This window comes from Homarus americanus, unplaced genomic scaffold (genome assembly GCF_018991925.1).
Source record: "Homarus americanus isolate GMGI-L3 unplaced genomic scaffold, GMGI_Hamer_2.0 scaffold3452, whole genome shotgun sequence".
Lineage (NCBI taxonomy): Eukaryota > Metazoa > Arthropoda > Malacostraca > Decapoda > Nephropidae > Homarus > Homarus americanus.
This window is the reverse complement of record NW_024729998.1, coordinates 1,049,492-1,121,580: the sequence shown is the minus strand read 5'-3', so window position 1 is coordinate 1,121,580 and position 72,089 is coordinate 1,049,492. Positions and strand designations below refer to the sequence as shown.

The 72,089-nt window shown below is 39.2% G+C and overlaps 1 protein-coding gene across 1 annotated transcript; it reads right to left on the bottom strand.

The window, feature by feature from the left end:
* Positions 1–24,433: 24,433 nt before the first annotated feature.
* LOC121866868 lies at positions 24,434–48,689 on the bottom strand. The gene is made up of 5 exons (XM_042366603.1): positions 48,667–48,689; positions 32,113–32,235; positions 25,580–25,887; positions 24,774–25,471; positions 24,434–24,547 (listed from the first exon to the last, which is right to left on the bottom strand). The coding sequence occupies exons 1-5, from the start codon at positions 48,687–48,689 to the stop codon at positions 24,434–24,436; spliced, it is 1,266 nt and encodes a 421-aa protein (XP_042222537.1).
* Between the last annotated feature and the right edge of the window lie 23,400 nt (positions 48,690–72,089).

Sequence of the window (72,089 nt, the reverse complement as noted above, 5' to 3'; positions counted from 1 at the left end):
ACTTAAATAGTTAGGCACATTAAATTTTAGTTCAGAGAGAAAAAGTATTTTTTGGCCAAAAATCCTTTAAGGCTTTAGACTTACATTTTTTGTCATTTTTGGTCAAAAAATGGATCTTGTTCAAAATCTCAGTATAGGTACTCCTGAACATGCTGATTAATTGGATCTGTTAACCAAAATTTGATATCTGAATTATTATTTGTTCAAATGGCTTTTAGAAAATTTTAATTTATTTTGCAAGTCATTTGAATAAGTAATAATGCAGATATGAAATTTTGGCTAACAGATCCTTAATCAGCATGTTCATTAGCAACCACGCCACTAGCAACTACGCGTGTATTATCATTTTATATTTAGGCTTTCATCCAGAGGTTTGCCACTGAGGGAATTAGTATGACTGAACATTCATAAATAGTAAATGATTAACTCTGAGGTAGGTTATTATTGCACGGGGACGAAGCCATAATGTGGGGTGAAATGAAACCTAACCTCACCCCTGTAAATCAAACCAAGTGTGTCTGTAGTGATGATCATTGAGCAGCATCAATCATCATCATCATTATTCATCATACTGAATTATACTGAATGATCTTGACAGCTTCCCTGGGGTAGAAATCCATTTCAACGTGATTTGGTTGTAGGAGTTTAAGGTTAGGTACCAGAACAAGGCGACCACCCACGCTGATTAACCCGACCTTCTCCCCTAGACCATTATCCGGCTTAACATTTATACGGAGTCATTTAACACGGCTTTAGAGGATTATGAACATTAGATTAACACCTAGTCGTGTCCATGATCAAACCTTCATCATTATCTACGTAGGTATTCTACCAAGTTACTTCTTTCTCTTATATTACAAGTTTTATGTTCTCATGTTTCCTTGAGGTACAATTTGTTTCAGAGTTTGGCTCCAGTGACCATTGTCAGAGAGAGAGAGAGCCGACACACTCATCCTAACCATCGGCTACACCAGCAGGTAGAGGTCTTATAAAACACTCACACTGTGACTTTTATTACAACTTGATATACCTATTATAACCTCATGTTCCATCAACCTAAAATCATATCTTAGTTATATTTGAACCTCAGCCAACAGTTATATCTTTGACAGTCAACTTGGGATATGGAAGGCAGCGTTTAACTCTCCCTTGTACTTAAGCCTCCCTGATGTATCCACGAGGACGGTAATAATCAATGTTATGCTTCCCCCCTTACCCTCTACACTACACTTCCCGGCCAGCTGATGGACCAGCTTGTGACACTGAGCCTAGTACCTCTCACAACTACAGCAGGTGGCCTCTACACGCTCTCTCGCTCCAACATTCTGTCTGTAAGTTTATTTGAAGGAAGAGGAGGGAGTGAGGGAGGGAGGGAGGGAGGGAGGGAGGGAGGGGGGGGATGATCATGCTCTAACCTGCTGTATGTAAATTTAGTGGGACGGTGGTAGCTATAGTGATGTAGTGATGTATGGATTCAGGTTCTATCGAGGTAATTTATATATTAAGTCACGAAAGTTTCATAGTAATAGATAGATAGATAGATAGATAGATAGATAGATAGATAGATAGATAGATAGATAGATAGATAGATAGATAGATAGATAGATATTCAGCACAGACAGTTTACTGAGGCACTGCACGGCAAAGAGAATCGAGTAATGTTGTTATTATGAGAACATAACATTCACTTTTTTTTACTTAAATACGTTTCAAATCTGGTACTTAATACTTAAAAAAAAATACTTTTTAATAATTAACTTCTTCCCTAGTATTAAGACTTAAAATATAATTATTGAATATTGTGTGTATAATATGTATAAATTAGTCAGATAATCTTTTAATCCTTAATTGTTGATGATGTGTGAATGTACTACCCTAGAAAATGTGAAGAAAGAATTTAGACGATAATTTAACCTTTTGATAACTATAATTTAATCCTTTGAGGAAAATTATTAAGCCCTTTGAGGACAGATTTAACCCTCTGAGGACAGATTTAACCCTCTGAGGACAGATTTAACCCTCTGAGGACAGATTTAACCCTCTGAGGACAGATTTAACCCTCTGAGGACAGATTTAACCCTCTGAGGACAGATTTAACCCTCTGAGGACAGATTTAACCCTTTGAGGACGATAATCTAAAGTATCCTCCTCAAAGGGTTAAAGTGCAGTAACCACACCACTGCCTACGATAACACATTATGCTCTTACCCGGTGTAGGTGGTCAGCGTCGCGTGTTCCTACATCGTCATCGTTCAACAGTACCACAATGCACAACTGGAAGGCCAAAATATGTCTAAGACCGAGAATTAATACAAACTACAATAATAATTTAACTCTGAGGAATATTCTACAAAGTAAGCGTTAAAGTGTGTTAACAGTAAGTCATTCTCATATTATGTTCAAGTTAGGCTGTGTGTGTGTTAATAGAGTTCACCGAGTTCATTGTTCTGCATTCTCTTGCCTTACTAAATCACAAGGAAGAATAGTGTACTACTTTAGCTACTTGGTAGATATACTGTATATTCATTATGAAACCTGTATTATCAAGAATACAAATTAATAACACATTTTGGACGGAATATAAGACATTGAATTTACCTAAGATGTGTGTGATATATGAAAGGAGTTTTAAGTACATGGTAGTGGGTTTCATGTCAGCTGGAGTCTCTACCCTCTGTGTTTAAGGAGTTACTGTGTTGGTTTTACACTTTACGTTTCATTACTTAGGAAAAACGAAGTGTAATGATAGAATTAATAGGAGGATTTTTTTAAGTAAGAATTAACTAACTTGTAACATAATCTGGCGTCCTGTGTAGCTGCTACCACATGAAGCGATATTACTATATGTAACGTGAATCCCAATGTGATATTTTTTTCTATCATTAACTTTAAGGCAATATACAAATAAAACTTGATTTTCTTGTGAGCCAAGTCTTCATGTTCGTAATATAAATGTTGGTGAGTTTCTTATGGATTTTGGGGACTCAGTTTTCCGCTAAGGTTTATCTAGATTGTCTTGTACATTACATTCGGATCCTTACATCAGGTAAAAAAGAGATTAAAGCTGTGATTTCTTTTCTAAGCCTATGTATGAATACAGTTGGAGTGTTGCTAAAGAAAGTGACATCTAGTTTACTGTATTATGTAATGTTTCTTGTGTCATCTGCTCCTTGTCATCTTGCACCATACTGTAACACTTTGCGGTTTACTACATTTGTTTTACCCGTCTTAAAAAATGTTCTTGTTATGTTTGAATAAAGTATCAGGATTAAATATCCTTTGGTAATGTATGTATGTGACGTATTCTAAGTGGAGGACCCGTGACACAGAGAAGAATGGCCTGTGTGTCCACCACCCGAACACGTAGATGGGTAGGGGGGGGCTGGCTGACCTCACTGACTTGACGTAGGGAGGTTTTTCACTTCACAACACCCCAAGTTAATAAGCCTCATCTTTCCTCCTTTTCTTCCTCCTTGTTTCACACACACACACTCTATGTAACCAGTGTTGACTCCCTCCTTATTAGTGTAACGAGCGGACAGCATGTGCGTGTTTACCAATTAAGGATAAAATATAGAGCAAACAGCCGTGACAGCCCCCAACACCTCCTGGGGGGTGTGGCTCAGTTGTCTAATGACACGGGCCGACCTATTACGGTAAATGAGATAATTTTCGTTCTGCGAGCTTTATCCTCAGTAAATGGCGCTCTCTCGTGCCGGGAATGAAATTATATGAGTGCTAAGATCATCAGTAGTAAAAAATTCGCTCCAGGATGCTTCACACACACACACACACACACACACACACACACACACACACACACACACACACCACTCACTCTTAAGACTGAATTTACAGTGTTGCATTTTCTTGTAGATAAAAACAAACATTTCTTCTTGTCTGTATTTTTATCATCTGCCATATCCTTATTATTAATTCATATCACAGAATAAATACTCAAGAGGTCAACCACTTTCCTAGCAGAGCCCCAAATGTTGATGTCTGATATTAATGCTCAAAAATCCCGAAACATCCAACAGTGTTTTATATAACAGAAATTTAAATACAAAAATCTGTTCGTTTCTTTGTGAGAATTTTTATTATTATTAACGAAATTAACTTTCTTATACAGTGTTATAGTGAAACCCACACATGACGTAAATAAACAATATCGTTAATATCTGGTAACAGCCATTAACCGACCTGTTAAGGTAAATAATCCACATAAATATTTCAGTAAGAATGACTGGCCTGGCGTAGGAGACATCACGCTCATGTATTATTCACTCTGTCTTGATAATAGAGATTACAAGGAATATTTTCTCAGTAAACACACAGTCTTGCCTCTCACTATTTACTCTACGCTCACCATCTGGAGGAAGGTTCACGCGCCCCCACACACATCTCCGGGAACCAACTGAAGAGGTATTATAATGTTCATCCTCTACGGTTGACCCACATCCTTCACCCCGGACACATGTTTTGGTTATGGGTCCACGGCCGGGGTTTGGTTTCATTAGTAACTCAGGTGAAGTCGGGTAATTTCTTTTATTTTCAGTTCTATCTTTTGTGGAATTTCAAGTAACTCGATATTATCATTTTAGTTCTTAATTATTATCTTAAGTCAAGACGATGTTTCTTCCGTACTGATGAGTCTTTAAGAACATATATTGACTGAGGCTCCTCTTTCTTGACGTCCGATGAGATAATGTTACAACAACTTAACATACAGCGGGAAAAGGGAAAAAGGTAGGTTACACCAGTTCATTACGATGTCCTTAGAGAGACTTGCCAACTGAACTCGAAAAGTTATTGAAATGTTAAAAAAAAAACTTTCTTGATGGAGGAGCTGTACACGTAATTAGTTTGGTAATGAGTGTTGGGAAGCCTTCCAAATCCAGCACGTAAGACTCCTGGCTGGGGTGTCCACACGCTGTGCACACCTTCCCTAAGACACTACTCTTACACCTGGACAACTGTCTCGTAGGGATACATTACATTTTTTCAATATCACTACACACACACACACACACACACACACACGTGTGTGTGTGTGTGTGTGTGTGTGTGTGTGTGTGTGTGTGTGTGTGTGTATAACGCAAGAGGGAGAGAGCAACTACTACGTATGACATAATGTCGAACATAATCCATTACCTCACTGAAGCTGTACCCAGGAGATATTCCCTCAGCTTAACTAAGCTCCACTGGTCGGAGCTGTTTCACCATATGTTGAAGCCTTGACGCTGAACGCTAAACTGAGACAGTTAATCTAATTACAGGATAAACTACACCCACTTACATCCCCCTTGTGTGCTGTTACTGTGGCGGAGTTAGTTCCCGCTATTATTACAGCTGGTTGTAACATTATCACTGTAGGGTATTAATGACCACAACGCCTCCTCCACTAGAAATGTAAACATTATCCTTTTAGAATAACGTACAGTTGGCCACAGGTACAGTGTTCCACCCCTCGGTGACCTTTCCGAACATGTGGAAAGGTAGGAACCATAGTGGAACCTTCTTTACAGATATTATATCTATCATATTACTTGGCACAAATCTCGAGTACAAATAATACAGAAAAATACATTGTTGGTCACTATACCCGTGGGCAACTGTACTTCTCGGTATTAGCCTCTCTTAAGCTACTTTATATTGGGTAACACAGCTCACTATACCACCGTCACTATAGTTGCACTGTCACTCAGGCAACACAGCTTACTATACCACCGTCACTATAGTTGCACTGTCACTCTCAGGCAACACAGCTTACTATACCACCGTCACTATAGTTGCACTGTCACTCTCAGGTAACACAGCTCACTATACCACCGTCACTATAGTTGCACTGTCACTCTCAGGTAACACAGCTTACTATACCACCGTCACTATAGTTGCACTGTCACTCTCAGGCAACACAGCTCACTATACCACCGTCACTATAGTTGCACTGTCACTCTCAGGCAACACAGCTCACTATACCACCGTCACTATAGTTGCACTGTCACTCTCAGGCAACACAGCTCACTATACCACCGTCACTATAGTTGCACTGTCACTCTCAGGCAACACAGCTCACTATACCACGTCACTATAGTTGCACTGTCACTCTCAGGCAACACAACTCACTATAACACCATCACTTCACCACCGTCACTCCAGGTGCAGGACGCTCGAAACATTAGTGTTGTCATCAAAGCTCAAGATAACACCTCAACCCAATGAAGCTTTTTTAGACCCATTACGATCATATTATATTTTATAAAACATAAAATTTTCGACATATTAAGAAAGATACTTTAAGGTTATTCTTGTTCTGCGTCATTAAGGCTTTACATTTTTCTTTTAAACTTTGGTCATAATGAAATTTTTACTTTACTTGAGAAAGGAAACAACGTTAAAGTTTATCTGTCTTTAAGAGGTTAATCTAATTTTAAACTGGAAAGCAGCTTCACTGTATGACCTCACCATAATATTGCTTCACTACCCCGAACTCTCATGACCTCACACAACCTCACATGACCTCATAATGATCTCATGTCTCGCCGCGGATTATAACAACGTGCTCGAAGCCAACATATATTGCTTTTCTGCTCACGATCTGCCGCCCGGTAAGCACCTCCACACTTGAATGACGTGTGTCTATATACAGACCCTAACCATTTATTAGTGATGGTTTAAATTGTCATTCTCAACAGAGTGTAAAGCTGTGTTACTCTCCTATAACACTTTAATATATGTTTAATCTCTACTAATTGCATTATTCATTATTAGATTTTTAATTAGTTTATTGGTTCTCTGACAGACTTTCAACCAATATAATAATACAAGCATCAAAGTGTTTGGTCTTATTACCAGTGTGTGTGCCGCCCTGTATCTGGTGCTCTAACCTTCATACTGAATATGTGTTGTGAATTATTTTTTTGACAAATTCTTAAGCCATGTAAGTTAGCACGTGTGTACACAATAACCCCGTGTCTTGTTTAATGAATATCTTGATAGAACAACGCAAGCGATTAAGCTTTTCAATATAAGCTGATGTGGGTCCTGTCTCACGCCTGGAATGAATATCAAAGCTCTTCCCCAATGAAGATGCGTCTCCCGAGTTCAATGGGAAAAATTACTAGGAATTTCTTCATTGGGAGATCAAACAGGGTTAACATGTACTACTGAATGAAAGGAAACATAATCCAGTTTTACGCCGGTGGAGGAGTAACCCGCGACTCTCACGGATTACGTTTATTGCTTCTCTTAATTTTGTAGAACTCTTCTACAGAAGTCTGGCATGAACAGTGCTCTGTACATTTGTTAAGTGGTGATGATTTATTGACTCCTAAGAACCGCAATATCTTGTTGTTTCACGTTGTGGAAGATCAACAACGATATGTGGCCATTTCTTCCTCGTTTGGTGAGCGTATTGGGCAATTAAACTTTACTAATTTATATATAATCAGGAATGGCACCATTTTTACTGTGAGTCGTGGCAACGGAAAGTGTAGCTACACATTTTAGGACTATAATCCCCAGTTACTGCTTGTGGAAGAGACAGTACCCTCTCTTCGTGTCACTCACTCAACTCTACTAACATATTCCTCAAAATATTTCACTAGCCATAAGAGTCAGACAGAGTTTCATCCTTCCCGTGCCTGGCCGCGGGCTCCAGATTACCTCTCTGTTTGGGGACTCTGCATTTTTCACCTATGAATATAAAGCAGTCTCCATTAATTTACATAACATTATTTTTGAATTAGAGTATAAGAATGATAAGGGCAGTATATTAAAGTAATTTACCCGTGACACGTCTGATAAACCCTTTTTGATGATAATATCGGGTCTTTTGTTGTTGACGTGCTTGTGTCCTTAACATGGCGCTGGGTAACAACAATATGTGAAGCTTTTATGGCCGGGAAGTTGGTTTATCTTGACGACAGGAAGACCGGCTCATAAACTAGACATCCTTGGCTGGATAACACACAGGTACAAGGTCTCTTACACTCGAGCAGCAGCCGGATAGACCTGTTGTTGAAGGACACTCACAACTACATCAGACTTTACTAATACGCTCATAGGAATAATGTTTACAGTTCACCATATCTTCAACACACATACACACACACACACACAAACACACACACACACACACACACACACACATACACACACACACAAAGGTAAAAGTAACGTCAATGTAAAGTTGTTTATACGACATTAAAACTACAAAACAGTTACGCTCCCAGGAAAATATCGGTCACGTTGTAACACTCGTATTTCCTGGGTAATGCACCGGTCCTCCCTGGTGGCTCAGTTCATGAACGTCAGGGAGAGCGAGACGGGGTGAAGAGAACGAGAGAACGGGGTCAACGGAGAGAGAGAGAGAGAGAGAGAGAGAGAGAGAGAGAGAGAGAGAGAGAGAGAGAGAGAGAGAGAGAGAGAGAGACGGGGTGAAAGGAGAGACGGAGTGAGCAGAGATAGAGTCGGGAGAAGAGATAGAGGGGAGGGGAGAGAGAGAGATGGGGTGAAGGAAGAGAAGAGGTGATGGAAAGATAGTTAGGGTGTGAGAGAGAGTTAGTGTGGAATAGGGAAACGTGGATTCGGTTGGAGGGAAGAAGGAAGGGAAGGAGGAAGGAAGGAAAGGAGGAAGGGACGGAAGAAGAAATGAAAGGAACAAGGTAACTAAAAATACTAATAAGTTAAGACAAAAAACTACATGAAACAAATCTCCGTGAAGAATAACAAAGACGACGTGTGATTCATGGCGACGATGAGCTAACACAGACCAATATTAACCTTGGATGTCGTGCCTTACCTCAGTGGCGGACCCGTACGAGTTTATAGCGCTCGAGTCAAACGAAGGCGAGATTGAACTGTCTGGAGAAACGAACTCAAATGTTGGCCTGACTGATGAATGGTCTTGCAATACTGGTGAGGAAGATACTATTGTTTAACTGTATATCTACTTAAATCCTATATTAACCCCAATCCTTATATATTATTATATCTGTGTTTTATTTATTTTTCATTTGTAAATATTGTATATATTGCTATTGTACAAACAAGTCTTAAATATCTTATGAATATTGTAATGTTTTTTTTTGTATTATCAAAGGTTCAGAAGGTCCAAAAGTTCAGAAGGTTCAAAGGTTCAAAAAGTTCAAAAGGTTCAGAAGGTTCAAAAGTTCAGAAGGTTCAAAAGTTCAGAAGGTTCAGAGGTTCAGAAGGTTCAGAAGGTTCAAAGGTTCACATAAGATATTTGCGAAATGTTTGATCCAGCTGCAGCTCCCGGCAAGATAGACAAAAGACAAGATAGTAGCATCAGACGGTCCAATTGAAGCCATGTAAAGTCGACAGCAGAGAGACCAAAGAAACTCTGTCTCTTAACAACAGTCAGATCAAAGGAATCTACGCGGATCAAAGACGCAAAATAAAACCTGATACAGCACACAGTCAGGTTACATAGGTAGTTGTATTGTAATGTCATTGGAGTTAATCAGGAAGCTATGACCACTTTTTGGGTAACACACATGTGGTTGACATTTCTTTCGGTACAAACAAGAGACCTTATACTCCTCCACCTGCCAGGAAACTGCTGCTGTAGTAAGCGCGTTTCTCTCTTCCTTTTCAGTTCAAAATTAAAAAGCAACATTGCCAGAGTAATTTTATGCAGAGCCAAAATCCTTAGAAAATCAGTAGTTGCCACCCATTCCTGTGCGGATTACTGGATGGTTACAACTTGAGACGCTGGAACACGGGAGGAGGAGGAGGAGGACCCCGCACAGAGCAGCAAGACATCGGCATTTGTCCGCTATAAATTACGGATTCTTCATTTTAAGCCCGAAATTGACGAGACGTTCCTCCCGTTCTGCACAACTCCTCTCTGCCTTAAAACGTCCCTCCCGGCTGACTACGAGGAAGGGCGGACACAGAGGGAGGATGGGAAAGCATCTTTTATAAACTTTCTCTTCTTGTCTCAAGTTATGGGCCGCCGCCGTCACTTGCTATCACTGGAGGCTCTTCTTTATTTTCCTCATACCGTGTAGTTGTTCTCGGTGTCTTTCTATCCATGTGGTTGTAGTCATCCATCTCTATTTTTACCATCCAATATTATTCGACAATTTCTTTCAACCATATTTCATTTACCTCCCACTTGTCTTGTCTCTTCTCCACAGCATAACTATCAATTAAAATACTGTAAAGGAGAATTAATTATTTTATGACGAGTTTAGATATTGTCATCTTTTGTTAATAAACTACTTGTTGTCGAAATAATAAATATATCTAAGTTTTAACAGAGGTCAGGTGAGCGTTCGTGTGGGCAGGTGTCGTCTCTCTGACTCACTCCTGCTAACACCTGTTGTATGTTACCGTGAAGAGACACAGCTGACTGACTGACTACCCACATATCCTCTCCTATCCTATCCTAAACGTGTTCATTTAAGTACAAAACTCTCTTATCCAACCTTAAAGACTTTCTGTGTATGTACGAAGCCTCAATAACCATCCTTACAACCCCCTAACAAACAGCAGCTAATAAGGCTTTTAAACTTGAAGAACTGAAGACTAGTTTTTCATCTATCAATAAAAATCTACACAAAGGTCTTCATGTGTGTGTGTGTGTGTGTGTGTGTGTGTGTGTGTGTGTGCCTAGGTGTGGCTGTGCATGGTGAGGGCGAGGTGTTAACACTGTACTCCTGCGTGAGTTACCTCCTCCACACTCTTGCTGGGGATCCGACAATGTTGTTGAGGGTTGTTAGCCTGCAATACGTGACCATGGAGCGGCTCTGGAGTGTGTCGCGGGAACCTCTCAGCCTAGTTTAGTGTCCCCAGGAGCGCGTTACCCGGCTGCCGTTCCACCATCCAGAAAGGTTGGCTGGGAAGCGCCCCTCGAGAGCCACGATATTACTCGCTCGCCGCCTCCTCTAATGGCAGGCCGGGCAGAACACGCTCGTCCTGGGAGGTATATTGGTCTTCATTATATTTGGCCGCCGACAGGCTAGTAATGAATGCTTGAAATTTACACAGAATTTCCTTTTTCTTTTTCTAACAATTTCATTTACGTTGCATGGCATGGCTGTTAGGAAACCTGGAGTATGTACTGACAAACACATTAAAACACGGAACAAAATGATGATTTCAGTCGAATTAAGAAAACAAAAGATAATTCAGAATTAATTTAAAGGCGAGAAATTGGGAAACCTCAAGACCGTGACACCATAGCCGCCAGCCAACAAGTTACCTGGTGCACCTGTATGACGTTTCAACATGGCCGCTAGCACCTCAGCTCCAGGGAGTGACAGTGGCAGGACATACAGACAGACATACGTATTGCTGTATATAAATAAAATAAATATAACTATGTGCTTACGTTAATACACTAGATATAAATGATAAATGATTTTAAACTGATTACCAAATAAAAACGACGAAATTTATTATACACTACCAAAAACCAACTCTCTAGTTAATGTGATTATTCATACTCAAAGATCTGTTATAAATGAAAACTGTTATGAAAATTCTAATTAAGCCATCGTTATGTATTCGTAATAACAGTCGTATTATATCCGCATAAAATCCAATGCTCGTTTTCGCCAGTAATTATTTTATTTGAAATTATATAAACAATATGGGTGAATATTGTGGATCATTTTTTATGGCTCTGGCAACATTGTTTTAGCGTATTGTTTCACTGTGGTTATGATTTGATATTTAATATTTTTTTCTCACACTTTTTTACCTCTCATATATTTATATATAGATGAGAGGGTACATACGTAAAGGGGGGGGGAACTGAAGAGAGAGAGAGAGAGAGAGAGAGAGAGAGAGAGAGAGATACATGATATTAATAATAATTGATAAGTAACAGGTAAGAGTCAGTCATTTATATACACAATGAAGCCATTATTCTCTAATATATATATACTTTTAATTTACGTATTTGTCAGTGTGAATATTAATGATGGATAAATATTGGTGTATTTATTAGAAAGGTATTTACACAGTTGACATTGCCCGGGAAACATATAACAGTGACAGACAGACAGACAGAGAGACAGACAGACAGACATTGATGGGGATACACATATTAACTACGACAGGAGGCCCCATCAGTGATCAGGTGCGGTGGGTAAGTGGTAATGTAGCACTCGCCTCCTCACATAAGGGTTACCGGTTCGCACTTGGGGCACCCTCGATTCACGCACCTGTTAATGGTTAGGTTAGGTTAGGGGGAAGTCAGGAAGGAAGACAAGCAACAGTAGACGGAAGTAACAATTATAGGAACACTCATCTGTTCTTCCTTACATCACATTATTGTTATTTTTCACTCTTTCATCTCCACGATTTTTACCATTAATTTATCTATATTTTTCAACTTCATCTATGGAGAATATATACTGAGATTCCCCTTCCCTGCCAGCCACAATAACTTTAGTCTTTCCACCATCTTGAGGACACGGCTGAGAAAAGCTTTACACATAAATAATTTTCTCAACAAACGAAAAAGTTACTGTGTGGAATTTTCGAAAATATTTAATTTAATAAACGAATATTGTTCCTCCAATTGACCTCTCTAGCAATTTCAAAAATCAATTATCGGGGATTCGCAGCTGCTAATTGCTTTGCTTTTATTTATTCACCACGATACGCTGATGTGAAGTTAAACCTGACAAAAATATATAGAAAATATTGGCTAACTCAAGCTTTCATAACGATGTATTCTTGATAATTTCCTAAGATTAAAACTCAACTAATTAATGATACGGTAAATGGGATTGATAAACGATTCCTCAGTATTAGTTAATTACCTGCTTGGTCAGTTACCTTCCTAAATGTTTTCTGTAGGTAAGTCAAGAACAGCATGGTAGCGTTCACCCTATCATCTCTTGTAAGATCAGGGAAGGAGTCAACCTACAAGTGTTTAATACATTGACGTCAATATTTTGTAGTAAAGGAACATAACAGGAGAACCTCTCTTTGTAGTTGAGGAAGAATTTGTAACACTCTCTGATCTTCATGATAAAACAACCTAACCAGTATAGCAGTGTACACTATATCACTACAATATGTCTGTAATCTTTCGGATAATCTTGATTTTGTCTGAATAACTTAAATTATATACAGTACAGTCATATATAGGTTAAAATTCTGATGATGATGTTGATGATGATGATGAATGATGATGATGATGAATGATGAATGATGAATGATGATGAGGATGATGATAGAGGCTATGAACAATTACACGTAAGTATATCAAACATTTTTCGTGTCACTCATTTGCTCTACATACACAACTAAATCTCTCAATAACAAACATTAGAGTGTAAATCCTCTTCTGGTCTATAATTTGTTTCATCCACTTTATCATTAGTAATTCCGGTGACAGGCAATACGAGTACATACAAATCCTGGGATATAAAATCTGATGATATAATATTTTGACAGCAGAGAAATATCTACAACTACGTATTGCTTCATAAACTTTCAACTAACATTCGAAACATTGACGTAAAGTGTTTTATAGCATCGACTTGCTCCGAAGCCTCAGTGAAACAAAGCAGTGTTATCTGTGTGTGTGAAACAGTAGACGCTCATTCATTCAGGGAGATTTAAAATTTGTTTATTTATTTTTAGTAATTTGCTCGTTGTATGATTAGAGCGGATAGTTTCAGAAGTTACTGATTCATGGTATATTTTATGTTGTAGTTTGATGTTAAGGTTTTATATACTAGTAAAGCTCAACTGTTTTCAGATACAATATTTATGAATATTAAAGACTGGAATTATTTAGAACGAGATGAACACACACACACACACACACACACACACACACACACACACACACACACACACACACACACACACACACACACACACACACACACACACACACACACACACACACACACACACACACACACACACACTAATAGGAGTGTCTCGAGACGATCATCAAACAACTGGGTGTTTATGTCTTGTCAGCCATTATCAGCTTCACGACTCATCTCACTTAACTTCTCATATAATCATTTCTGTTTGATTTATTAATCGTAACTTTTCTCTCTCTCGTTAATAACAGTTTTATCTCCTGGAGTCACTGCTAATGACACTTTCCAATGTATTTATATATTTCTCATACCGACATTTTCATGCATTTACTGTTTATATCTAAAGGATGTTATAAATTGGCAGTCATTTATGATTATTGTTAAAAAATCGGTAAAACTACAGGAAAAATAAACGAACACAAGAGTCTCATTAAAACTCCCAACTTGCCAAGCTCCCAATATTGGAAGGTGAACCTTGCCAGCAGCGGCACGCCACCACAACACTTCCCAGTGCTCAGCTGCGGCGTGAAATGTGGACCGCACCTGCCACAACACCTGGCCTCCCACACATAAAATTGGAAAACCCTATAGAGAACAGAGGAGTAAAACTCGTGAACTGAAGGTCCTTTGTTTACTCTACAAGCAGAGGTCATCATAAGATAAACTAGACCTACACATGATATAGACTGTGTTGTGGATTGTAGCTAAACACAACGGCTCGGATAACTGTAAGACTTATGACCGTCTCTGATAAATCCCCGGCTGATACAAAAAACTTCTGATTATTCGGCTACACTTTACCTCCTCTTTTGTGCCTTTCTATGACACATTTCTCAGGTCAAGCGGCTTCCTGACCCTTGAGGTACTACTACAACTCGAGTAACGTCTTGACCTTACTTAAGTCTGACCTTCGAGGACTTCGGGAAGTGACTTCATTATTGTTCAAGGTTCGGTTTTTTTCCCCTCTCGGTATGGGCGAAGTCGTTTGCTGCTCGGGACTACCAGATTAATGTTATTGGTGTGGCAGCGTCAACTCCTGCTGGAGGTGTACAGTACTAGCGTCCTCTGAGGCTGTCTAGCGCTATCTGCTAGACCTGGCCTCGTGATCACTTAACCTTATGGTATGGACTTATTTAAAATTTAATTGATAGAGATAATAATTTCAACCTACCACCAACAGATGGCTTGAACACCAACCACAGAGAAACACCTGGTAGTGATGTAATGCTTTCCAGCTGGTGACGTAAGATATAGCTCTCGACATAACATCTACCGTGGTTCAGGGAAGTGTTCTCTACCAGTGAGTAAAGAGAGAAACACGAGGCATCAGTTGTACCACTGGATCAATTCCACAAACGAAGAACCAGTTTGTGAATTATTGTCAATACTGAAGTAAAACGACACGATTTAGGGGGTTACAAGCGAACTGAGCGTATAGACACCGAGGGGCTGTATGGGAGACACTCAAATAGTCCCAAGACAATAGTACTTATCTCCCCACCTACACCAGGCCGTTGAACCATTGATCCTTCAAGGGACAAACCATCATGTATAGTTTCCATCTCGTTCTGAGGATGGTACCGCGGGGTTAAAATTTTCGCACGTGAACATAATTGTCAAACAGCCGTGAATGGGTTCCCTCCTACCGGTCATTACATCTTCCTGTCGCGTCGAGTCTAAGTTATTTTTCGAAGAACATTCAATTAAATTACACAGAAGAATCCAACAGCAAGATTTTCTCTCAAACTTCAAAGTCAAATGAGGGAGCGCTGGGTGGATCTTGGTCTCAGCTTCAATCACGACACATGTGTAATAGTCTCTTCCAACCAACACATCCTCGACCAAATTACAGCCATTTTGTTAAGAGCTCAAGTCACTGACCCTGGGGGCATCACACTATAATTACTGACCTCTCGAGTCCAAACTCCATTGACGTCATCCTCAGGTAAAAAATAAATAAAGAAAATGATCTCACCCAAATGTAAGAGAGACATGGTGGACTTGACGTCTTCTTCCACCTCACGAGACACGCATAGTATCCCGTTAACTCTGCACCATTATTAATGCGACAACTTAAAACTTACTATTGTCTCAACTTTTTACTGTGCCTGCTCTTAAGTGTATTTGCTAGTGTGTGTGTGTGTGTGTGTGTGTGTGTGTGTGTGTGTGTAGATACATATACATCGTTGTTTGTATACATGTTTGTGCAATATGTATAAATGTGTGCATGTCCGAACGAAATTAAGTATACATTTATGATTGAGTACATAATGAGGGTTAAGGTGAAAACACATCTTACATACGGACTTCAACTTGTGTTAATGTTCAAATGATGTTAGACTTTCAAAGCTCAAGTGGTTTATTAAGGGTGTGTGGTAGTTGAATGAGGGTGCGCCAAGTCCGTAGACTTGTCTTCTCAATTAGAAAAAAAACTGGTTACCTCATTAAGCCGAGCACTCGCTGGATAACTGAAGACGTAATCATAAACTGCTCTTCTAATGCCAACTCTGAAATAAAAAGAACATCGAATCAATAACTCAATAACTCATTAAGGGAAGTAAAGACGATTAGACAAAAACTGACAAATGTGAATTACTTGGTCAACAGTTGATTAAGTTAATGCTGTACACTAATTCTTACTTCCACCCCACCCCCCACTATCACCCCCTCCACCTCTGAGTTGATGAGAGCAAGACCTATCTATCTTCCCTCGGCCACTTGACCTGTCTAACGAAGGAGCAGTATTACTCGTGCCTAGGCCGGTGTGGCAGCTGTCTTCACCACTACACTAGAGGTCACCACAAGAGCAAGCAGCCTCGAGTCAACACAGCTATGAGGGTTGTTAGTGTGCCGTGGAAAGATAGGTAAAGTGTTGCTCTCTCAAGATGTTTGTAAATTATGTGGTGATAAAAGGAAAATATTTAATTAATGTCGATATTTTCGCCACGCCACGTGTAAACTCTTGATAATGCAGAGCGTGAATCATGAGCTGCTCTATCAGGTGAAGTGAAGTTTCTTCATTTTTAGCCAATTTCACATTCTTCAGCTACTGTTTCCTCGTGCTGGCAGACGGTACATATATCACTAGAGGATAACTACCTGCACTAAAAATGGTCCAGTTACACCCTAACTCCTTATTTAATAACTACACCTACGCCAATATTTACTAAGCATCTTATCTAGTAGAGCAATTATGGCCACATTTTCCCCCTTTCCGTGTAAATGGATTTAATTGTTGTGTTGCAGGGAAGCCTCGAGGGCGGCTTATGATGATGGTAGAAGGAACCTGCGGGTGGTGGGCAGGATGTGGGTGGTATCATGTGTGGAGTGGGCTGCTATCCTGCTGGGGCTCTTACTGTGTGGGTGCCGAGGTGGACACTGGACGCTCAAAAAAAAACTTTTGGCTCCTACTATGGGTGTCTGCCTATTCACCTCCTCGTCCATCATAGTGTATCGCCGTAAGTTGCCTGAACCACCATGATACTGCTCGAGTTAATAACTGAGCTGTGATAACATGCCATGGATGTCTCCTCGGTTACAGAAACACAACTCACTATGTTTAAGAATGTATACACAGTGCATGGTGCGTGATATCAGAAAGTTGAGGTACAGGTTTAAATGTTTGTTGACAGTGTCCACACTACCAGTGTCCTACCTGAAGAACTACACCACGACCTACCGGGTGAGCGAGTACATGACCATCAACCTCACCATAGCCACCTTCATCATCACCATCCTCACCTACTGGGCCGAGAGTCAAGCGTTGAAGACCCACCTGAAGGCTCTTCACGATTGCCTAGTGCTGGGGAACTGCAAGATAGCTCTCCTTCCTTACCTACTCAATATTGTCATAATTCTCCTCGCCTGGTTTAGTGACAGTAGTCTGTTAGCTTACTGGTACCAACCTGACAGTGACATTCCAGATGGACATCCTTTGATACCTTACTGTTTTCAGCCAGCAATTTTTCATATAAATTTTTCAGTAGCATTTACCTCAATATTGTACATGACTAGTTGCCATGTCCTACAGAGTACAATATCCTGCATGAATAAGAAGTTGGAACGACTGATACACATTTATACGGATCCCGGTAACCAAGGACGATATTACAAGTCGTTTGCTCTTCACCACTTTCGCCAGATCAGATATCGGTACAGGAAACTGAGATCTCTGCATCACCAACTCTCTAAGATTATATCTCTGCCCCTCGCCATAGAAAGCTCTTTGAAAGTACTTGTGTTCACTACTACACTGTACTATTATATTGCCTATGGACCACAAGTCAAAGAAGGGGTGGAACGAGTGAGCATCATGATATCCTGTTCGTCTAACGTGGTCCTCATGTACAGAAGAGGTTTATTAGCAGATCAGCTTAAGGATAAGGTTCACATCTTTGCATTAAATTCATCGTCTATTAATCAGTTGTTTGGAGATAAAACTCTTCATTATATACAGTACATATATCTTCCTAGTCATTAATCAATTATGAAGGTAAGGTAATATACACAATAGTTACTCATAAGTCATTACTGTACTCATAACTCATCCCGCTCCCTACTCACAGGCCGCCGCCCCGCTCACCATCCTCACTGACGCTGACACACTGAAAGTTGATGTCTCGGTCCAGCATGAAGTAGTGGAAGAGGTGAGTTAACTGACTACGCGACAAGATTAACCTTCAGTCTGTGGTTAACCTTGTTAGAAATATTACCACCAAAGCAGCGTTAACTCCCTCTTAAGTGTTAACCCCAGCTTAATAGTTACCCTCAGATCAGTGTTATTTTCAGCTCTAATATTTAACATTTCCATAAACTATCTTGTGTGGTTTGTATGTTATTCTTGGGATAATTCTCAAGATAAATTATAACAGACGGGTCACATTATTTAACAGAGTATTTTGTCTCATTCGTAGGTACAGAAAATCCTCAAGATGTGTGAACGCCCCCTGGACATGAGGCCTCTTGGACTGTATTCCCTCTCCCGCTCAAACCTGCTGGCGGTAAGTAGCTCACCAGGACGTCCATTGTTGCCTTGAGAGAGAGAGAGAGAGAGAGAGAGAGAGAGAGAGAGAGAGAGAGAGAGAGAGAGAGAGAGAGAGAGAGAGAGAGAGAGAGAGAGAGTATAAATAATTCTACCCTTCAAATTTGTTTATGTTTCAGCTGATGAGCGCCTCGGCTACATACATGGTGGTGTTTCTACAGTTTCATCTGGCGGACTCAGACGCTACTCACAGGAACTGCTCCACGTAGACTACATGGAGCCACCCCCCATGGTCTAATATGTGACCAACGCATCAGTCAATCAAATGCTGTTGTTCATCATCAACTATCTGGTGTCTGTTAAAAAAGGTTAAAGGTGCCAGTTTATGCCCTGCAACGCCTGATTCATTAAATATATAAAACATAATATTACTAAATGTATAAAATTTTAATTTCCTTTTTTTGCTGTTAGTGGCTTATTAAGTATTATTAATGAACCTTACTAAGCTGGACGAGGTAAAGCAGGTTGTTTACATCTGGTAAAAGACAAAGGAAGCAAGAAAATTTTTAAAAAACTAACGAGAAAAATATTGACATATTTTCCCTGGTGATAAGTCTTTTATCCAAGACGATTTTATAAATAAGTTTGATTAATGATATTTTCAACGAGCTACACACACACACACACAAAGCTTAATACATACTTTTCTAGCCTTCAAAAGCAAAAAAAAATATATATATATTCTAGTTTCGCAGAGAAGAAGGGAAAGCGGAAAACATGGAAGTTTCCTGGACAAGACGCCATTATTTCTGATTGGCCTTGTGTTGAAAACTCTGGCAAGGAGAAATAACAAGAACATTGTCTTATTGGTTTCTCGAGAAAATCCTTCAATTTTTAGTGTTCCTATTTCTGTTCTACCACTTTATGTAATATATAAAGTTGCAGTTATTTTCGATAATTTTTTCGTACATGTTAGTTAACGTTAAATGTTACTCTTAATAATAATAATAATAATAATAATAATAATAATAATAATAATAATAATAATAATAATAATAATATAAATAAACATAAAAATAAAAATAAAAATAATAATAATAATAATAATAATAATAATAATAATAATAATAATAATAATAATAATAATAATAATAATAATAATAGTAACAATAGCAACAGCAATAACAATGATAATAAGTTTGTGGTCTACATGAGAGCTACAAGTCTTCCTTTCTTTGTTGAACAGAAGAATTTGTTTATTCATGACATTATGAATAATATTAACTGTAATTCATAACAGCATCGAGCAAGAGAACCCCCGTTGTTTGCTTTTTAATCCGTCTAACAACACAACAATCAATTTATGCACGAGTTAAAGAGCCACTTGTCATAACACAGCGAGCACTACGATCTAATCCCCTCGTCCACTAAGCCAAACCCAATACAGCGAAGTGAATGGATCTGAAATAGCTCCAAGTTGGTCATCTTGCCTAAGTTATGGTTTGTAATTCTGTTTATGTCGTTCGGATATATCTTACCAGTGTTCGTCCATTAAAGGTATATCTAGTTATATTTTTTTTCTGTCATATTCTTTTCATTTTAAGGTATATTTCTCCTTTATCTTTATTTGTTCCTCATGATACTTAACACAGTTTATTACATTACAGACACCTTTTGTACCTGAGCCAAAGTTTTTATGGGGATGAGAGTGGTCCTGGAAAGTGAGGCAGGGAGGGAGGAAATGACAGGGGTAAACCAGGTGATTCTTCTCGGGGGCGGGGCTACTCTAGATACGAGTCACATCTGCTGCTGCTGCTACTACAAGAATAAACGATTGATACCTGATGGGACAGAGAATCTTCTCTTTTATAGGGATTTTTAAACAGCTATAACTATGTATGTTCTTGATATATCGCTGAGAAAAGTTTGTTTTATATATTCTGTGGATGCGATCTGCCTGCTTCTGAGACCAATCCAATTTTTACTCGCGCGGGAAACTGGGTTTATCTCTCGGCAGTCTCAGTTGGGTGTGAGCTCACCAATTTGAAAACATGGGGAACCGATCATATTGGTGCCTGTGTGTGTGAACCTTGCGCAGGCACCAAAGGTCTCGCGTAAGCCTTTATCATTGCTAAGAAGATGATGACTTCCCAACACCTCACTCCTCCGGGCACTTTCCTAGATTAGGTTAGGTTAGGTCAAGCTCGACAGCACTGCAGCTAATAATGACGAGTCACAGCATTTTAGGTTCACAGATACAATATTTTTTTCTAATTGCGATCAAACGAAAATATAATGTCAACTTCACCTGGAAAACAGCACAAGGGACAGCCTTTGTATCTTACAATAACTTCCAAGTGTTTCAAGATAAGTTCCTCTCGTACGATCCAGTTAAGTGTTGGATAAGAAAGAATGTAACGTGAAATGCCTAAATATTTCGCCAGTAGTTTCCTCGATCCTTTCACGTCTAGGAAAGTTAGTGATGCACAAGCTGGTGGCGCTATAGAAGAGGAAATTGGTTACTCGTGACCTCATTAAAAGCTGAATCAACCGCTCAGCTAAAGGACATTCTAAATTGTGTCAAAGTTACATTATTAACGACGTTCTTCCTGCCATTCAAGTTAGAATGTATTCCTTCAAGGGCGTGATCTCGTGCAGGAGGAATTTTCAGACCACCTGATGATCAACCTCTTAAGCACTACCTGAGGGTGGGGGTTAGGTTAGGGTAGGTGCAACATCTGTGGACAACTCTGCCGGTCCCGTATTATAGTGTAATTGTTTGCTGGTGGATGTGTGCCATTTTATTTTATTTTTATTTTAAGTGGTTGAGATAGTGTATATGATTTACATATATCTATCTGTGTGTGAGTATATTACCTTAGATGAGATAAAGTATAACACAGATATAAGGTAAATACACCTGTTAGTGTTCTCTCGCCCGCGAAAAACATATAAATAAAAAAACATTATAAAATTAATTCCTTAAATGCATTCACAAATGCTTTTTGGCTGCCATTTCAAACTAGCGATGCCGGGAATATTTCGAAGGGAAACAAAATATTTTAATTTTGATTCAGATTTAAATTAAAATTCCATATTCAAAACATTTTTTTAAACAAATATAAAATGTACCTTCCGTGTATATACAGTATATATATATATATATATATATATATATATATATATATATATATATATATATATATATATATATATATATATATATATATATATATATATATATATATTTATTTATTTATTTATTTATTTATTTAAAGTTGGGACAAGAACAGTTTTACAAGATAAGAAGAGAGCAATTACACCGGGTAATAAAGTTGGCAGATATATACCATTAGACCTAACACACCAGGAGAGGAAATTCACTTGTGGGTGAGACCTGACGACGAAGTAAGAGATATTTCTGCTGTAGATAAAGAACCAGAAGGACGGTCTTCACTACTCACACGATAATAACAAAACTACACAAGGAAATAGATGAAACTAATAAGTCATTGGTTAGTCAATGTGTAGGAAATATTTCGGCAGAAGAACACAAAAGCAGGAAAAAAACATCTTTATATAATAGTGAACTGGTACAAGATGATAACTATACATAATTAAGTCAAAGAATGATGCACCATATGATCTAATGACAAACATTTATACATAAGATAGTATTGTATTAATTGTATTAGTCAATCATAAGCGAATTTTCTTCGTTGACTAGATATAATAATTTCAGTTAAAACTTATTATTTCCGTCAATATTCATAAATAGTAGGCGGTGCTCTCCACTGATGACCAACTTAAAGACAAAATACTTGATTGATCTAAAAATACAAGTGACGTCACAGGTAAGCACGGTGTATAGTGTTGGTCCATAAAGCAAAACAAACACGAAGACTTAAATAACCCATTTTGTCTCTTATCCTAGAATAAACACTAAAGCTATTCTTATTATTGAAACTATTATTATTTTTGTTTCTTAATTAATATCAGTTGAGATGTTTTCCTTGAGAACAGGGTCCGCGGTGGGCACCTGGGCGGGCGGCTTTATGTCAAACTGCAGAAAAATCACCAGGTAGGACGAGGCTGCACTCATTATCTACAAATAACAGAGCGTGTCTCAGAGTCAGAGGCGAGGCTGATGATCATGGCTTTGACAACTACACACCCAGAATACTATAGAACCTTTCTTATACATAAATTAACAGAAAATTATAATATTCTCGCAGTTTATTTTGTTAAGGAATTTGCTGTAATTATAATTGATATGGTTAGGATCAGCTATTTATTGTAATAAACAATACGGGTTGTGGTATTATTTTACAATTCCGTCAGGTTACAAAAGTTAAGATATTGGTTCGAAATCTAGACTAGTGACCAAGTTAACCACAATACAGAGTAAAGATTATGCTTTAGACCCCAGAATGAAGATGAGACATTCTTGGACCCTAAAACCACTTAAATAGAAAACTCCACCACCGGCCAGAATGTGGAGGATTGTCAAGATGTAGAATAAGAAGCAACCTGACCAAATTTATCCTGGGCTTCCATGTAAGGAATAAGTCAATTTTAACCATGGCCACTGAACAGGATGGGAAAATACCAACAACAATAACAAATAAAGATACGTATTACTATGTAAAAAGTTTGAGTAAATCTAGTAATCTTCTCGTATGCTTACACTTAGTACGTTGGAACGAGAGAGGTTGAAGAAGCCGCCAGCACTAAAGCAGAGAGACTGCTCCGCCAGCCTGTACATCACCTGTACGCACCAACATAATTAATACACCGATATTACCTTACTGTCGTCATCAAGATAAAAGGCGATTAGACTTATCACAGCCAGAGTAAAAATGTGTCCTGGATTGCTACTATAACTCAAACTTTTACTGGCATAATACTGTAATGGAAAGTTTCTACAGGTATAATCAAGAAGGTGTTTCAGAAAAAATGGTCTACACACACTGCATTACAGACTTTCGTGAAGCTCTCTTGAATTGTTCGTATTACAGCATTAAAATTGTTCTCGCCTCTTGAAATACGATACCTCCCAAGAGTAAGGACAATGTTGCTGCTGTATTACAAACATTAACACAATGTCCACTAATATCAGCAAGATTTATTTTGTTTTATCGTGAGTCAGTGTAATTATTGGTGATTAGTGTAAGACTCTGAAATAAATGAAAACAAATATAAGATTGAGTGACTGGAGAAATGTACCAACTACGAAGTAATAATTTAGTGAAATATAATCACTTCAGGAAGAAATTATATGGATTTCAATCATTTATCTTTGGCGCTGTAAGACTTCATGCATCTATAGCTGTCATGTTTATAAGAATGATAGGAAAAATAATCATCATTATCATCATCATCAGCAGCAGCAATAACAACAACAGTAGCAACAATAACAACATCAACAACATCAACAACAATAACAATAATGCTAAGCCATCGTTACAACAATATGAATAACAACAGCAACAACAACAATAATAATAATAATAATAAGGCATCGTAACAACAACAACACCCACGACAACAATAAGAATAACAAAGCTTCGTAAATCTACCTGAGTTAAACAAGAACACTGAAATTCCCTACATTACTACATTAACTCTAGGATGTAGCAGGAGTCGTCACCTGATGGTGTCTTTGAGTCCAGAAAATCGGTTCTACGCTGCAGTCGCTTCTCTGTTCCGCCTCCATCAGTATCATCATTGGTGCTGCAGCCTGTGTAGGAGACCTATGGGTACAGTGCAGGTGCTCGGGGCCAGACTTCTCTCTTTCTACCTGTTCCTATGTTATTCTCTATCTCTCTTCTTGGTTATCTTTCAATGTCCCTAATTTCCCTCCTCTTTCCACACAAGTTTTTACTGGTAGTTAGGAGAGAGGAATATACTTACTACTTAATATATGAAACAAATGAACACTGTGACAGGGGCCTCACACTACTAACCTTGCTTGTGATGGTGTCGGCGGTATGCCCTATGAGCACCAGGGTCGTCAGGGAACAACACTGAGCTGCTGTAAGGGCTAGGAAGGCGGCGTTCAAACTGCCGACTTCTAAGGTACCGACCACGTAGAAGATTGTGTTGATAAGCGAATACAGAAAATAGACTATGACACAGAACATGGGTAGAGATAAGATGCTTTCTAACTCATTATACAGTTTTCGAAGAGCAAAATACTGGTTTTTAATGACGCTAATGGATGCTTGGTCCCCTTCCAAAAGAGCCTGGGAAAGTGCAGTGTTGTTTTCAGTAAATGCCTCAATGATACACTTCCCGAGAATTACATAAAAGAATATTGGCAGCGTCAGGATGAATGTTAGCCATACGTGTGATATTAAAAATATAATAAGCAGCCACAGAGGTGTGTTGTCTATCATAAAAAACACATACAAATCCGAGAAATTTACACCGCAGATCAAAACTGGAAGCAAGATCACAATACCCAGAGCATACGATTTCTTATCAAATCTTCCCACTTGTAGTTTCTTGACGGTGTCGAGGTGAAGGGCCACGGTTTTTGACTTGGTCCAGAAGGATGTGACAATGATCCAGGCCGTAAGAGACAAACAGTAGGCGTAAACTGCCTCACTAAATCTTGTTGTAGAACTTAAGGTCGTCATTTTGCTGCTCGTCGTAAAGTAGCCTGATGATAAATTAATTATTATTAAGACTTAAGACTGAGATTCCAGTTACATATCTCAGCATACACAGCTTAAAACATCCATAGTGACGGCAACAATCCGTTACTTACGCATATGGACAATAAGGTACGCGCTCCCGAGAATGATTGCCATGATCAGGGAAACGACAATCTTCAGGATACCTAACGGAGATCCCACGGGCCCTCGGACGCCACCAGGCAGCAAGGAGAACACCACACAGGACACTTCAAGAGCGTCTAGCATCCTCGTGCCGTGCGGACTGTCGCAGGTCGCACAGAACGCTTCCCTGATGTTCTTATTTGAAGAGCTTTGGCGGACCATCAAGTCAGTGGCTATGGAGCCCATATGATGGGGCTCTGACTTACTAAGAAGAGAGACGTCCTGAGAGCTGCCACAACTAGAGGGATAAAAAATAAACACCAGTTCCCTACGGCTCACTATGATAACAGCAGCAACACAAGGGCTGCTGGCAAGAGGCAGTCTTAAGAACGAGAGAAAGAGAAAGAGCAAAACTATGGAAAAGAAAGAAAATCCGAGAGAAACATTACAAAGATACTGAATACATTTAAATTCTATATATGAACAATTACCATCATTAGTGCTCTATATTCCTTCATTGTACTTAATAGATGCTATGTTTAATGGCAGAAAATAGCCTTTCCTCTCTTTCAGCGCCAGGAAGAAAATGACTTACTTCAAATTCTCCCACAGTTCAGAGATGGAAAATTCGTTTCAGGTTTTTCCTCTGTCCTGGGGAGAAAAAGTTTCATCTAACATTCTTCCAGTGTCTCAGAAAGAAAGATGAACCGCGTTTTCTCTGAGGATCTTCAAGAGAAAGCTTTACCTCGTCCCCACTTTAAGGTCATGAGGCTTTTCTATACTTTCTAAGAGCATCTCGTTAAGAAAACTTCACTCTACTTTCTCTAGGATCTTCTGTATAAAAAGGGGAAGAATTTCTATATTTTTTATCACAGTGGTGTAAATAAAAATCCGTTTTACCTATATTTACTTAAAAATATTCTCGTATAAAATTTTCCCAGGATGAAAGAGGATGTTAATTATTTTGTTAACACTATCCTGAAAATAAAATACCACTTGAATTTTGCTTTTTGTTAAACCCAACCCAAATAACACCAACACACACACACACACACACACACACACACACACACACACACACACACACAAAACAAACACCAACACATACAAACTCGTCCAAACTTACAACAAAATTTTGATAATAAAACAGTAATATACGCTCATTCACACATAATTATACTCACACCCCTGAAAAAGCAAAAAACAAATCAACGGCTTCTCATCACAAGGGTAAGTTGGACCCTTGAGGAATACGGAACTTAATATCGTCTTCCTGGTAAACAACAGAAGGTGTAAATTAGGGTCACTACACACGTCTCATATTATTGACGGAAATATGAAGGTAACGCAATGCTATAAACTGGTATTATGATATTCCTTTAGTGTTGTATTGATCACCTTTGGATGTTACTGATAGGAGAGACAGGTATGTTTATATATTTTATTCAGTAATATTGAAAGGAATACAAAATTAATATGGAAGGGATATGACTTTGTTTGTCTTCCTCTGTCGTCTACTCAAGAATGCCGTATGAGAAAATCTTTACTTGCTCAGGAGGAAAAAAAGTAAATGACATCACTATCAAGTCTTTTGTTTTAGTAGCGATTTTTTTCTTCTTCAGGGATGAAATGAAGATCATGTCACGTCCATTGTTGAAGCTCAGTAACAACATAACAACAACAACAATAACACCACCAACAACAACAACCTCTTTCCATACTCAAAGAATTAAAAAAAATAAACAAATAGCGAGATGAATACATAAATAGCATATCATTTCTATTTTTTCATTAACTGATTACTGCAGGGTAAGTATCTTTGTCCAGTATATCAAACACATCCACTTACTGATGTTCAGGCTCTGTTAGTGTCCTCGGGATATCAAGAGTTTTGAGTGAATTTTAACCAGTGCTTGCTAGTGAGTGCCAATGGGAGTGTCTAATATACCAGGAGCGTCGACGTAGGAGAGAAACAAAAACTCGAACAAATTTACCCGAGGAGGAACTGTTCTTGTTGTTATAATGTTATTACTGAAGTACAATAACGAAGGTATTTTAGCGTGTAGAGGGGGAGAAACTGGAGGTACTGAGTAGGAGGGGAAGGAAGGGGGGAGGGGGGAATGATGACCTCTCCCCACCTTGATCTAGTTAAGTTAGGTTGAGTTAGGTTAGGTTAGAGGTTCTTTGCGGATCCCGCCTGGGTTTATGGATTTCCAGGAGCGTTCTTGCCCGGCTTTTGATCCCCGTGTTGGTTGCTACACTAGGCTTTCCGTCGGCTGTGAAAGCTTTGATTTACAAGTCTTCCCTCTGTGGAGATATTACGCTCCGTCGACAAGCTTCCCGTTTCATGGTAGATTTACTTGCTTTTGGAATTAGTGTGTGATATTGTGGTGAACATTCGGGCTTTACAAAAATGACAATTGTGTACCTATAACTCTTGCTTGGATAACTAAATGTTCCTCGTTACATATATAAACACACGCACACACGCACACACGCACACACACACACACTGTATACTCTATTGATCGTGGGCGTCTCTCGGCAGAAATGAGTACTAACCATACACAACATACATCATACAAAACACACAACATAAACGAGTAATACATAATATACATTAGAGGTAGACATATTATTTATACAAAGACTGTTGCTCGCCCTCCCTGTACAAGATCAATGGACTAAGGTCGTCGTGGTTATATTAATGTTATCACTATGCTTCAACAATCAAGGTCTTTAAGCACGTAGCAAGGTTAGTAATTACACTATTCTGACACCATGAGAGATAAAACTACGTGAATATTAAGATTCCAGGAAGAATAATGAAAACTGATAATGTTCTTGGATAAACGACAATGAAGATAATAGATAATAACAATACGAATTATATCTAGCAACTGTGATACAATAATAATAATAATAATAATAATAATAATAATAATAATAATAATAATAATAATAATAATAATAATAATAATAATAATAATAATAATAATAATAATAATAATAGTAATAGTAATAGTAATAGTAATAGTAATAATAATAATAATAATAATAATAATAATAATAATAATAATAATAATAATAATAATAATAATAATAATAATAATAATAATAATAATCCACTACCACTATTACTACACCTAGCATGGTCTAATGACAGCAGTACTAAGAACGAAGCTCATTAATACGGCAGAGTAAGTGAAACATGGATAGCAAACACCGTAGACTTTTTCAATTCACCGCGCACCGTAATACAGTAAATAATAATAATAATAATAATAATAATAATACTAATACTACTACTACTACTACTACTACTACTACTACTACTACTACTACTACTACTACTACTACTACTACTAATAATAATAATAATAATAATAATAATAATAATAATAATACAATCATTTCGAACCTCACAGGTACACTCATCCTCAAAACTACAATATTGTCCTTAAAAACACATATAGGGTGTCCCAACTGTCCCATAAAAATGTCACTGTCTCCCTCCGTGCCTCCCTCCCTGCCCTCTGCTCCCTGCCTGCCTGCTCCCTGCTTCCCTGCCTGCTCCGTGCCTCCCCCCTGCTCCGTGTCTCCCTCCCTGCTCTCTGCTCCCTGCCTCCCTCCATCCCTGCCTTACTCCCTGAGACACTGTTCGTTGGAGGAAGAGAGGGACATTTTGTGGAACACCATTTATATGTGACCTAAAAAGAGCACACCTGTCCTTGTATTAACTAGTCTACAATTCACCATGATTGATATAATGACACCCAAGTTTGATATCTAAAACCAAACTGGACGCCCCACACACCATTTGACCTCTTCACATAATTGACCCTATATCTGACTTCGCATGTTATGTTTAACACTTTACACAATATATGAACCCACAAGCCCCAAGAACTGTTCACAGATGTCCATATTATACTCCACAAATAGACGCAATGTTTAGATTAAGCGTTTATATTCAACACACTAACCTAACCTAACCTAACCTAACCTATCCACACACACACACACACACACAGTAAAGTCAATCTCTAATGCACCAAACTCAAGGATCTTCACACCTTGTCTTGACCCTCACACACCTGCGACCTTACCTGGCTCATGAGAAACCCGACCAGCAGCGCTCAACTTAACCTTCTGAGGGTTGACACAAAGCGAGGCTGATCACCAAATGGTTCACGTGATCGATACCTGCCAGCACTTTACAGCGGTGTGTGTGTGTGTGTGTGTGTGTGTGTGTGTGTGTGTGTGTGTGTGTACTCGTATATGTCGGTTTACTGCCCTCCCTCTGATAAAGTTTACCTAACCTAACCTAACCTAACCTAGAGATGAACAGCAGAAAAGTCTAGCCTTCACTGGGATTCTATTTTCAATATAGGCAAATAAATTCACAATCAATTTTCGTATAATGTTGACATAAATCTAAGAGTGGAGGAATATATTTGTATTCGTCTGCAGTGTTTTGTATTCGTTTTCATTTATAGGAATACTTTTTACGTTCCCTCATATAAACCAATACAAAACATTTTCATGATGATTACATTATTGACCACTAGCAGACACAACACCTCCGTATAACATCAACTCATTCATGATTCTCTCGCCTCATAAGACAGACGAGTTAGTTTGTTGATCCTGTAAACACCTGTCATATAGCCAACTCATTTGTGTAATAGTTTGTCAAGTGACGTCTATCGAACCCAGAATATAATTGGAACAAGAGAGGGTGTATCTTTTCTCAGTACTGTAGTCTGTCTCCTACTGTACTATAAGCCCTGGAAGACAGAAATATTAAGTATGGTGTAATTTTATGGTGGCGTTCTCCCTCCCTCCCTCCCTCCCTCCCTCCCTCCCTCCCTCCCTCCCTCCTCCTCTCTCTTTATCTCCTCTCCTCCCTCCCTCCCTCCCTCCCTCCCTCCCTGTCAAGAACAGCACTTACTGGAAATACATTATCAATAGATGCACTCACTCCATGCAGTAAGTGTCAGCAGTTCACAGTCATTAAAGATGTAGTCATAGCTCAGTCGGTATTGAATTTTGTTATCGAATTATACTTATATGTAACAGAGGCTCTTTTAAAGATGATTAATATTACACGAACATTTACTTATGATAAATTCAGACTCTTGATACCTTATGTTCAAGTAAATTTCAGTTTAAAAGATATTCATGTAAGTCAATGCTATTTTTTCTAAGGGAAAATTTATCCTTATGAGTGAAATTTACGCAAACACATTATATACAACACCCCTCATCCCCCCCCCACCCTCCTCTAACCCCTTCCCTCGACGATCTCTCTACCTCCTCCCATCTCCCCCTCCTTCCACCTCCCCTAAATCCCCCTCCCGCCACCTACCACTCTTTTCCACATTTCCTCAATAAGAGTTAAATGATATAATCTGTTTTGAGGGAAAATCGGCTTTTCTCAAGGATTTCCCATCAATAATCCTGAAGAAAAAAACGTAATCTTATAGTAAACTATTATAAGCGTCACTGTACCTGAGATAAGACTTGACTCTATCACCAACGACACAAAGATTATTATATGACTCGCTCATACATACACTAACAAGACACAAACTACCAGTAGACATTCGATTGCCTGATTCCCTCGTTAAGCAACACGTAATAAACAACTTCCCTCCCTTACATTACACTCTCAGAATATTAGAATGATCCATCGAGTATGAGAACGTTTGCATTCAAACTTTTGTTTTATGAAAATTATCGATAAAACATTCAAGATTACTGAGCTGTTAAAAGTTCCTCTGGTAATACTGCAACATTTTCAATTCAAGATTTATTTAATAGGTCTTTAATCCAGAACAACGATCTCCACCTGGCATATTAGATCTACATGAGCTCCACCAATTTCATTCTCCTTCGCTACAAATGAGAGGACACTCGACGATATTGCAATTCCAGCTAAATTATGCGTTCAGGAGTATGTACCGTAACCGTCCTATTTTAGCTTTCAAACACTTAAATATTGATTAAATTTTTTTTCTTGAAGTATTAAGTTTAATTTTGCATAACATAGTGTTTAAACATAACGTAGAATCTGTTAATGGATGTTTGATAACTCTACTGTCTCTCCGGTTTAATCCGTATAATGATATTCCTCCAATTCATGCAGTGTTTTTATTTTATTTTTTTACGACACATGTTGATGACAGTTTGTTAATGTGACACGAATATATAGAGGCAATACGTAATGAACAGAAAAATGGTTTAGGGAATTGGTATGTAACATTATGCCATCGTTCAGTTTTATGTACAGGTATAGGTTAACGACGACACGAATCTACGAAGAGACGTTATTGGGTAGTTGAGAGGCAGACGAAACATCACGATTAAAAAGTTCCTCAGACATCATCTTCTCCAGTGAAATTCAAATAGTTAGGTGGCAGTAATGGAAACACGGGGTCAGGAGTATAGTTAATAGTTTGGTGGCAGTAATGGAAACACGGGGTCAGGAGTATAGTTAACTCTGTGTTTCATTAGCTACCTGTTGCCCCTGACGCTTACGTATTCCCCAGTGTCAGCACCACCGTCAGCATCACCGTCAGCATCACCGTCAGCATCACCGTCAGCATCACCGTCAGCATGAGTTTCTGTGTTAGTGTCTCCACTGATATCAGCGCTCACACTCAGGTTAAAATTTTCGTGTGGGTCTAAGACTGTCAGCAGCGGCAACTTTTTTTTTTATTTCAACACGCAGCATTACCTGACTGAAAAACCGTCGAACAGTGACCTTAACTAAACAAGGTCTCAGTTCATCTGTCAGTTCTTCATGCGATCCCAATGTTGGTAAACGAGCCATTGATGCTAAGATAATGATCACCAATCAACATACGCGTAATTAGAGGTGATGAAAAGCATAACGACCTGAAGTACCGACTGTAATCATGCCAAGGTCACAGCGTCATTACACCCGGGACACTTAATTGCGAAGATGAAGAAAAATATACAGAATTAACGAATTATTCAACGAACAAATTGACTAGCAATTCAAGGAATAAACAGATGACAATAATAATATACCAGTGAGTGTCAGTAGACGTGTTTTGTGACCTGTTTGTTGGCAAGACAGACCCACATACGAGTTAATGATATAATGTATTACTGTGTTTCATCAGCTAAGTTCTTTGTTTACATAGTTTAGATTAGTACATGCACTAATCATCAACACGTGAATATGAAAAAAAAACTTGAGAAATAACCAAACGATGTTAACTCAATGAACCACGTTTAAACGCACTCTAAATATAGTGTGTGTGGGGGAGGGGTGGATATAAATGATAAGTTCCAAACTTCTGGAATCCTAAATTTCACCATAATCAAGAAAAAAAAGTTCATATAAGATGGAGAAAGTTTGCTAATCCTTTAACAAGTTACTTAAAACCCCTTTGTCAGTCACTTTATTCCTATGGTACTTTTTATGAATATATGATTGGACATAAGCTAAATAAACAAACTAAATAAATAAATAAATAAATAAATAAATAAATAAATAAATAAATAAATAAATAAATAAATAAATAAATAACACTATAATATTCTGGGACTACAAGAGGCAGGCTAGTGAGTGGAGCACCAACAATAACATTACATCATCAACATTGCTGCTATAAACAGTGGGTGGGCGGCTGCTCCTGTGAGTTCTGTGGCGTTAATGGCCGGCCTTTCCTTGCCACCTCATACTCACGCGATTATCACTAATGGTTTTCAAGTATTTATTAGATTAACGAGAGAATTTGACGTTGATTATTTGTTTTTTTAATGAGAATCAAACCTCACTCTCGTTATGTTATCACCATGGTTAATAAAGGCTAATTGAATGGAAACCGAGAAGATGGGTTTGAATTTCTTTTAAGTACGTAGATGAACAACAAGAAATAGTCAACCTTTTTTTTTTAAGCTTCAAAACACAACAGAAACTAACAGCAATATGACTGTCCTTCACAATGATCAGACTTTATTCCTACAGATTTTTATGTTCCTGTATATTACACGTCTTTAAAATATACATACAGTATACATATCGGGTTCACGTATACAAAAAACCTATATATATATTTACTCTCAACCTAGTTCCCGCTTAACACACAACAGACGTAAATAACCACAATTATTTATACACAGTTTCCCTTTTATTCTAACTGTTGTATCACTGTGGGTGTAACTAGAGTTCTCCTCGTCCATAAAAAGACACTCAATCTCTTTTCTCCTCAGTGTCGTCCATCAAGCAACATTTCCTGCCCCACATAACATAAGCTGCCATGTTCTCCTCTCATTCACGCACACTGTTGTTTCGTAGGTGTCCATTCCCCTTCGTTCTATCCCCCTCTTGGTCTTCCCATTTCCCTCTTTTTTATACACTCTTATTTTCCATAGTATCTGAGCAGATTCCGAACCGCTCTCTGTCCTACACTTCTTTCACTTCTGCATCTCCTTCCTTCTGTATTTCCTATCCAGTGGAGCAACATTGTCAAAATCTGATGAAATATTAGTTAACTCAGGTGTTGTCTTCGGTTTTCACTTTGATTAAATTAGGAAATCAATAAATTTTTCAATTCCTGATAATTTTTATTTTTAATATTGTTTCTATTGTTAATAAAGTATTCAGCTAATCACATTCAACAAAAAAAGAAAAAAAGAAAAGCCAACAAAGAGAGTCCTACACTTTTTGTTATGTCTTGAACACATTTCTCCAATTCTGTGTTTCGCTGATTTTGAAAACTCTTGATCTCCTCATGAATGAAACATCTCAGGAACGATTGTCTTTAAATGTACTTTTCCACGTAACATTTTTTTATTGCATTTTTACTGACCATAACAACAGCAGCTGTGACCCTTTATGATCCTCGCTCTTTTATAGTGTGTCGTGTGTGTTAACTTTGTCGTAATGAAAACTTTCTTAATATTCTCTCTTTCTTTCTCTCTTCATTCCGGTGGAGGGACAGGAGACAGTGTTCGACCATCCCCGAATACATCCGCACCTCCCTACCAAATTTAAGTCTGTCTTTAAAACTGTGGAAATGCATCCGACCCGAGGGTGTAGGTACAAGTGACAGTACACGACCCACCCTCGAGTTGGTCTATGCTGATAACCGTATAGGATAAGGAGTTACACGGAAGTGCTTGGGAACTTGGTGTTTTCTTTTTCCTATGTGATAATCAGCCTATCCATGGATCACGCGCACAGAGTCATTCATTTGCATTTATAAGTCAACAAAAAGCTGGAAATTAGAACATAAAAGCCCTCCTGAACCACACAAACCTGGATTCACCTCATATAAACACGGAGTTAATGGTATAAATGACACACTGGAGGGGAGACTCTGATTGTCACGAGGTCAATATATACATCTCGCCAGCCAGGACAAAAATATGACCACTTAACGCCACATTGAACCAGGAATTTAGCAGTCGGTCACCAGAAACATTTTGCAATACATGTTTAGGAATTAGTTTGAAATAAAAAAAAGACAATTAGATAGTTACTATTAGGGCACCGAAATATCCATTGGAGCTGAAAAATTGGTTCTTTTGATGTTGGCTTAATCAAAGGCCAGTAATCTAACGCTCTACTAACTAGGTTCGAGTAAACACACATGGAAAATCGTTGCTTTTACATGTGTTGATTGTGTGTGTGTGTGTGTGTGTGTGTGTGTGTATATTTTGTGTGTGTGTTTTGTGTGTATATTTTGTGTGTGTGTTTTGTGTGTATATTTTGTGTGTGTGTTTTGTGTGTATAGTTTGTGTGTGTGTTTTGTGTGTATATTTTGTGTGTGTGTGTGTCTGAGATCTCTTTTTAAGAGTGTGTACATGTGGTTTTGCGTGTGTGCATATGGTTTTGCGTGTGTGCATGTGGTTTTGCGTGTGTGCATGTGGTTTTGCGTGTGTGCCATACATTGTTGGTGTTTATGCGTGAGTGTGTACAGTATAAATGTTTAAATATGAGTGTGTGTGCCGGGGATGTGCTGTCGTAAATACTGTACATATAGGAGACTAATGTATTATATGCTCTCAACAAACGGACTGAAATGGAAGGAAATGACGATAAACAATTTAACAGTAAAAATCGGGTAACATAATATTTTTTTACAGTAGTGGAGGAGTGGTTATCATACTGGGGTGATAATCCAGTATTCCTGGGTTTCAATCCCCATTGAGGAAGGGATACGTGACTGACGCCTAAGGTTAGCCAGTGATATTATTATAAGAAGATCCCTAACAGCTTGTCATGAAAACCTAACTGCCTCACAGATACAACCGAGTATGTGAGGCCAGACACGCGTGGCCTCGTGTGTGTTCCATGTTCAATATAAGTCACATTATGAGGACACACTGCCTCTTATTATCCACCAGTGTTAAGAAGAACATAACATACTCAAACTTATACGGTATTATTATACGTATTATCCGAGACTCGTTATTGACACATGAAGCTCAATATATAACCGAACTTAATCTTTTGTTTATGTTTTGAGATGACAGGCCTTCTCTACCTGGTGCTATACTTAACATGATAACACTGAGGCATGAATAACAATGACGAGGGTATTCATTCTAGCTGTACCTCAATAGCCACACCGCCGTACTTTATGATCTCAGCAGAACAGACAGCTACCAGACGAGGACTTTCACCTTTATATCCAATATCAACAATTTAAGGTTAGAGTCAGCTTTCCACTAGTTAGGTTACGTCAGCTTCCTTCAAGAGAAACTGTATTTTTCCTGGTCTGTCAATTTATCACGTGTCCCAAAGTTTTCTGTTTCCATCGACCGCCTGCAGCTGTCTTTTTTCTTTAGGATATTTTATTTGAAAGAGTGCAGATGCTCTACTGAGGTCTAGGACAACTACCGCTACTAAACTGAAAAAATGCGATGAATTTTGAAATATAGTTTTCTTTTGGTTTGAAATGATTTTCTTTTAATTTCATTAAGATCTTTTCTAGTTAATATCCTGTTACGTTTCATCTTAAAGGAAATCACGAGCAAATACTACCGTGCTGTAAGTTCATCAAGGAGAGCACCTCATACCCTGCTTCACGAGACCAAATTTTCCCAGATACATCACCAAATTCTTATTTTCCAGCCTTAGCGCTGAAGTCATCCAAATAACTTTAATGCTTTTTTATTTTATATGTATATAAATTCGAGGATTTCAATGAAGAATTATTCTACTTCTGCATCCGAGTAGTATTAAGTTAATGCATATTATTAAATAATTTGGAGCACAAATCTACTGATGTTCTGAGCACTGGGCTGGCTTAACACTGATATATTTTCGTCTTTCTTAATACAGATTTTCAATCTCTTATGAAAGAGAAACCAGACTGTTCTTCCCCGCTGTTATTAACTCTTCTCGTGTACAAAGAGTTACTGTCTTGCCTAAGGGATATTAACACGTTTATTTAGTTCTGTAATATTAAAAAGATGTGTTTGGTGGCTATGGAAGTTGCTTATAGTTTTAAATACAAGATAATATACCCGTACAGTGGCCACGGAAGCTGTTTAATACAAATATTATGATGTGAGTGAGTTAGTGTTGTGAACGTCACCAAACAGATCTAAACGACACAGCTGACCTGCGCCTCACGCGCCTCATCTCGCCACTATTTCTCGCCTTTTGTCGACCCCGAAGAGAAATTTCCAGCTTTCTTCACTTCTAATAGCTAGGAATTTAATTTTAAAAACTCTTTGAGACATAACATCAAAGGCGGATATTTCGGAAACAGAAATTGAAAAATTTCTCGAAATGATAAAAGAAACTGCAGGGTGTGCAGCCCTGCGTTATCCCATTACCAGTCATGCTCAAATATATTTATATATTTTATCTTCCCTGTTTGCTTATATTACTGATAAAATCTTAAACACATCACTTAGTCTAAAAAAATAAATACGTAAACAGAGACTTACCCAGATGAATATGAGCTAAATAAATTCAATGAGAAGTTATTGAAGTTTGTTACAACGCATCCCCTCAAACATGTGTAGTCGTGTGATCATTACACAGCGAACACCCTGAGGCCCTCACACCCCGCCTGGCATCACTACCCGTTCCTGCTGTCAAAACATCCTCTTGTGCACAAAAAGGTTATTTGCTGGTATATGTTTATGTAGTAAACATGGTCCATGGTGTGTGTGTGAGACTGGTCAACACGAGAATATCCTCATCTCTCTCACACCTCCAGTAATGCTGTGCTTGGTGACACACACACACACACACACACACACACACACACACACCTCTCGCTGTTTTACCTTCTAGAACAATATCTCCAGATATGGGGTGCGTCTGGAGGTGTGTGTGAGGAAGGGAAGATATTCTTGATTTCGAGCTGTGTTTATAGAGACACAGCGAGGTCTGAGACCCAGTCCTCCCTCCGTCAACCACGATAACACGTAGTAAGTATAGCGTGTGTGTGTATGGTGTAATGGTCGGGTTCGATCCTCGGGAAGGGTGAAACTATATATGGGCAAATTTCTTTACGCCATTTGCCTCTGTGTACCCAGCAGTAATTGGGGACCTGGATGTTAATAGATTTGCGGATCGTGTTCCTGGGTAATGGTTAGCCAGTGCAGTTGGCGAGTTGTCCGGTTTTCTTGGACACTGGGTCACTCAGCTCATTAACTCAGGGTGTGGTTATTGTGTTGATGACAGCTTCTACACCTTAAACAAACTCACGCCTAGGTGGCATTGGGCCGGCCATCCTCGTTACATGAGGTGCAACCATTATTAATAAATTTATATGCATGTGCGTTTGTATTATTCATGTATTTGCATGTGTGTATACCTGTATGCAAATAGGACTGAATGCACATAAATATGCGTAATTATGTAAGCTTATAATATGATAGTTAAAGTGATAATATATACTATTCACAGGAACACCAAGTTACAGTAGAGTCTCAGAGCAATTTCGAAGCCATTTTTTTCCACTATAACTTTTAGTTTAGCTAATGTGAACAAGATAAATACATTTAAACATTTCCACTCGGGCTGGTAATATGTAACGTAGTGCGTGTCTCTGTAATTCTAGCTCCGGTGCACACAACAGACGCCGTCACTTACATGATTTACGCCGGTGTGTCTAAAAGATTACTCCCTGGCGAAGCTGATGGATACACTGTACAGGTGCTGGATTCTCTTAGGTTAGGTTAGGTTAGGTTTGTGTTCAATGTTTACCTTGTATATGCAGGTGTCAGACGCATTAAATTACCTTACCTGTGCGGAAGAAACATTGCAATAACGTTAATTGTTACCATGATATGAAAAAATGTAGTGAGACTTAAAACTGGATGTTTATATTTTCTTAATTTGCATATGTAATGTTTATTGGAGGGAGGGTGAGGAGGAAGGAAGGGTGGTTGGAAGGAAGGAAGGAAGGAAAGGTGGTTCGGAGGTACAAAGGGAATGAAAGAAAGAAAGAAGGAAGGGAGCGAAGGAGGAAGGAAGGGAGAGAGAGAGAGAGAGAGACAGAGAGAGAGAAAGAAGATGACAGGGAGAAAGGGAACGAGGGAGTGTTACTAAGTATGCCTAAATAGCAGTGAAAATAGCTGCTGTAAAAAAAAACTCATTCCTAAAAAAAAAAAAAAAAAAACTAGCGTACCCATTCACCTCAAAATACAACAACAACACCACCTACAGTATCCATTATTTCCTCCGTATCCTTCAGGGTAAGTTACAAAGATATATATCCCATTAAGTAACCATTAACTACTTATACATTTACGGTACTAATTATACACTATTTACATATCTAATTCATTGTCATCCATTCATTAGCAAACTCTCTCTCTACACATAATGAGACATTAATATGAATCCTATGTGTGAATAAACCTCTGATTCACTTAATTATGTACCGGTGAAAATTCCTGTGGTACATTAAATTAGCAGTTGAAGAGTTAGGGCCGCGCCATACGTGTCTTTGGGAAGCTATCGATGGACTGAATACCACAGAGTTTGAAGTAGAAAAATACTAAAGAAAAGAGACATGGATGTGAAACTAATGTACAGCAACTCAACCGAGATTTATAATGGTATTAAGGACACAGCGAGAACTAGAACTGATTAATAAGAAGAGTATTTAATTCAGAAATAAATGGTAGATGAGAGACGGGAGGAGGTGGTAGCGGCGGGAGGGGGACGAGTGATGTAATTCAATGGAGCCGCTGCGTGCGTGTTTGATCAGAGTGTGAGGTGTCGAGTGGCTTATGGGGATGGGCGTGCTGCAACAAGAGTAAACAAGATAGAGAAATCCTGAGGGCTGTGTTGTGGTTAGAGGAGCACCATAGCAGCGGTGACTGAGGAGGATGATAAGAGAATGTTTGTAGACACAGCAAACGGTACTGTAAACACATTGACCGCTGAAGAACCTAAATTAATAAAGATTTTATCTGAAAAACTTTGCCGATGAAACAGTGACCTTAACCACGTGACGTAATAGTAAGACAATTACTGTTCACAACCACCCATAACTACCCATAAAGATCTTTAATCATTGTACATAACTACGTACTGTGAAAGGATGGCAATGTATGTGTGTGTGTGTGTGTGTGTGTGTGTGTGTGTGTGTGTGTGTGTGTATGTATTTGCATGTAACAGAGGCCATCAGTCAGATACTCCCTTGTTAGTTTGCCAAGGGGCCGGAAATTATTACAACATTTAGATGATATTAAATGTGATATGGATCTTATGAAATTTATACAGGGAGACATCTGTGTAGTTTACTGAGTTAACAATAACCAATTAATATGGAAAGGAAATATATAAATACTATGTAATCAACAATAAACAACACTACGTCCGTCAGTGTTGGTCATTAAGATATCAGGGTTAAGTAGGTATTATAGGAGAACAAATTGTGGGAAAACAATAGTGGTCAGAGGGTCATGAGAGGGAGGCCCTGAGAAGAAAATACTGCCAAAATAAAAAACAAAAACAAAAACAAATGGTGAGGCAAAAAAACAACGTTACTGCTGAAGGTTTGATTCCCTGAGCCCAAGTTTAGTGGCGCAGTTTACCAACTAAATTACCAGAGAGGAGTTTGTGGTATAAGTGAGAGTCCACAGCTCACAAGTAGCGACCCAACGCTGGAACTTCACCCGCACAAGTTTACGTCAAGCGGAGGTTCTACCAGCCACTCGTGACTCAACTGTGTAACCGTGTCTCTCTTGTGTCCTGGTCTGGTTAGTACCCGGCAGGAAGGTTGGGTGAGAGTTTGTCATTGTTTATTTTGATGGTTAGAAAATTATAGTTTTTATAATGTAGTTAATGTGTGCGAAAAAAAAATAAAGCAAAATATAATAACATAGATACTACAAACTTAACCAAACCTAACCTAACCATGAAAAGTATTCATACCATACAATATATAGTCCTTATATATCCATCTTGCCCGTCTCTATTTTACCTAACTCCTTCCCTCAATTTGTCTTGTTCCACCTTCTCCTACCATGTGATCTGTCACCCCACCCATCTGGTCCATTACCACTACACATACACACCTTCTTTCACCCTGTCGTCACACACATCCTGGTCACAAATCCTGGTCACACATCCTGGTCACACATCTATACCATCTCAGTGCATAGCTTTTCAATCACTAGCAAGTCTACGGACTTGGCGCACCCACATTCAACCACAACTCTATAATTCACATACTCGCCCCTCTTCCCCCACAGCAGCCCTCACTATTTCTCACCTGCACCCCTCACTATTTCTCACCTACACCCCTCACTATTCCTCACCTGCACCCCTCACTATTCCTCACCTGCACCCCTCACTATTCCTCACCTGCACCCCTCACTATTCCTCACCAGCACCCCTCACTATTTCTCACCGCTCTCTTAGTATCAATACCCGATGAAGCTATCAGATAACTTATTCATGTGGCTTGAATATTAGAGTCAGATTAGGTTAAGTTTGGTTAGGTTAGCTTAGGTTAGGTTGTCCTCAAATATCGGCAAGAGAGGACAATGTTGTTACTGTAATACTCCCTCCCCACCCCAAAAAAAAAAATAGGTGATCTCCACGAAAATATACAAGGCAATTTATATAATTTTTTCTTCTGAGACACCCTGGACATATGCGATACTGACACTGTTTAGTTGTAATTAAATAGAAACAGCTAATTCCATTATTATAGTCTTGATTATTAAGTGGAAGGAGGACTTCATTTTAACCATTATTTATGTGCCTAAATTGAGGAGAGAAATTGTAATACGTTGAATAATGCATCTGATTATATTTGAACATGAAAATTGACTATTCCGGTGCAAATCGGTGAATTAGAATATGAATAGAAACGCCGAATATTTATGCACGAATTCGTTTCATGCAACATCATGCGTTTGAAAACCTAAAACGGAATTAATTAAAACCTTAATAGGAGCAATATTAACACTCCGAGTCCAAATAATATTCATCATATTTTATAGCAATATACCATGACGTGCAGGACGACTCGTGTCAGTGCCGGCCCGGGGTTTTGAACACCAGTGACCGGGTGTTAATACATTTGGTTAATTACTGTTGGTTTAATTTCAGATGTGAACATGTGAGAGAGACATGATAGTGAAGTGATCAAATGGAGGAAATAATAACTGGAAATCTGAAATCCCAAGAGAAAATAAGAATATAATAAGGTAATAAGGACACTTGAATTCTGTGCCAAACAAGTATTTTATACAAATACACACATGCATACATACATACATACATACATACATACATACATACATACATACATACATACATACATACATACAAATCGTTTATTATTATTATTATTACATACATACATACATACATACATACGTACGTACGTACATACATACATACATACATACATACATACATACATACATACATACATACATACATACACGATACAAAGATAAGGAAAACGGGATGAAGAAACGTTTCTTTGTATCGTGTGTGTGTGTGTGTGTGTGTGTGTGTGTGTGTGTGTGCGCGTGTGTGTGTGTGTGTGTATTATGTAATTTTGGTTAGAAAACGTGGGTGTGTGGCTAGGTTGGTTTGTAAGGGAGGTGAGTGTGTTGGGTGGGTTGAGGTTGTAAGGGTGGTGAGTGCGTTGGGTGGGCTGGAGTTGTAAGGGTGGTAGGTGTTGGGTGGGGTTGGTGGTGGAGTTGGGGTTGAGTTGTAAGGGTGGTGAGTGCGTTGGGTGGGTTGAGTTGTAAGGGTGGTGAGTGCGTTGGGTGGGGTTGAGTTGTAAGGGTGGTGAGTGCGTTGGGTGGGGAGTTGAGTAAGGGGTGAGTTGTAAGGGTGGTGAGTGCGTTGGGTGGGTTGAGTTGTAAGGGTGGTGAGTGCGTTGGGTGGGTTGTGGAGATGCGTTATGGTAGGGTGACTTTTGGCTCCGACGTTCAATACGGGTTGTGCTGATAGAAGTGAGAGGAATGGAGAGGTGGGCAGGGGGCGGAGAGGTGGGAGAGGAGAGAAGAGAGATTGGGAGGAGGAGAGGGAAGAACAGCGTGGGAAGTGAGAGAGGAAGGGGAGGGGGAAGTGGAGGAATGCAAGCAGAGTGGGAAGGGTGAAAGAAGGATAAAAGGTCGCAGGCGTAGAGAGGGAGATTGGGGGAATGGGGAGGGAGAGAGAGAGAGAGAGAGAGAGAGAGAGAGAGAGAGAGAGAGAGAGAGAGAGAGAGAGAGAGAGAGAGAGAGAGAGAGAGAGAGAGAGAGAGAGAGAGAGAGAGAGAGAGAGAGAGAGGTCTTCTAAAATCCTCCCCACAAACAGATGATGAATATTCAAGTCAGAATCAGCCACCTGACACAACCTGAAGCGACGTACTGTATGTACACACTTTCAGGCTCACGTGTCAACAAGCTCATATCATTCTTTATGGAACGTTCAATATTTGCTATACGTCAGATACCTGTATGATACATATTGGCGAAATTCCCCGACCATGTAAAACTGACGTGACATTTTAGAATTACTATACAGAACGTTTCTTGTACAGTCTTTGTGGAATGTCGGAGAAAAGTCGCCCTCGTACTAAAACTACTGTATGATTATGTATAATGTCAAACAAAGAAAGACAAACATGTGTAATGGCAGCAGCGGTGGTGCGGCCTTCTAACGCAATAGCGCCCTTGAGACCGGAGCCATCCTTTGATGCATTTAACCATTTTAACCCCACCGGGCTCTGTGCTGGCCGGGCTGTGCTTTGATCCCTTGCTGGCTATTCCGCTAGTTCCAGCCTTACACTTGTTCATCTCGAGCTCTCTTAATATTTAGTGTGGTAGTCCAGGCTGTAGAATTCGGGTGACTTTCCAGGGTAACATGTCGGAGCAAAAGGCATCAGCTCGGAAAGTTAACAAGAGCAGCTCAAGGGAAGGATGAATCTTTCATGTGTGAGGCGGATGAATGTCCTGCATTAAGGGCAACAGGCAACCAGGACTATAACGTACGTGTGTGTGTGTTGTGCCTGGGAGGATGGTGAAGGTGATATCGAGTTGTGGTGAAAGTTTGATACACAATGCTTTACTTTATTAACTTTGAGGTTAATTTACCAACGTTTCGATTATATATGTATACTGTTTATATTTAGAACATTATACACTATCATAAATCATCTCTAGTAATGTGACATAAAACCACACCATCAAAAGTCAAGTTTTAGGCTAATAATCCTCCCGAAAACAAACAAACAAACAAGTAAACAAACAAACAAACAAACAAACAAGCAAACAAACAAACAAACAAACAAACAAACAACTCTTCACCTAAATTTTATACTTCCATCTTCAAGTGTAATACGATAATTTTTTTTATCATTAAACTCAATCAGTGAACAGATCCATCGGCAGTAATCATGTTCCCACTTCACGTATTCCGAGTTTCTTTCTACACTGCCCCTAGAGGCTTACCGTAGAGTGTACACAGTTAATAATGGGAGTTAAATAAAGCTTCATAACGAGCAAGGTAAACCCTACTCACCTGCCCGGCCCTGAAGGTAAAGGCAACTACATTAATTAAGTGTGGAGACTGCAACCACTCACCTGGGGTAGTTGTACACCCCCAGGCAGTGGCTCAGGTTCCTCTCCTGTTATACACACGTGGGGGATGGATGTTTCCTCCAGGTATTGACAACTGGAGTTCAGGAACACGATACACAATGAAGAGATTTTGTGGTACCATCTGTTAATATTTCTTCTACATCTCCCTAGTAAGAAATTGTATATGTATGTGTGTGTGTGTGTGTATGTGTGTGTGTGTGTGTGTGTGTGTGTGTGTGTGTGTGTGTGTGTGTGTGTGTAAAATATGTACACACAATGTCCGGCTTCTTCAGACTTGTCATTTAATTCTCACATCACTACACAGTCGATCTTAGATTAAATAAATTAAATACGGATCTCGTATACTACCTCAATTAAGTAACGCTTCATAAGTATAGAAGACAAGATGATGATGATGATTCTGTTAATACAAAGGTAATGGAGAGTAAATTAAATATTGGTTTAATTCATTCTTTCATTATGTTCCTTTAAATTTCGTAAAACTGTCGATATTTACTTTAATGTGGACGGATTAAGATATTTTTTCCTTGGACAATATATTTATTATTAAGAACGAGTGATTGAACTGCCATCGACATCTGTACACCAGAATAAAAAATGATCAACAATATTAACCCAAGCAACTAACGTTCTTAAATATCTCATCTGTTGTCTTGGCCACACACAACTACACCGGCAGAGGCAACAGTGGAAATCATTATGGGAGGCAAATTGCACTAAAGTCAAGGCTCAAAACACGAATAACTTTTGGAAGCGAGTTTATGGTCCATTAACTCCTCGTAGAAAGTTAAAACTTTTGCCGGTGTTGTTATTTTCGGGGCCTATTTTTCTCCACTCATGCCGACTAATCACGGTCTCCTTTTATACGGACGCATCTACACGTGGAGTTTATAGCGCCTTAATCTATACATATATTAGCTCTGTCTTTTTAGATATCTCTCGCCCTTGTTTCTGATGCTTTAATTTTAATAGCTAATGAGCTACTACTACTGCTGCTGTTACTACTACTGCGACTACTACTACTACTACTACTACTACTAATGCCACCACCACTACTACGTGTGCTATTTTTAATAATAATACTGGTAGGGATACAGTTTTCGACTGAGTGAAGCAGTAGTCAGACTCTAATGATCAGGTCAGACTGAGCCCTAGGTAGAGCAGACTGAACACTGGGTAGGGAAGACTGAGCAATATGTAGGGCAGACTGAGATATAGTGATTGTAAATTGACCTATACTGTAGATAACATGAACGACTGTCTAGAATAAGAGAGACTTCACTGCAGATCGTCACGGGCGAATTTATGACTCAGACGTAAAATGCTGCGCCCTAGTGGTAAGTCAGGACACTTTGGAACAAACTTTATCTTAATATATGCATGGGTACCGTCACTACTCGCTTTTTAGGTTCTTCCAGCAAAATATCGCGTCGGAATCCTTCTTAGTTTCACGTAAGGTATGAAACCAATCTTTTTTAGAGGGAAATACACTACCTAAGCCAAATGAATTACTTTTTTTTCATACACAGGACCATTAAGTGCCAAGTTCAATATCCATAATAAAAAATAATGAAACACCAACGGAAAAAAACTTATCTAAATCCTGTACATCAACAATTTTGCTGAAGGTAAAATTTGCTTAAGTCCAGTACAGTTTTACTTTCTTCTTCCTTCAGTCGATACAAAATATTCCAATATTTGCCCAGAATCTGTGATGTAGACAAATAAAAAAAAAGTTTCAATTTCTTTGCATACAATAAAGTGGCTTGGCAATCTGTACCAAGGACTCCTTGTGATTGGAACAAAAGCTATTCGATATTTACCTTTCACGTTCAATAATTAAAAATGATGTGAAATTGGAAACAAATAAACCTGTCCCTTTTATCACAAATTTTCTATTAAAAAATATATGTATGTTTATCATTATCTTGAATTTTATAACTTAAATAATATTTACAGTAATCACATATTTTACTCCACGATACACAACAACAAATATAACAGTATATTGCAAAAACAGATAACTACTGCACAGAAAATCAACCATAACAAACGAAAGAGTGCAGAATAATTTATGGCTCAAACACATTCGACTAAGTTAACTTAATCATACTAAAGGATCCTACACCAGGTATTAAAACAGGACACACTGGTATTATTAATATTTACTAAGCAAGTGACCGTGGAGTGTAGAACGGTTTTATTTGCTGCAAATAATAAGAAACAATCGCAATAGCAACAAAACTCTCAGATTACTGGGTCCTAAATCTTGGCTTATGTAGTGTTCGTAACACAAGCGTATAGCAACTCATGTTCTCGTATCTTTCTTCATCCTTTGGGAAGCGAATAAACGACATACCGGGACATTTTTTACGGCAGTCTCAACAATTTATTGCTGCACAATACTGCCGGTGGAAGGGGATATTTCTATCTAGAGCCGCACCTGCCGCTAGAGGCGCTCGTGTCGCGTAACCGGGGAATATATAGAGAGAGTATGTATTGTAGTAGAATGCTTATCCGGAAATCATTAAAAGCAATACTCTCACACAACCGAACCACCAAACACATATCCAGCCACACGCTACACATCAGAGGCTGTTTGAAGTGTACCAACCTTTTACAGTTCAAAAATAAAAATAATTTTCAGATGGTAAACATAAGAGAAAGGTAGAAGGTATAGGCGGTGCATTACGAGGTCTTGCCCACTAATGTACTTCCCAGGTTCGGGCGTGCAACACCCCACTGAGACCCTCCCGGGGAGAAATGGCCTGCTGGTGTCCCCCCCAAACCAATACCCGCTCCCAATTATTGAGTTCACGGCTTTTCCACGTCTGTTAATTGTTCTGAGGCTGAGTCAGGCTCCAGTCCATCCAGTTGGCTTACACAGGAACATGGTACGCTGTCTCCCCCCCCACTCCCTTATGTTTTGACGATGGCTTAACTACTCGAGGGGTGGTGGAGGCGGCGAGGGAGGGGGGGGGGCTGGTTTGTTTTTACAGCCAAGTGCTATATTGTTTAGAGTTTTCGTTTTTCAATGGGGGAGGGAAGGTAAGGGGGGAGGGGAGGTGAGGGGAGAGGGAGAGAAGGAGAGATAGGGAGAGGGAGAGAGGGAGAGAGGGAGAATATACAGCAACACCACCATGACCACTCACTTCTCCCTTCCTCCTTGTTTATGCTGTTTCATGGGAGGAACAAACTTACCAACATTGACTACACATTTCTCTCCTTTTTTATAGTAATCATGATAACAAAAGACGCCACAAGTTAGCTTTTTAGTTAACAGTAAATTTTGACTGTGAACTACTCGGTAACTCTCCTCTAGTTTACGTAAAGTTCCCCTGAATATAAACTGGTTCGCGGATTAATGTTGGTTAGCGTCCATGAATTCAGAGTCGGTGTTTGTGTAAAGGAATGTAAATATTTGAAGCCAGACAGAGGCAAAACGCACACGGAAAAAATATACACATTAAATTAAACATACATGAGTATATATCACGAGAGATTACACATACACACACACATACACACATGCAGAAAATAACATAACTAGGGAGACCCAAAAAAAATAAATCAGAAAGAGAAATATACAAAATGTTATACAAATACACAGTTAACACGTAGCCGCACCCAAGAGAGAATATTAATATGCATATATGGATACATACCGGCACACACTCACGCACGCACTCTCGCACGCACACTCAAACAAACACACAAACCGTCTTTATCTCACTCAGATATACGCACAAAAAATACATAGACATTCAAACATAAATATACATACACTCTCTCTCTCTCTCTCTCACACACACACATCACTACATATTCTCCTCCCCATGACCACATATTCTCCCCACTACAACATATTTTCCTCCCCACGACCAATTATTATCCCCACTACCACATATTCTCCTCACCACCACCCAGTAATCTCCCCGGCCCACCACAGTTTTCTCCCCATCACACAAATTTTCCTTTATTGTCACCGTCACACACCTTCACATACCTGTAATCATGAGAAAGCCTCATTGTGATCCGGATTTAAGCTGTGATTCAGGGTTTGGGTTGTGATCATGGTCTGAGCTGTGATCATGGTCTGAGCTGCGATCAAGGTCTGATCTGTGATCAAGGTCTGAGCTGCGATCAATGTCTGAGCTGTGATCATGGTCTGAGCTGTGATCAAGGTCTGAGCTGTGATCATGGTCTGAGCTGTGATCATGGTCTGAGCTGTGATCATGGTCTGAGCTGTGGTCTGAGCTCATGGTCTGAGCTGTGATCTGAGCTGTGATCATGGTCTGAGCTGTGATCATGGTCTGAGCTGTGATCATGGTCTGAGCTGTGATCATGGTCTGAGCTGTGATCATGGTCTGAGCTGTGATGACGGCCTAAACGCTCCTGAAGCCCGTATACTGTAAATGAATCTTAATTGTTCCGGGCGCTTTGGGGTCAGGGAACAATCAGAGGGAAGTCACAGAGTTGAAGCGAAAAAACAACAACAAAGAAATAAATTGCACAGTCGACCCGATCTTCTATTATTAACCATAAACCTGAAAAAGTACTCCAGCAATTAATTTGTGTTACAACCTTGCTGAGATTGCCTGTCAGGACGTCCCACTAATTTTCGTTCATATTCTCAAATATTAATAACTGTTAAACCCTTTGTATTATAAATGTAACTATCAGGTTTGTTGAGAATTGATAAATATGGCAAAAATACAACAACAACAGAATAATACAGTAGAGTGCTATTTTTAGCCTATGGAAAATGTTAAATGATAAGATGAAGGGATATAGAAGCCCTCAACATCACCATTAGAATGTGTCAAGCCAAGGTTGGGTCAACTGTGTTTGTTGCCTCAGTCATCCATCGTAACTTTTCTTCATAGTCAGTACCTCCATATTTCTGATTTCCTTTCAGCATTTTGTAACTGATAATTTTCTGTGATTTTTCTCTTTTCTTGGGATATAGTTGAGTTCTTTGGCGATACTGAATCTAATATTTTACGCTCTTTTATTGGATAACCACGGTGATAAGGGTACGGTTTATATATATGATAATAATGTATGGGTAAAGTTATCAATATGACTGGTTAGTAAGGTATGTATAAAAGATCTTTGTGTTTCCTGTGCCAAAAGCCTTTCCATCAGTAGGTAGTTGTTCTCCGTCATGTGTTCGATGTCATGGTCTCCGCTCACTAACACACACACTGCTGCCTCTGGGCTGCCCATCCCCTTACTTCTATCAACCATCTTTCCTGATCACTGTTACATAAATACTCTTCCAGACTTCGAACCTTACGTTATGTACACCGCCACTCCTCCACCAGTCGTCAGAACTCACGCCCAGCCTTCAGAAGCCACAGCTATCATACGACAACTTTCTACTACATGAATACTATCTAATGTGGGTCTGAGCCGTAGTTTACAGCCACATCTCTTACACTGTTCACTGATGCACACTGTTCACTGCCTCACACAATGTTCACTGCCTCACACAGTGCTCTCACAAACTGTTTATTGCCCCCAAACACTTCCCGTTGCCTCTCAGTTTCCAATAAACTCATCAAAACTTTCCCAGAAGGCAGCCTACGTCTTGTCCTTCCAAGTCAACTCGATCCAATTTCTCAATTCTGGACCTGTAACTTCCGAGCTATTGGATGGATGTCTCGATACAAGACCAAGGCAAATGATTATATATATATATATATATATATATATATATATATATATATATATATATATATATATATATATATATATATATATATATATATATATATATATATATATATATATAAAGAGAGAGAGAGAGAGAGAGAGAGAGATCCAGAAATGAAAAAATCAGATGAACTCATTTAGGTCTTGGATGTAATATCTTTATATACAGTTACTGTAAGTTGTAAATTACCACACGAGTCCGTCGTCTTATCATCCTTCAGAAAGGTTTACTGAACGTTCCTTAATAACAATTAACTATACCTGAAAAAATAATTCTGTTCTTCCTAGTTCATCTCAAGAACAAAACAATGTTCCGTAGTCAGCTGGAACAGCCTTTGTATCTACATGTGGAGGGACTCTCTCCACGACTTTCATTTCAAGTTCTCGTGAAGCTATTATCTTAGTGCCCCGGAAAGTCTCTGAACCACCTAAACATGCATGACCCATTATTCCCTACACTGACTTTGGCTTTGTTGTAAACAGAGTTGGAGACTTTACAGAGCAGAGGAGGTAGTTGTTTTGTAACGAGGGTGGCGGCGGCCGGTGGGAAAGAACGACTTCTTGTATTTCATCACTTAGTAAGGCAGTGAAGGGTATAGTACACGTTATACACATCATCTAATTTTACACGTGGACAACAGTGCGAAGATACGGTGACCTGGCATACACTCGATTGGTCCTCGTTGCTAAATTTCCCCTGATTTTTATGATTATCTTACCTGAAAAAAATAAAAGTGCGCGCCTTATGAGGCAACACCTGCATTCTACACTCTCTTCTTGTAGTACCACATAACTTTCATTTCTACACACCCATACTGTCTTTATATATCTTCCTTCAGCCAATTTAATCATTCCTTTACTTCCCGATTTTCATTTTACCACATACCTTAGACCTATTATATCCAGTAGGTTATAATTCCTACAAGACCTTACACCTTACACAGGCATTATATACCTACACTCATCTTGTTACCTGCCAAACCTCTCACTTATCAAACATATTTACACGACTTGTCTGCTGGTACAGTACTTGACCCATTCCACTCCCCCTAACAATAATTAAAAATTTTCATCACCTTTATAACTTGTTGGGCTTCACATGTCCCTTGAATGTTCCTTCCCAGTCTGATGCTCTCTTGACTTAGGGTATCCTATACCTTTTGTTTGGTATTTTGAAGGTACACGATTGATAACCTTTACATCTGTGTCTTACACAACCTGATGGTGTTGGAAATGTAAAGGGAAATTCTTCTTTATTTTCTTGATTTAATTTATATACTGGTATTTTTTTTATCTCTATATTTCTATCACTTTTTGGTTATGGTCTTCTCAACACACACAGATATATCCCCCACATATTCCATTACTGGCAATCCCTGGCTGAAATCTGGCCGGTTAGGTATAGCTTGATGACTGCAGCTTTAACCACGAGCTGCAGCATGTGATGACGACATGCCAATCATAAGATTCTTTTTCTTTTTACCGATTTTTGCCTCGAGATGTTTTACCACTTTTATTTACCCGCCAGACTTCCTGAGTATGGCGTCAAACACGAGTTCTCTGGTCTCGTTCACCACTGCACACTGATGGCTGACTGAATGATGCATTGGCTTTAGTTCGACCCGTGAATGTTGTCTGCTAAACAAGGCGACAAACTTGAAATATGTAAACTCCAGAGACCAGGTCATTAATATTTATTAGAATGATAATGGAAATGCAAAAGAAAAAATATATACTGTATATTAGAAAGTTTTGACAAGCCTCGTGTTATATTCAACCAGCGTGGTAACTAAAGACATTAATTCGCTTAAAATTCTATTGTTTACTGCGTACAGCGCCTCCTTGTGGAACAGACGAGAACAAAAGATCTGATTCAAATTATTTTAAATATAAAAGTCTTATGGAAAAGAACCTGTGGGAAGTTCCAGGGAAAAACTCTTAAATGTTACACGAGTAAGATTAGGGGGTGGAGGATGAGGGGTAGGGGGTGGAGGATGAGGGGTAGGGGTGGAGGATGAGGATGAGGGGTTGGGGTGGAGGATGAGGGGTTGGGGTGGAGGATGAGGGTTGGGGGTGGAGGATGAGGGTAGGGGTGGAGGATGAGGGGTAGGGGTGGAGGATGAGGGGTTGGGGCGGAGGATGAGGGGTTGGTGTGGAGGATGAGGGGTTGGGGGGACGAAAGATGGCACCTGAGACAATAGCAATACCTGACCTATGATGAAAACTAATGCAAGGTTAAAGTAAACACTCCTGGGCACAGCTGTAGTGGCCAAAGGTTCACTATACAATATGTGTAGGATGGCGGTGGGAGGCTCAGCTAAACCACATCTCTATCGATACATAATTTGACTTAAGAGAAACCAACAGGAAGATGACGACTGAGAGGATCTGGGTAGACTAAATCGGGAGAGCCTGTCACCCACTCAAGACAAATTTATAAATAACAAACACCTGACTGTACGAGGTTATGGACACCTGAGATATTACAGAAGTCACCTGCTCACGTGTATGGGGGATTGAACTAATGAAAAATAGAAATACGTCCCAATTGCGTAATAACTCAGACAATTTCGTATGCCATGCATGGGTAAATGCCTTCCAAGTGTAGGTGAACGAGCTACGATTTCAACAGCCCCCCACAGCCACGTGTATCCTAAAGACGGTGCTGGACATCCCCAGACCCACACCTCGACCAGCTACTCTTGGGTAAGTCGATTCCCTTTTCCCCACTAAAGTTCCGCCACTTTACAACACATCTTAGTACTGACCTAACCAAAGGCAAGAGTTACAAGAATAATTTTCCGGTAGTTTCAGTCCTCTACAGTACCTGACGTTGGAAAATATATCCTTCCTTCCTTTACACTGTGCCCCCCCCCCCCTTGCTTGTCTGCCAACAGCTGCCCTCACGGTAACTCAAAACTCCAACACTACGCCATTAAATTTATACCGTGAGTACTGTACCTCCTTAACTTCTCTAGTCCTCGTTTACTACATTTGACTAGACACATTACCTACGTCACATACCGGTACCTCGTCTAATTAAGAATACGCATGAGTTTTACACTTACCTTGAAGGAGTCATTACAGGTGGGCAGACAGGGTGAAGGTGGTCGCTGGGCAGGACCTGTCAATAAAGAGAATCGGTTCATCATTCAAGGACACATCTTTACATTTTATTTTTAATTAATCATTTCAATTGTCGAACAAAGTTTTTCCCTTGATTAACATTAGTTAGTTTTAATTTTAGATGGAATTATTTAGTCTCCCGTAAAGAAGTTACTACCCGCCCAAGCGAAAGAAACACAATTAAAATACTAAAGGGAAAGATAAATATTGATGAAATGATGATGATATGAAAGGATTTAAAAAACTACTCACAGCAGCTACACCCATTCTAAACCAACTAAAACAAAATCAGTCTTTTTTTTCTAAATAATACATCTTTTCTGACTGAATGATCCGAACCAGTAAACTGACTCCTTCACTATAGGGGCCTTCAGTGATACATATCTTGATCAGAGAGCAAAGACTCGTCCCACAATGGAGCACAATGAGAAACATGGCTGAGACTCCCTATAGCCCTCTAGCGTATGAGTCTAGCCATAGAAGTCGGGGCCCCAAGTCTAGGCGAGGGTAAGGGCGACAAAAGACAATATTTAGCGAACACTCGATAATTTGGGGCAACAGTTCTATACGTTTCTCATCATTACAGGATTTTTTGGGGGTAAATTTTGAAATATTTTTTATTAAATGAAAGGTCCTGAAACATTTACCAATTTGACTCTTACCTGTTTTACGCATCTACAAAATTTTTAATCGTACATAATTAAAGGAAAATAAGAAGTTTTATTTTGATTCGGGATAATCTATTTACGTTACTTATATTTATTAGATTTGGATGAAACTTGTCTTATAGTATTATCTGACTTCACCATTCTCATTATCCTCTCTTTCTTTCTAGTTCATCTCAACATCAACATCTCTTACATATTTGTTTTGATTACGGTATTGAGCACACACACACACACACACACACACACACACACACACACACACGGCTACCTACCTTCATTTGAGTAAAATTCCTAATTATTATAATAAACACTGGCAATATAACTCCCTGTTCTACACTGAAAGGAAACATCAGAGACAGAAACAAAATTAAATATATATGACTGAACAATTATTATTATTATTATTATTATTATTATTATTATTATTATTATTATTATTATTATTATTATTATTATTATTATTATTATTATTATTATTATTATTATTATTATTATTATTATTATTATTATTATTATTATTATTATTATTATTATTATTATTATTATTATTATTATTATTATTATTATTATTATTATTATTATTATTATTATTATTATTATTATCATTATTATTATCATTATTATTCAAGCGTTATTATTTCAACATAAATTTGAAGAAAAAAAATATGAATTAATTTTTTCCATACGCATCACCAAACAGCACTAATGACCACCAACATACGGATATATTTATCTATTTTAATTTCTGTGGCAAAATTTAATTATCGGGTATAAATTTTGGGGGACATAATTTTAACAAGTACACATAATAATGAAGATAATTACACACCAGAATATAACTGTAACAATTTATCAATGTTTACGAAGCAATTTTTCTCCATTTTCCTTTTAATGAGCACAACATAACGGGATGAAGCTGCAGTCACAATAGATGATGGTTGTTGTCTACCCCATAGTGAGTGAATTATACCCGGGACAGTGATGATGATGATGATGATGATGATGATGATGATAACGATGTATACTTAAGAATGATAGTGTTGATGTATACTAAATAAGGATGGTGAAGCTGTATAGTTAATGGATGATGATGATGATAATGATGATAACGATGTATACTTAAGAATGATAGTGTTGATGTATACTAAATAATGATGGTGATGATGTATAGTTAATAATGATGATAATGGAGTGTAATCTTGACCATAGTGTTGCTGTTATCTGCTACCTTAGGATAACCAATTAGAACTAAATACAGAATTGAACCTTTCCAGATCTCAGTAATGAAATGAGGAAAATGTTGTCTCTGTGATCTAGTTATTTAACAGCAAATCAGTTATGACAAGCGAGTAACTTTCGTCATCTAACAATCAAGTAACAAAGTTCACAACGTCACAAACACCAGTAACGTAAATTAAACAAATGAAGAAAAAATCCATTTCCAACTTGAATATTTCACCTTTCATACCAATTAACAGGATGTCTTTCAAACTCCTACCTGGAGGGTGAAGTGCACGGCCCTCGCCACAGGTGTGTATTAGACTCGAGTACGCTGAGAGTGAAGAAGACCAGGATGGCATGAGGCAGTGCGAGGAAAGGAGTTGGTGAAGAGCTGCCACGCAGAAGTTGGAAGCAAGTGTGTACAGTACCCAGAAATTTAGTGAGAGAGGAAGGGAGGGAGGGAGGGAGGGAGCGAGTAGTCTATCTAGTTGTTATTGTGTTAAGAAGGTTTTTAGTGTCGATAAAGATGGTAATAATTAAGTAATAGGGACAAGGGTGAGGGAGACACGTCCCCTACCCCAGACAGATGGAGGGAGAGCCAACAACAGTGTAACCGAAGAAAGGAGAGAGAGAGAGAGAGAGAGAGAGAGAGAGAGAGAGAGCCTTGTAGTATGGGACAAATTTATTTGCTTAATGACCCTGAGGCCAGAGGAGCGGTGGGTTTCGACAAAGTCTGGGGGTGGAGGTCAGCTGGGGATGACGTGTTGGCCGGGAGTTCTCTCACGGGTAGAGAGTCATGCCAACTTTGACGGCACTCTTTTGTGTAATTTAATTTACCTGAGCATAACCTTTGGCTCACACTGTAATGAGGTTGATGTTCATCCTCAGGTGTGGTAAATTAATCTAGAATAACATTTTGATTTACATTTCAAAGAATGAGTTAATGATTTCTTGTAAAAATTATACTTCTTTTGGGCTAATTTTCGAGAAAATAGTTTGGGAGGATTTATTTTTGTCGTTGAAAGGTCTTACATAAGGAGGCCGAGGGGAGACTGGTAGTGATGGTTAGAGTCTGGCTGTTAGGAAGATAGGAAATATTTTCATCTTCAATGACCACAATTAGTGAGGAACCATTACCTTTATAGTTAAAAATTATGAACGCTATTTTGCGGCAAAAGACATTATATCACTGGTAGTCCAAAATTGTTTAGATAAAAAGCTTTGGTGTAAGACAAACGAAGACACAAAGTGACAGTCGAACGAATCTGGACGGAACAGCAGCTGGTTCTGAAGAAATCTGTAACACAAATATTCTCCTGAACATTCCTGATCACTGACCAGTAAAAGGTGTTTTAAGGCAGAAATGTTGAGGACCAAAAAACGGTTTGTTAGACTGACGTTACGATTATATTTACTATATAATGAAAAGAAAGATACTTGTCTCAAGATCCAACATGTTTCTCAATAAACTTCACCTTCCCAGTCAACTGTATGTAATGAAATATATTTTGTTATATTTGAGTCACCGCTGCTGTCAGGGAACAACCTATCAACCTATTTTCTTACACTAAAACTCACAATAAAGGTGACTGACACATTTGATATTCACACGACAGAACTTTGAGTGGGTCAGTACAGGTGACTCTACAAAAACAATAACACATATAACTGTTGTGTTTTTAACTCGGGTGGAAGTCCTATAAAAGCTTCATATCCGGCTGCATGGAAAGTTAATTAAACATAGCGCTCTGAGGGCTACCGAAGTTTAATAAAGCGCCAGGTATATAATTCAAAACATAGGATTACATACTGTATGTGTGATATTCACACCATCACACATATGTACTTTATAAATAAATACATAAATGTAAAAATCAAAGTTCTGCTTTCAGTCTTCTTGGCACTGTCAAACTTCCCTCTTCATCTTCCTACAAACAAAATACTATTTTTCATGATTGGTTGTGGACTCCAGTCAAGACTCTCCCTCGCCCACCGTCAGTCTCGTCATTGTTCATAATGGCTGCCACAGTCACTGTGGTTCCCGAGTCTTTGCTACACCGCCTCTTACTTTACTTTAAGATATCACCTATACATATCCTTCACCATCAACACCACACCTCACCATCACTGACCACCCACCACCCTTCACCATCAACACCACACCATCACAGACGCTAAGTTAGTGTTACACAAAAGAAGGGGAGTAGCAGGGTGCTTATTTGTGGTCTGCTCGTAGCCTACGAGGAACACTTCGTCACACTCACCTGAAGGAGGAGGAGTGACGAAGACCCGCCCAGTGACACTCGACCTTGACTATTGTGTCTTATTCTCTGTAGTTGAGAAATGTGTTCAGGAGGTAACATTTATTTGTGTTAATGAAAATATCTTTTCAATTAGTATGTTCCTTAGAGCGTTGTATTTACTGAATCAATGGCCCTTTCATGACTGTTGAACCTTAGACATGAAGGGAACTGTAACTCTCTCATACTTCCCCCGACAACTTGCATCTGGTGTATTGTCCCGTAATGACTTCTAAATCATTCCTGTTCACCTGTTTGATGAAAGTCAAGTTCTGTTTCATGTTCGTCGGCAATCAGTTTTGTATAACAAGCTTATTGATATATACAGTATATTTATGTATACTACACATTGCTTCTAGCTTAGAGAAGTGTCACTGTTTCAATATTCTGGCGTGTATCTTTGCGTGATTATTTATTTAATTTTTAATGCGATATCTTTTTAATTATTCTGCACTCGACAGCCTTCACTTACCCAGCGTATAATGTTAGGTACCCATTTATATCTGGGCCGACTGGGACTGCCATAGTACCTTACGACAGCAGGCGAGCACTGTATCCACTCAGCCACCACACTCCCTGCCTCGTATAAAAGTCCCCAAAAATTCTTATTATTTTTTTGTCAATGAAATCATCCGGTTGTTTTAATGATTCCACCTTTCTGTATAAAAACAATGAGATGATTCTTTCCTGATTATAGTTCGCTTGGCTTTGTTTGGGATTTTTACACAAAAACTTAATTGGTAACTAAAAGTTCTTTTATAACAGACTGTGATGGTAATCTGAGGGTCGACACGTAATGGAAGCTCGATGATTTATGTAATTTTTTAGTGTCGGTGAGATATAATGATCTGATCAGACTTCGATAACTGATTTGACGATAATAAAAAAAAAATCGTGTCAAAAAGTCGTTTGTTTCAAGAGCAGCGAAGGAAATAACGGTAGCTGTCAATCGTAAAGCCATTTTTCAAATTTGTTTATAAAGCTAATGTAGGCTGGTCTTTCAGTTAGCACGGGTAACTATTAATATTTCCTTAAATTTTCATGGAAATTTATATAAATATTCAGGTTCTGGGTAAAACGGCCTGTGTCGCCTGTGTTCCCCTACAAGGCTGTAAACCACAGGAACGGAAAAACAAACTATTGTAGAATATTCCCACTGATCATGAAACTCCACCATGACGACCTCCCGAGCTGCTGTGTCTAGGGGGCCAGAGGAATGACGGTCAAGGTCACCACTCTGAACAAGGAACATCAAGTTCAGTTAACACCTATCCGAGAGCGCCCCAGCAATTTATTATAATATATAATAACACTAGACTCCTGTACTGTACTACGAACATAGAACACACACACACACACACACACACACACGTACACACACACACACACACGTACTGTACGTACAGTCTTGACAGCCTAAAGGGGTATGTGTGTTATTCTGGTTCTCTCCGCTTCAGTGGCCAGGGTGTGCCCCTCTTCCCTCTTTTACTCCCACCGGAATTTATGAACAAATATTCAAGTGAACAAACTGGTTATCTTGATGTGATCCAGAAGTATAATACAGGGAAACCGGGATAATAAGAAGGACTATCAGCAGTGAGATAAGTATTGTGTACTGTAACGGTGTTGCAATTCCTTGTTAAATGACCTTCTCCCTATAACATTATATATTGTATATGCACCACGTGTTACTGATATGCTTTTAGCTTATGGCTGCTGCATTTGTTAACAAACCGTCAACTATCAATATATATATATATATATATATATATATATATATATATATATATATATATATATATATATATATATATATATATATATATATATATATACACACACACGTGCCAAAGTTAGAGCTCAATAAATATTTCATCTGAAATTACATTTACTGGAGGTTAATCTGCTAACATACACTTCCCATGTAATCCTGACATAATTTAAGTTGCTCTGATTCTCTAAGGCCGCCAGGTCAACAATGGAAAAAAAGCAGAACTGCAAATACATTCTGAATTAATCTCGATTATATCAACTTAGTTTCTAAGCTCAGAGTAAATACTGTTGAACAGAATAAAATAAATATAAAATTAATTCACTTCTCGTAATTCAGTTAACCAGTTAAATATCTGTATGAATTTATTTCTAAGCTCTTATTGGTCGTCCAGAGGAGCACGGGGGAGCGTTTACCTAGTTCACTGCGACCACTTACTGCTGGTAATGTACAGCCACCCACAGTATACACCCACCTACCACTCCCCACCTACACTATACACCCCCTACACTATACACCACCTACACTATACACCACCTACACTATACACCACCTACACTATACACCACCTACACTATACACCCCTCAAGCAACTCAAAACAAGAAATTAATATCAAGTAACATCACAGTTGAAAGTATGTTACATGTCCTCATTATAATTACACGTCTAGTGGAGCAGAAGCCACGAGTGTCACATATTCAACACTAGGACTGTACATGAAGCTAATATGATGCGTGTTTATGAAAGCAAATATAAGAGAAACACGCGGGTATTAGACCAGTGCTGTATAATGATGAATAATGCTGTATAATAATGTATAATGTATAACCATGTATATCAGACTTTAGATGTGTTGTTAATGTAGCTTTAATTATGTGTTGAAAATATTAATTAGAATTACACGACCGAAATGGTGAAGAATCGTAATAAGGGAGGTATCGTAAATGCTGTCGCGTATATACACCTGAATGATGATGATTAACGTAGGTACATAGAACGATAACTACAAACAAGAGTCAAAAAGGTAAATATCTTCTTACTTCAGGGAATAAGTTATCGTTTTTAGAGTCGTAACATCGTACTCGAGGTGTTATCATAGTACTCAAGGGGGTTAAGTCATCGTACTCAAGGGGTTAAGTCACCGTATTCTCAAACTGGGAAATAAATAAATTTTTCATGAGAATACCTGCAGCTCAAATAAAGATATGAAAAACGAAATAGAAAAATGTATTGATCAAAGTGGGTCACGTCAGGTGTTAGAGACTGCAGATCTAAGTCGATTATCAGATGGATGAGAAGGGATGGGAGGGGCCACCTGACCAGCTGTAACGTCAAGCCCAGACAGATCAGCTGAAGTAAGAAAAAAAAAACTCAGGAGAGATTTTGAGAGCGCCTTAAAAAGAGGAATTACGACCATCTTAGAAAACTTGTGTAAAAATGATCTGATCAAGATGGAGCTAATTTGACCAAACACCATCGTTATTTTCATCACTATAATGCATGTTACTGCTATCCTACCTAACACGATCAAAATCCTTCATGTAACCCATCACTCTAAACAATTGCCATCATCCTAACCCTTACTCCACTACCACCACCACCACTACCACCACCACCACCACTACCATCATCCTAACCCTTACTCCACCACCACCACCACCACTACCACCACCACCACCACCACTACCATCATCCTAACCCTTACTGCACCACCACCACCACCATCATCACCACCACCACCACTACCATCATCCTAATCCTTACTTCACCACCACCACTACCATCATCCTAACCCCACTCCACCACCATCACCACCACCACCACCACCACCACCAGCATCACCACCACCACTACCATCATCACCACCACCACCACCACCACCACTACCATCATCCTAATCCTTACTCCACCACCACCACCACCACCACCACCACTACCATCATCCTAATCCTTACTCCACCACCACGACTACCATCATCCTAACCCTTACTCCACCACCATCACCACCACCACCACCAGCATCACCACTGACACTCCGCCATTATTCAGCGGCTACTTTAACTCAGTATGTAACTCCTTGTAGAGTGACTGAGAGACACCCAAAACTTTAAAGAGGCTCTGGAGAATTGCCACAGCCTACCTGCGTCTTCACAATCAACAATAATCTTTACAGGTGTTAAACTTTGTCTCTTACCTGATGATGAAAATGGAAATGTAAAGCCGTAACCTCGTCCCTGTTATTAGCTCGAGCGGCGTACTGTACACTCTCTGTTTCCCGACTCGAGGTAATGACAGGTAACCGAGAGCAAGTTGACCTGCCTCTGTACTGTATTCCTGTCATTATCACTCCACCACTGTCACCCTTACATGTTCACACACACCTGCACACCCCTGCACACCCCTACACTCCTACGCACTCCTACACACCCCTACACTCCTATACACGCCTACACTCCCACACATCCCTACACCTCCACACCCCAACACCTCCACATCCCCACACCTCCACACTCCTACACCCGCAAAACACTACACCTTACACCCTCGGCAGCAGCAACAGCAGAACACACACACACACACACACACACACACACACACACACACACACACACACACACACACACACACACACACATCAGCAGTCTCAATTCGTTATCGTAATTCAATCACACACCTTTGACGGATACAACGATGCTGACTCCACGTAGCGGAACACTCGCTCGTATCAAGGCGATAACTTAACCGGGAGGATTCGGTGCTGGTCACTGTTATGGCGGTGTGTTTGAGGGTACGGTAGGAGGTGAAGGGGGGGAGACGGGAAGAGGTAAAATCCAAGTCGAGGAAAAGTAAGAACGATAAAAAATAAATACAGCTGTGGACGTGAGTTGATCATAAAATATGTGCACTATATACCGTCACTTTTTCACATATTCAGCGAAAATGGATTAACTTATAAACGGTATCGACTTATAACTTTGACAAAATAGTGAAAATTTGTGTTACCAGAACCAAAGTAGACGGACAGGAGTGTCACAGAGGGAGGCCCACGGTGACTGAGCCTCCTGCGTCATGTAAATTACTTAATATTTATTCTTATATTTTAGTCATAATTATCGTAATCTGTCTGGCTGCCAACACACAACACACCTGTAGATGAACAACAGAATAATGTCAAGTTTGTTTACTACACCTACTAATAAGTCGTACGTCATAAAAAGCGAGAAAATATGAGTTCTCAGGGTAAGGTTAACTTCAACCCGGTAAAGTCACGGAAAATGAAAATCAATTTGTGGAGGACCAGAACAACAGGGAGAGATGTAATTGCCTGTCAGGGGACCAACAAGGGGAATGAAATCTGCAAAGATTTGACCAGTCTTAATACAATTTGGAGCACTTTATATATATATATATATATATATATATATATATATATATATATATATATATATATATATATATATATATATATATATATATATATATATATATATATCATATATAAATATATACATACATATATTATATTTATACATATATATGCATATTATATGCATATATATATATGTAACCGGTCGGAATTACTGGACTTTAATTTCTCACTTGACTTGGGGTTTATTAAAGATTATTAGATGGTAATTGCAGTGGAAGCGCCCCTTAGTGAGAAATCCCGAACCAGCACAAGAGCACTTAACTTTACTAAACAAAATGAATTGTCCGTGACCCGTGGAAGGATAGCGTCTGTGACTGGGATGAATGAGACACACTGTAAAATTTACACTTATATTCCCTCCAACACTACAAACACAATCAAATAGTGGTACACCAATATGCGCACTTCTTAACCTGAACTTAAAATACTACTCTGGGGAATAAAAGTTATACATGATGTTGAAATTATTAGAACCTCAGGCAATGCCTCATTAGAGGATAATAAGTTTAAAGTATTAAGAAATGTTGCTTGCACACATGAACCAGGCCTTAAGGGCTTTCAACAAAATATCAATCACTGAGAAAATGGTATTAAAAAAATAAGAAATTAATAACTCTACAATGAATAGGCCTTAAGGGCACTCACCAAAATTATATCCAGCACTGAGAAAATGGTATAAAAATCAGAGCTTATTAACTCCACCCTGAATAGGCCTTCAGGGCGCTCAACAAAATTATATTACCCCAACAGATACACACCTCCTAACCTAACTTAAACACTACTCTGGGGAACAAAGGTTATACCTGAGATTGAGATTATAAAGAAATATTAAATGCACACAGCATACATTAGTAACTGAAAAAATAGTATTAACTACACACAAAAATATTGTCACTATTATTAAGAAGTTACTGAGTCCACCAATACCCGTGAACCATGCTTCCTAACCTAACACACACACAGATTCCACCTGCACTCCGTAGTCGTTTAAGGCACAACCAACAGGCACCCGTAGTTTAAGGCCCAAATCAGCCTTTCTCCACCTTGGAAAGTGTACCTCTAAACTCCACTGACTCTTGGCCCCAGTGTGCGGCCCTGTATCACTCAGCTGGCTTCACTTTACCCCCAGTACATCCATGAAGCGGAAGGGAGTGAGCCAATCAGACCTTGTACAGTTGAGAGAAGCTTTAGCTTCCCGTTAGCAAGAGGGTTTCACTAAGCTGCTTGAGATATGTGGTATTGTGAGCCGAGGTAGAGGAGAGCTGATGACCCCAACGATCGTCCCGTCGTTAGCTGGGCACCCAGACGGCTAGATTCACTCAAGAGATCCTTTGATACCCCGCTAAACAGTGACAGGCCTACACTGATCGGTCCAACGGCGACAATCGCCAATCTCAATCATCAACGGCAGTCTCAAACGGCAGTCAATCTCTCGCAGTCATCACTCTCGCAGTCAATTTCTCGCAGTCAAGTGGGTTCTGACGGAAACCCTGAAATGAACTCACTGTTAGCTCTTGTTAACTTTATCACTGCCCTATCTAAACCCTGTCTGAGATCGAATGAGACTTACTTGTTATACTGCAATAGCGCAACACAGGTGACTAGGCCACGTGACTATTTCTGTGGACGGACGCGCAGGGATGTCCTGTAGGTCCAATCACTTTCACGTGACTGAGGACCAGCTAGCGTCGCGTCTCTCCAAGGCGCTAGCTTAGGCCTAGTGACATATTTTCCGCCTAACTAATAACTCCTTGGGACACCCGTAACATTATTCAGACTGATAACGATCTATAATAATTCCAAATTCAACAAGTCCCTTAACTTCATGAATCGCATCATTATTAATTCGGCAAATTACATTCAATATCATATAGGCCTAGTTCCACAACCTCTCGCTATGTGCGGGGAGCGCTCTCTTCCCTCAGACGACCTTGAAAACTCAGTATCGCCAATGGCGCGGCATTTGAAATTACTCTGAAATTTCTGAATATATATATATATATATATATATATATATATATATATATATATATATATATATATATATATATATATATATATATATATATATATATATATATATATATACATATATATATATATGTGTGTGTATATGTGTATGTGTGTGTCTGTGTGTGTGTGTGACAAGACAGTGACCTACGCATGAATCAGAGCCTGATACACAGTAGGTGGTGGCCGCCTCTTGCCTTACCCACTTAAAGAGTTGAGAGTTGGACCCCACCACCATCCAGGATATTGGCTCTGCTACACTGAGGCAAGAACCACCCACGAGTGCCTCACTTTTCCTCGGTATTTTGTGCTTATTACTTCATAAATATCCCTTAGTTCCTTTGCTGTAATGACTAATCGATTATATTTTATGTTAAGTAAATTTTCCCAGACACTACATGCAAATAACAATTCATCAAGTAAATTTGTTTGACTATTTATCTGTTTCACTACATCACACAGTTCTAAATACTGAATAATATGGGATGCAACTTTCAAGCTATTAGGTCACGGTCAAGCCTCCCGAAGTGAAAGAAAACGTGTAATTATATTGCTTGGTAGTAAATTAAAAACAAAACAAAAACAGAAACATCTTTTGCCATCTTCAACTTCATTATGTTCATCTCATTAGTTATTTTTACTGAACTCCAATACAACAAACAACTGAGTCTACCCCTGATAAAACTTAATGGCAAAGTTAACATCCCCCCCGAGGCCCATATATAATTTGTTAACTCCGCCATACACAGTTAACACCTTTAAACTACAAAGCAAAATTTCATCCAATAACTAAGCATTTCCCTGGAACGAATAATACTGACATTTACCGCTCTACCGCCCGGCACACTACTGATGGTTGAAGTGAAGAATGAAACTTAATATTTGACCAACCTCTCCCGCCCTCCTCCCCTCCTACCAGGTCACTGTGGAGGTGGTAAGGTGTAGGGGGGTGGTGGGGTGGGGTGGTGGTTGTGTGGGGTGGTGGTTGTGTGGTTGTGTGGGGGTGGTGGTTGTGTGGGGGTGGTGGTTGTGTGGGGTGTGGTGGTGGGGTGGTGTGTGGGGTGGTTGTGTGGGGTGGTGGTTGTGTGAGGTGGTGGCTGTGGGGTGGTGGTTGTGTGGGGTGGTGGCTGGTTGTGGGGTGGTGGTTGTGTGGGGAGTGGTGGTTGTGTGAGGTGGTGGTTGTGTGAGGGTGGTGGTTGTGTGAGGGTGGTGGTGTGTGGGGTGGTGGCTGTGGGGTGGTTGTGTGGGGTGGTGGTTGTGTGGGGGTGGTGGTTGTGTGAGGGTGGTGGTTGTGTGAGGTTGGTGGTGGTGGTGTGTGTGGGGTGGTGGTTGTGTGGGGGTGGTGGTTGTGTGGGGGTGGTGGTTGTGTGAGGGTGGTGGTTGTGTGAGGGTGGTGGTTGTGTGAGGGTGGTGGTTGTTTGACGGTAACGATAGTGACATAAACAGAACAACATCTAGGAGGGAATATCAATCAATCTTATACCCTCGAGAGTATAACTGAGGCGATCTCCCAAGCTATAACATTAGGTGAATCTGTTTCTGACTGACCAATATCTATCTGAACAAGAGTTAAGTATAGACCCGAGGTAAAACATGGTGGAGTTTATGGGAAAGAGAAAAAACATCTTAAATGAAACTTCGTAATAATGGAATCAAGTAGATGAGGCTTAACCGCTTATTGCCTGAACCTTTACGAGTGAAGAGCATTGAGCTGTGTATTCATATATCCTCTGTTGAGAATAAAACTCGTGATAAAACTCGTGATAAAATTCGTAATAAAACTCTCAGTGTCATCCTTCCATACCATTTACGTCTGAGATATTTATGTCATTTATTAAAAAGTGGTATAAAAGGTTAACGTGATATTAACTGCCTGTGATCAATGGTGTTCTATTGATGTTTGATCCAGTTAAAAACAAGAGAAAATATTGAAGAAAAAACTTATTCCTCCATTTACATGATAGTTGGAAATTTCCCTTGTCATTCTTTCATCCATTGACTCTGTTCATTTCATATTTCTGCCGCCTTACCTCGCAATCCCTGGTTATACCGTCACGACCACTGGAAGCCAGAGAATACCTGAATGACTGTGAGAGAGACAGAGAGGAAGGGAAAGGAAGGGAAGGGAAGGGAAGGGATGATAGGACCAGTTACCTGAATATAAGAAAATATCTCAGGAGCTGTGAGGGAGAGAGCATGGAAGACAGGGAAGGGGGTAGAGAGGGAGGGAGGAAGGGGAGAGAGACAGAGAGGCAGGGAGGGAGGGAACCAAGTTGACTAGATTCATAAGAGACACTCACCTGCCTGAAGTCATTAGCGGGCGAGGGTGAATGATAAAAATTTAACTAAAATCGTCAAAACATCAAACCTGCCTCGTCTCTATATCGAGTCGCCCCAGGGAATTTGAAAGCCAGCTCCGTATCCTAACTATGATCGGGGGATTTTTCATACAATTCTTCGTCAAATAGTCATGCCGGGTCTAGTCAATAGTCTGAGTTAGCTGCGGGGGGAGGGGGTATGGTGCATGTCGGTGCTTCATAGTTGATAAGGCAATGAAGCAGAGGACTGATTAATTTTTTCGAACTCACACACACACACACACACACACACACACACACACACACACGAAAGAGCGAGCGAACGGGAGAGAACACTCAGAGGACAATAAATTTTACTCCTTAACAAATAAATAAATAGGATCTCTCTTGAACTTGGCATAAAAAATCGCCTTTAAAAATGAACGAGCATGAATAATGTGAGCAGAGAGCCGGAGTCTTCACGAGGGGCGAGAGAAAACGTTCATCCACTGACAAAATTATCCCTGTCCTGTTTGTGTTCTCTCAAATCTCCCTTTTTATGACCTTAACTCTTATTTTATTTTTTAGTCTTTCTCTTTCCTTTTCATGTTTTCTTTCTCTCTACTACTACTACTACTACTACTACTACTACTACTACTACTACTACTACTACTACTACTATCTGAGAAATACAATAAAAAATCATAACGTCACTCACCCCTCAAAGAAAAAATAGTGGAGTAGGTAACTTTATCCCCAGTGTGAACGCCCTTAGCTGTAAAGACCACGGCGGACCACTCTTTAACTTCTCCCAGTACGTTCACGAGTGAGTGTGACCCTGGTAATGGGACGCCATACCGCCGCCCTCAGACGTGAACGGAACCCCAAGTACTCCGATAGTCATTTCTAACCCTGGAGAGAAAAAGAATCTGAAGAACAAACAGAAGAAATCGTTTTTTCCTTTCCTTCATCATCACCATCTTGGTTAATGGTGAACTTGTGGATGGAATTTTTATTTTCAATTTATTTTATTTTATTTAGTTTTTTAGTTTTTTGTTTTAGAATGGAGTGATTTTATAGTCAGTTTAATGGGATTTTCTTTGTATGGATTATATCTTTATTAGCCACATACATCCTATTTTATTTTAATTATTTATTGACTTATTCATCTATACATGTTTACCCTTCCCGTATATAAAGTATACCAAAATAAACACGGCCTCACGCTTCCTCCTTCATCACGGAACCATCAGTATCACCACCAGCCTAAATACATAATCCTCCCAACACACTTTTGGTGTTTATATTAATCAACTTTTACAAAAATAAAAAAAATTATCGACCCAACCCCTGACTCACAACTCTTTGGCAGGCTCAACTAAATACATTGAAGTTTCACCAGAATAAAGAGAGGCGGGGATACCGTCCACGTACAGGCATACACCACAAGCTATTATAGTGAAGACATTGTATAGACGTGAAAATTTTCAGTCATTGTAAATGTAAGAGACAAATGTGTTCGCCACCATCATAAAGAGTAAAATAAGTAAAAAAAATACAAATAAAAGAATTCTATACTGAAGCGGAGGTACTGAGGAAGGAGTTTAATGTACTCTCTTGTTATATACGAGGTAATAAAATATCTAGCTCAGACCAATATTATTTTAGGTATCAGACGTTTGAGATTATAGATTCTCAACACTGACACAAATAGTAAGGTTGGGATACTGGAGGTAAATATTGAGGTAGTAGTAGTAGTAGCCTTTGAATATTTGACAACCAACAACAATGCCATCTTATAACCTTCCCCCCGACGCGGCCCACACACAGCTCCACTGGTCGCCAGGCATCAGCTGTAATGTATTCCGGGGTGCATCCGCGGCAAATTTATCTCCACTAATGTTTACGTACTGATAAATATCGCGGCTGGGATATACACATAAAGGCAGCATCGAAACCTAAGCGCCTTATCCATGACTTATGAGAACATATACATAGTTCTACTCTTATATGCTAGGGGAGGATTTAGACCGGCGCCTCAGCTCCTAGATATACGAAAGTGGAGGGGGGTGGGGTGTATGGGAGGGGATAAGTCTAGTGCTGCTGCAGGAGACCGCCCGCCACATGACCCAGACACTGCTACACTTTTAGACTTGGTTTAGACTTGGTTTTATAGTTGCTGTAGAAGTCATGAATTGCCGTGATCAGATAACATGGGAGTGTTTATTATAATTTTATAAGTTAATCATTCCCCGAAACATTTCATATGTAGAATAAACTTTACCTGTATTAAAAAGTATTTCAAAATTAAAGTTAAGAAATTCTTAACTAAAGACACATTAATTTAGAACAAAATATAAGACAAATTATAATATTGATGATAATTATAACCCCTGAACTCGTTTATTTAATTATCATTGTACAAACAGCTGTCATGGCAACGATTAGTAAATTTTAGCGCGATTTACACCAAAGATTTACCATGTGGAACCGTTCTCGAGTTATTTTGGGGACACAGACAGACACACAGGACCGAAAACAATATCCTGCCCCTACACATCGTACAGGCACTACACCTTATAAACACTACACCTTAATTGTACTGTAGATTAGCTCAATTACGACAGATGATTCTTTATTTAGCACCCACCTTATCTCCCCTCCCATCCACCAGCCCCTCTGATCAACCAATTCCTGCAATCTACAATGTCTTTCATCTGCTATTCAGTCCATCCACTAATCTCGCCCATCTACCCTCTCCTTCATCAACTTGCCCCGATCATCTACCAACCCCGTCCACTTGCTAAATCCCGTCTATATACAATTTTAACAGGTCGTCACTCCTTGGGCCTGAGTCTTACTTGCATGTCATCTGTGTGGTCACTTGTTCCCTCTCCCTCCCCGGCTGTCGTCTGCCATAACTCCTCCACACAACCTCTGGCAACAGGTCTTGGGAACACCACTGGACACCTCAACAAGTAGGCTGTGAATATTTCTCAACAGGTTCCCCTTACCTGTCTTCCCAGCTTAACAGTACGCTCGTAACTTTTTGGACATTCTCTCTCTCTCTCTCTCTCTCCTACCCTCGCACCCATTTTTCTTCTCCTTCTTCACCTATCTCTCAGCACCCCCACCCCTCAGCACCTCATGTTCGAGGAGGGAACGAAGGAAAATATTGAATCTGCCTCTGACTCCAGCAGAAAAAAAACGATCATATGCCCGTCACGACATCCAATATAGGCGCTGATATCAGACATTGTGTCGTCCGTAACATCCGCAATATATCAAATTGTGTGGATAATCCAATACTGTGAAATTCTGCTGACGAGAAGATCTGAACACATGAAGGGAATACGTATTAGAAATCGCCTGGGGCTGAGAGCTAGTCTCACGCGCGGCGACACAACCTGCCGTCGCCCGTGAAGATATATTTGGTGAGATACGCACACTTCATTTTCGATTATTGTATGTCAGGGCATGAAGTAGGGTTAAATATCTGTTTTTTCGAACTTCGAACTTACCATGACACATGTCTTCTCAGGTTATTTACCGGTTGTCTTTTTTTTGCTTTAAAACGTATGATATTCGAGATAACATTAGTATATTAAGTGGTCTCAACAGCTAGCTGGAGTGGCATCGTCTGAAGCAGGAAGAGACGGAAGAGGGAAAATGTTTACGGTCTTTGATCTAGTAAGACAAGGGACATATTCCTACACAATATCAATATCAGAGTCTAATTAAAGCTCTATTATTACTCATAATTTCGATAAGGAAGAGAAAATGACAGTAACACATAATCAGTGATGACTAAGATAAAGTAAACATCTTATTTTACTGCTTCTTGTTGACAGTCTTGGTATTGATATTGTCGACGTGAGCGAGTAGGTGTGTCCAGGATATTATCTGACATTTACTGATCATTCTGGTAAATTTTGACTTATAGTTTTCTTCTGTGAATATTTTGTAAATTTAATCGTTCCATAACTCCAAATTAAGCTCGAGAAAAATATCGTTTTCAGCTTATAAAGGCAAAAAAAAAAAAAACGAAAAGAAAGTAGATGGTATTGAAAACAAGCAGAGAGAGAGAGAGAGAGAGAGAGAGAGAGAGAGAGAGAGAGAGAGAGAGAGAGAGAGAGAGAGAGAGAGAGAGAGAGAGAGAGAGAGAGAGAGAGAGAGAGAGAGAGAGAGAGAGAGAGAGAGAGAGAGAACAATTACCAAATATAACACATACAACAGTGCCACATACTGTACATTATCAGACACCAAATCACACACCACACACAACATCCAACTCGCTTCACACCCCCTGTATGTATCTCAACACGGCTGATTCGTTGTGACGTTTGTGCAATGTGACGAATCCGTCCTGGCGTCTGTGAAATGGAAGAGAAAATTGATTTGTGAATAAAATGCTGCGGTGAGGAACACAAGTTGTATTCTCTAAGCCCGGCTTTTATTCACAGCCGAGACAACGTGTACCAGGGAACATTGCCATCAGTACAGCCTTTATCTTCAGTGTATTGTTATTTAGTATTTATATTTCCTTTACAACTTTTTCCCGGATTTTAAGGAATATGTTCATTTATTTTCAGGTGAACAATAACGTCACTGAGTTCTCCTGCGGGTAATATAACACAATTCTTCATCAGAAAAAGATGTAACATGTGTTTTTCTGTAATATTTCTTTTAGAGTTAGACAAAAAACTGACACAAGACACGCAACAGTCTCAGTATAAACAATGTGTGTGTGTACCTCTATATGAGAACCTGTAATGTACTGTATACAGGTAAATCAAATTAAACAATTTCACCTGTACAGTACCTCTACTGTTTATATTTTTACACATGTGTGATGTTTGTTGTGTAGTATGTGTGATAGTAAAGGCA

Bases quoted from the DNA above. Each gene is read 5' to 3' on its own strand.
- LOC121866868 (XM_042366603.1), bottom strand. From the start codon at position 48,689: ATGAGGCTTTCTCATGATTACAG. The intron at 32,236-48,666 runs GTATGTGAAGGT...CGCTGATATCAG, and splicing joins AGGCTTTCTCATGATTACAG to TGGAGACACTAACACAGAAA. The intron at 24,548-24,773 runs GTTAGTAGTGTG...TCTCCTACACAG, and splicing joins CCGACACCATCACAAGCAAG to GCTGCAGCACCAATGATGAT.